General features: G+C 36.8%; 3 protein-coding genes across 5 annotated transcripts; 1 reads left to right on the plus strand and 2 right to left on the minus strand.

The window, feature by feature from the left end:
* The first annotated feature begins 7,191 nt into the window (after window positions 1–7,191).
* On the plus strand, window positions 7,192–45,202 carry LOC127138734 (pectinesterase/pectinesterase inhibitor PPE8B). 3 transcript variants are annotated; one of them, XM_051065241.1, is made up of 4 exons: window positions 7,192–7,640; window positions 7,851–8,375; window positions 8,581–8,960; window positions 44,430–45,202. In XM_051065241.1, exons 1-4 carry the CDS (start codon window positions 7,325–7,327, stop codon window positions 44,721–44,723), a joined length of 1,515 nt encoding a protein of 504 aa, XP_050921198.1. In that variant the 5' UTR covers window positions 7,192–7,324; the 3' UTR covers window positions 44,724–45,202. The 3 variants fall into 3 exon arrangements, with proteins under 3 accessions (XP_050921198.1, XP_050921196.1, XP_050921197.1); XM_051065240.1 differs by having other exon boundaries at window positions 7,205–7,640; window positions 8,581–9,108; window positions 44,578–45,124; XM_051065239.1 differs by lacking the exon at window positions 44,430–45,202 and having other exon boundaries at window positions 7,202–7,640; window positions 8,581–9,658.
* A 10,408-nt stretch (window positions 45,203–55,610) lies between these two features.
* On the minus strand, window positions 55,611–57,905 carry LOC127138735 (pectinesterase/pectinesterase inhibitor PPE8B). The gene is made up of 3 exons (XM_051065242.1): window positions 57,462–57,905; window positions 56,742–57,266; window positions 55,611–56,478 (listed from the first exon to the last, which is right to left on the minus strand). Exons 1-3 carry the CDS (start codon window positions 57,775–57,777, stop codon window positions 55,805–55,807), a joined length of 1,515 nt encoding a protein of 504 aa, XP_050921199.1. The 5' UTR covers window positions 57,778–57,905; the 3' UTR covers window positions 55,611–55,804.
* Window positions 57,906–64,484: 6,579 nt separating this feature from the next.
* On the minus strand, window positions 64,485–66,245 carry LOC127135892 (probable pectinesterase/pectinesterase inhibitor 32). Its single transcript, XM_051062518.1, has 3 exons — window positions 65,924–66,245; window positions 65,297–65,827; window positions 64,485–65,176 (listed from the first exon to the last, which is right to left on the minus strand). Exons 1-3 carry the CDS (start codon window positions 66,243–66,245, stop codon window positions 64,485–64,487), a joined length of 1,545 nt encoding a protein of 514 aa, XP_050918475.1.
* Between the last annotated feature and the right edge of the window lie 5,844 nt (window positions 66,246–72,089).

The raw sequence follows: 72,089 nt of genomic DNA on the forward strand, positions 1-72,089 counted from the left end.
CTACTTTGTATGGTAATGCCTCAACACCTCAATTTTAGCTTTTCATAATTTATCTTGTAGTTATATATCCTTATCCATTCATTTTCAATAGCTTAGACCTATTTTCTTCTCAAATCTTTGCCACGTCAGCATTAACATTAAAGTTGAGAATCCATTCCAACATCTTCTAGCTCAAGGTCTGCTATATGGTGTTCAAGGATTCCTGGTGTGACAAAACTTGTCAAAAGAGCCACTTCGACAGAAACACAAAACACATAAAATATACAAAAGAGAGCACCTAGTATTCTCTATTCTAAATAAAACAAAGTAACATAAAAAATGAATAAATAACATTACTCTAGCTTTAATCTACCCTATAATTAAAGTGTAAGAGACTTAAATATCTCACACAAAATGAGTTATCACGCCCCCAAACTTGAATAATTAATTGTCCTAAGATGATGCGATAGATAACATCATGAATAAATAAATACTAACAACACAAAATCTTTACAACTAGAACTTTCTCCAAGGACTATATCTAAACACTGACGCAACTTAGTCTTTTATCATATTTCAATTTATCTAAGTCCTTGGAGAAAAAAAAATAATAAAAAAATCAGATGTGGAAATAGTGGGTATAAAAAAATGTAATAAGAAAAAAAAAGGTTTGTCATGTCAACGATGTTAACCAACTCCAGTTTCACGTGCGCACCATTAGTCTAGTCAATTTTTTTAACAAAATTTTAACCCCGGGGACTAACGCCAACACAAAAGTGAGATATCAATAGACTATTTAAGCCTTGGTAATTTTATTTGTTTTTTTTCTGTTAGATTTATTTTTGTTTCAAGTAATGATGTAAATATTTGTTAATTCTTATTGTGGAAAAAATAAAATAACAATGAACCTAATCTTAAAATAGCATAATTTCTAAAAATGCCTCAGAAAATTCCTAATTGGTTTGTTGACAAATATTTGAAACAAGGTCTTATTAATAAGTAATGCACTAATTGTGACTTAAGTGAGGAACTCTTATCATGCCAAAAGAAGTCAGGTAAGTAGTTTGTCTCTTAAGTAGTTTGAATTATTCTAAAGTATAGAATAAGATTTGTTGTTGGATTTAGTTCAGTGGAGGAAAACAATAGTAATTAGGGCTATCTAAAGTAAGACAACTGCATTTACTAATGCATGTTGAAAAAATAAGAAGAAAGAAAAATAATTGCAAAAAGATTTGAAAATGCTAAAATGCATGATGAATGATGTTCATGTGCCTAAAACAAGAGGAATAACGGGTGTTTTCTCTTTGAGTAATACGTTGGAATTATTACCGGTGAGATCCCGTCAGGTGAAAAGGTGAAACACATAGCAAAAGTGACTTACAAAAGTAATGCAAGTAAAATCCTCAAGTTCAAAAGGAACTATAAAGCCTCCGAAACATTGAGCTAGTTAATTCCCCTACTGAAATTGAAAAGTGAGACCTTGGACCATAGGATAGAGCAACAAAACTATGATTTAGACTAATTATCTTCAAAGAAGACTTCTGACATGACAAATGGCATCATGGGTTACACACAAACACACACCAAATAAATTGAAATAAATAAATAATAACAACACAAAATCTTTACAACTAGAATTTTCTCCAAGGACTGTATCTAAACACTGACGCAACTCAGTCTTTTATCACATTTCAATTTATTTGATGTGTGTTTGTGTGTAACCCATGATGCCATTTGTCATGTCAGAAGTCTTCTTTGAAGATAATTACTCTAAATCATAGTTTTGTTGCTCTATCCTATGGTCCAAGGTCTCACTTTTCAATTTTAGTAGGGGAATTAACTAGCTCAATGTTTCAGAGGCTTTATAGTTCTTTTTGAACTTGAGGATTTTACTTGCATTACTTTTATAAGTCACTTTTGCTAAGTGCTTCACCTTTTCACCTGACGGGATCTCACCGGTAATAATTCCAACGTGTTACTCAGAGAAAACACCCATTGTTCTTCTTGTTTTAGGCACATGAACAACATTCATCATGTATTTTAGCATTTTCAAATCTTTTTGCAATTATTTTTCTTTCTTCTTATTTTTTCAACATGCATTAGTAAATGCAGTTGTCTTACTTTAGATAGCCCTGATTACTATTGTTTTCCTCCACTGAACTAAATACAATAAATCTTATTCTATACTTTAGAATAATTCAAACTACTTAAGAGACTAACTACTTACCTGACTTCTTTTGGCATGACAAGAGTTCCTCACTTAAGTCACAATTAGTGCATTACTTATTAATAAGACCTTGTTTCAAATATTTGTCAACAAACCAATTAGGAATTTTCTGGTACATTTTTAGAAATTATGCTATTTTAAGATTAGGTTCATTGTTATTTAATTTTTTCCACAATAAGAATTAACAAATATTTCATTACTTGAAACAAATAATCTAACAGAAAATAAACAAACAAATCTTATCTTCAAAGAAGACTTCTGACATGACAAATGGCATCATGGGTTACACACAAACACACACCAAATAAATTGACATAAATAAATAATAACAACACAAAATCTTTACAACTAGAATTTTCTCCAAGGACGGTCTAAACACTGACGCAACTCAGTCTTTTATCATATTTCAGTTTATTTGGTGTGTGTTTGTGTGTAACCCATGATGCCATTTGTCATGTCAGAAGTCTTCTTTGAAGATAATTAGTCTAAATCATAGTTTTGTTGCTCTATCCTATGGTCCAAGGTCTCACTTTTCAATTTCAACAGGGGAATTAACGAGCTCAATGTTTCAGAGGCTTTATTGTTCTTTTTGAACTTGAGGATTTTACTTGCACTACTTTTCTAAGTCACTTTTGCTAGGTGCTTCACCTTTTCACCTGATGGGATCTCACCGATAATAATTCCATCCTGTTACTCAGAGAGAAAACACCCATTGTTCCTCTTGTTTTAGGCACATGAACATCATTCATCATGCATTTTAGCATTTTCAAATCTTTTTGCAATGTTTCTTCTTATTTTTTCAACATGCATTAGTAAATGCAGTTGTCTTACTTTAGATAGCCCTAATTACTATTGTTTTCCTCCACTGAACTTAATCCAACAACAAATCTTATTCTATACTTTAGAACAATTCAAACTACTTAAGAGACTAACTACTTACCTGACTTCTTTTGGCATGACAAAAGTTCCTCACTTAAGTCACAATTAGTGCATTACTTATTAATAAGATCTTGTTTCAAATATTTGTCAACAGACCAATTAGGAATTTTCTGAGGCATTTTTAGGAATTTAGGCACATGAACATCATTCATCATGCATTTTAGCATTTTCAAATCTTTTTGCAATTATTTTTCTTTCTTCTTATTTTTTCAACATGCATTAGTAAATGCAGCTGTCTTACTTTAGATAGCCCTAATTACTATTGTTTTCCTCCACTGAACTTAATCCAACAACAAATCTTATTCTATACTTTAGAACAATTCAAACTACTTAAGAGACTAACTACTTACCTGACTTCTTTTGGCATGACAAAAGTTCCTCAATTAAGTCACAATTAGTGCATTACTTTTTAATAAGATCTTGTTTCAAATATTTTTCGACAGACCAATTAGGAATTTTCTGAGGCATTTTGAGAAATTATGTTATTTTAAGATTAGGTTCATTGTTATTTAGTTTTTTTCCACAATAAGAATTAACAAATATTTACATCATTACTTGAAACAAAAATAAATCTAACAGAAAAAAACAAATAAAATCAGCAAGGCTTAAATAATCTATTGATATGTCACTTTTGTGTTGGCGTTACTCCCCGGAGTTAAAATTCTATTAAAAAGATTTGATTGAACTAATGGTGCACACGTGAAACTGCTGAGTTATTAAAAAGATTTGATTATTGTTTTTTATTTTGATGTAAAATCCTAAAATGTAGTGTTTAAAAAGTAGAGCCAAGAGGAGTTGAATCCATGACTTTTAGGTTGACATGATATCATATTACCATTTGACCAACCAACACATTTGCTTACATGGTTGCAACTATTAGTATAATTATTTCAACTATCTAATTAGTTTAAATATTTCATATCATTAAATAGTTTAATTAGTATTTTAAATATATAATATTTCAACTATTTATTTTATTATTATTTCAACTATTTAATATTTTAATTATTTAGTTTATTAAATAATTAATTTACTAACTATTTTATTATTTAATATTTTAAATATTTAATATTTTAAATATTTAATATTTTAAATATTTAATATTTTAAATATTTAATATTTCAACTATTTAATATTTCAACTAATAATTAATTTATTAAATATTTCAACTATTAATATTTCAACTAATAATTAGTTTATTAGAAATATTAATAGTTGAATTAGTTTAAATATTTCAACTATTAATATTTCAACAACTAATATTTCAACTAATATTAATTTTTTAAAATTAGTTTAAATAATAATAATATTTCATATTTTATATGTCAGCTATTAAACTATTTTAACTATTAAAGTATTTCAGTTAATTAGTTTAAACATAAGCTATAAATATTTTAAATACTAATTAAACTAATTATTATTTCAAATGTTTAAATACTTAATAGTTGAAATATTAAATGATGAAATATTAATAAAACTATTTAAATACTTAAATAAGTATTTAATTATTAGTTTGAAATATTAATAATAAAATATTAAATATTTGAAGTAATAATTAGTTTAATTAGTATTTCAAATATCAATATGAAATATAAACTATTAAATATTAATAGTTTATATAATTAGTTGAAATAGTTTAATAGTTGAAATGTGAAATATGAAATATTAATACTTAAACTAATTTAAAATTTTAATATTGAAATATTTAATAAATTAATTATTTAATAAATTAAATAATTGAAATAAACTATTGAATATTAAATAATTAAACTAATCAATAAACTATTTAGATAATTCTATACGAGTTGTGTAATATATATATTTGTTGCAACAAATTAAACAAATGAGTTGGTTGGTTTAGTGGTAACGTGTTGCTATGTTAATGTAATGGTCATGAGTTTAACTCTTCTTGACATGGTTTTTTAAACACTGCATTTTAGGATTGTCCATTTTTTTTTAACAGAATTATAATCCTAGGGATTAACTTCAACCCAAAAGTGAGATATATGGATCAAGATAAATAGAAGAAGATACAAGGACCAAATTCAAAAACTCGCTAACTTAGAGGGACCAATAGACTATTTAAGTCAATCAACAATATAAAATTACCACACGCCCAAACTTAAAGTATGAATAGTGTTCCCACAGTACGTCTTACGAGGTGTGACACGACCAATCCTAAAATTTTAAAACTATGTAAAAACGAACTTTAGGTATATGATTTGTTGGTTATGATGGTCTTTTTCTTTAGCTATGCTTGAAGCCTGGTGTTATTCCTTGTTCCTACAATTTTCTATTCTCTTTCTCTCTTTTTATCTTCCCCTTTTTCCCTTCTTGGTCTTGGGTATATCCTTTTCTAGCCCAACTTCTATCTTAACAACAACAATAGGTTTCTTCTTCTTGTATTTCAGTTTCGGGTAGGACTCAAAGAACCTTTGCTACTCTTTTCTTAGACAAGCTGTGTGACATGTTCTTCCATGCAAGAGTTGGGGTCTTTTACTTAAGGTTTCTTGGGGATCTTTTTGACATGACTCTCTCTCTTTCCCAAGATTTTCAGCTGTGTTAGAACTTTTGGCACGCCAAAAGTCTTCTCATGTTATATCTCTTCTTCCATATTTTAAAGATAGATTCTTCCTTCTAACATACCGCATCTTAAGGTCTTCATCCTTCAACATCTGCTACATTTGATACTTCTTCCAAGCCTATAGAGTTTTATGATATCGGGGTCTTGCCTCTTCATTATCTTATTTCTTTAATTTGAAATTTTAAAAATATTATGTGTTATTACACTTCCCATAATATATATTTGGATATTTTCCAAGTTAAGTACATTATACGTTTTTAATGCAATTTATATTTGTAAATATATCACCTTTTAGTTTAATTTTGTAAATGAATTATGTGAAATGAAAAAGACTTGAGTGAGATGAAACAAAATGAAAACTCCATTCAATTGTTTGGATATTTTATGATTAAACAAATAATTTATTCATTCTACACAAATCAAAGGGAAAAAAATATGATAATAAATGAAGCAATAAAATGAAATTATATCCCTTCATTTGATTTTGCTCATATAATTTTAACTAACCCAAACAATATAATTTAATTTTATTCTATTTCACACCGCTCAACTCTATCCATTTAAGCAAAACTTGATTTTATTTGTTTAGTTTTGATTCTTAAAAAAATATGTCAATTTAGGCATGATCCTTATTTTTTGTTTTAGTCTCTCTAAACTTTGTTTAAATCAGAATTGATATTGATATTAGGATTAAATAGATTTGCGGATTCCTATATATCTTAAAATTGTGTTTTAGTTTCCAAAAATTTCAAATAATCGTCCCTCTAAATTTTCTTATCTCCAATTTTAATCAATGTGTGTGAGTTTTGCACATTCTTTCATCGATAGAAAAGTGTGCAAAATCTACAATCTTAAAAAACAAAAACAAAAATTAAAGATGAAAAAATTGAAAGAAATCATTGTCGAAGCAAAATTTTTTGAGGACTAAAATCAAAAATTTTAGATAACTAAGGAGTCACAAATATTTTAACCCTTAATATTATATTGAATATTTAAATTTAATATTACATTATTATTATTATAGAGACTAATTATAATTATCATAAATCATTTTTAGATGGACTAAACCAAAGAAACAAAATCAAATCTTAAATGACATATATTTACAAAAAAGTAAAATCAATGACTAAAACCAAAAAACTATCTATATATAGAGACAATTACATATTTAAACCTACTCTCTGTATTCCATCATGCCTATGCAAGTTGGTCACAAAAATTCAATGAGTAACTTCAATTGTTACTATAAATAAACCAAAGTTTACTATCTAAATCAAACTTATGGAAATAGAATAACATCAATTAAAATCAAATTTTGGTTTTTACCTCATTTTTCTTGAGTTCACACCTCTATTATGAATTCTTCCAAAATGTACCGTATCATTTACATTTTCGCTCACTGCATTTCCTTTTTTCTCACTTTAATCTTCACACATTTCTTGCAAGAATTAAAGGTAAGAATTAAACAATTATTATTCTCATTTTTCACTATAAATAATCTCTAACATCTCATAATAACTCTTATCAACTTCTCAAACAAATAAAACCATATTTCTAGTGACACTATCATAGTGTCTGTTATTCGAAGTTCTAAAATGGCTCTCTGTTTCAAAAAACAACCATTCACAATAGCCGCATTCATCATCTTCTTCCTCCTACTCTCTCTTCCACACTTTTCTGCTTCTGCTTCTTCCAATGATTTATCCTGTCTCAAAGTTTCTCCCATCAATTTCACCAACTCTGCCAAAGAAATTATCACCAATCTTCAGCAAGTCACCTCCAATTTATCACGTTTCACCGGTGACATTAGTCATCCTCTTCTCTTAAACACTATTTCCGATTGCCTGGATTTACTTGACGTGTCTGTAGACCAACTTTACTGGATTATTTCCACCACTCAGAATCCCAAAGGTACTAATAATATCTAAAAAAAACATAAACATAAACACAGACACAGACACGTTACACTACACTAACATGTGTCGTGCAACGTGTATAAGTATCCCTAGTATCAGTGTCGTGCAACGTGTCTGTGTAGGTTCAATGTTATCACATCCTCTATTTTTTTTTTGTATTCTTCTTTCGTTTGTTATCACTATAGCTAAATGTTTTGTTTTACAGGGAAGGATAACAGTACTGGAAATCTAAGCTCCGATCTAAGGACATGGCTGAGCGCTGTTCTTGTGAATACAGACACATGTATAGAAGGATTACAAGGTACAAATGTGATGGGTCTTGTATACGCTGATCTTGATCGTGTAATGTCCTCGGTGAAGAATCTTCTTGATGAAGTAATTCTCATCAACGATCAACTCCCAACTGCTACCAGTTCGGATCAATTTCCGTCATGGATGAAAGACAGCGACATGAAGCTGTTGCAGGCAAACGAAACTACTGCAGATGCTGTTGTGGCTGCGGATGGAAGTGGGAATTACAGTAACGTGACAGATGCGGTATTCGCAGCACCTGACTTCAACATGAAAAGACATGTTATATTTGTGAAAAAAGGTGTCTATGTTGAGAATGTTGATATTAAGAAGAAGAAATGGAATATTATGATTATAGGTGAAGGTATGGATGCGACTGTTATCTCTGGTAATCGGAGTTGTGTCGGCGGTTCGACTCCTTTCCATTCGGCTACCTTTGGTATGATTACATTCACACCCTTTACTGTGTTACTGCTAATTTCTCTTTTGCCTATTTTTTTCTTTGCATCAAATAAGGTGTAATTTGAAAAGTTGATTTGGAAAAAGAACAAACCAGTGTTTTGACAGAAGATATATTTATAAATTGTTTAATGTAACTCTGACCCAATTCTAGTAACTTAATTTTCATTTTCATTTTGATGCAGCTGTAAATGGTAGAGGGTTCATTGCTCAGGACATTTCATTTCGAAACACGGCAGGTCCAGAGATGCACCAAGCAGTGGCATTAAGATCAGACTCTGACCTCTCTGTGTTTCATCGGTGTGGGATATTCGGTTATCAAGATAGCCTATATCCCCACAGCATGCGTCAATTCTACAGAGAATGCACAATCGCTGGAACTGTGGATTTCATCTTTGGATATGCCACTGCCGTGTTCCAGAATTGTCAAATAATAGCCAAGCAAGGGAGGCCTAACCAAAAGAACACTGTTACCGCTCAAGGACGAATAGACCCAAACGAACCAACAGGTTTCTCATTCCAATTTTGCAACATTTCAGCTGAGAATGAAACCATCCCAACATACCTTGGTAGACCCTGGAAGAACTATTCACGAACAATTTTCATGCAATCCCACATGAGTAACGCGATAAGACCAGAAGGGTGGTTAGAGTGGGACGGAAGTTTTGCTTTGGACACATTGTACTACGGTGAATACAATAACTCTGGACCGGGTGCTGAGATAGCTAACAGAGTGAAATGGCCGGGTTACCATGTGTTCAATGACTCGAGTGATGCTAGTAAGTACACCGTGGCTGAATTTATTGAAGGGGATCTTTGGTTACCCTCCACTGGTGTTAATTACACTGCTGGTTTGTAATTCACAATGGTTCTTGGTTTTGGTTCAAACAAAATCTATGTAAAAGTAAGAGTAAATGGGTTAGTAGGGTTGCTCATGCGTTGGATCAATTGTTGAACATCATAGGAGATGTATGGTCGAATGTTGAGTAAATATATGAGTTGGCCAACTATTCTTCTATAGGATGTTGGATCTTGTAGGAGGCTTCCTTCATCGATAGTAAGTCTGGAGACACATGTTGGATAGGATGTCTAAGACATATTTCCTTTGCCATATGTTGATCCCTTTGCTATACCGAGTTACTTTGAGTCCCAAAAAATTGAGAGTCCTTAGGTCTTTGATCTTGAAGTGGTTATGAAGTGTTGTCTTGATGGAATGAATGATGTATAAGTTGTTTCCTACAATTATTAGATCATTAGTGTGAATTAGTAAAATAGTAAAAGAAGTAGATGATTGATGTATAAAAATAGAATGGGTTGCAAGGCATTGTCTAAAACATTGTGATAACAGGACACTAGACAACTTGGTAAACAATCATTTGACTTTTTAAGTCTATATAAAGGTTTTAAAAGTTTGCAAATTTTATTTGGATGAGAAGTATGGATGCCTTGAGGTAAGGTCTTTGTATACCTTCTCATCCATATCACCATGAAAAAATGAAAAAATGCATTATGTGCAAATAAAGATTTTTAAAGAGAAAGTGAGTGAAATGAGTAATCTTACACTTATGAGCTTAGCAACGGAAGATTAGGTGTCAAAGAAATAAATACCTTCGCCACTTAAGTGAAGTCCTTAACAACTAACCTTGTTTTATGTCTTTCAATAGTTTCCTCAGCCTTAAACTTAATTTTTGTTAGATGCTCAAAAGTGCTTATTTGAGCTATCATATGTGGGCATCTTTCACTCTATTTCCTTGCTAAATTGTCAAAACCACCTTTGTTTTAGATGAAATGCATTACATTGATAAACGATCTTGGTGCCTTTGATTTGTGTGTTATTGTGCAGGAAGAAGGCATGAAATAATTGAAAATGAAGACACAAGAAAGTTGGCAAAGGAACCAAAGAAATCAAGCATTCATCAGCCTGCTCGCTAGGCGAGGGCTGTGGCGAAGCACTCGCTAGGCGAGCGCCTAGCGAAAAGCTCCAGTAAAATATCAATAAATTCGCTAGGCGAGCTGCTAGCGAAGGTGGTAGCGAGTTCGTTCAGTTTTGGTGAAAAGCGCAGCTAGCACTCACTCGCTAGGCGAGGCTCTAGCGAGTTCCCAGCGAGCATTCCAGTAGCCAAACCTCTCAACCTCGCTGGAGCGAGGGTTGAAGCGTGCCCTTCGCTAGGCGAAGGTTTTGTTCGCTAGGCGAACATGACAGTCTGAGATAGACTGTGTCTCTGGGCGCAGGTGCCTCTTGTGTCTCAAATTGACCCTCGTTAGGCGAGCCATTCTGCTCGCCTAGCGAGCATGACAGCCCAGTACAGCTCTATAAGTAGCAAGTGCCACTTTTGAGAGCCATACCTTAGTTTTACCTAATTTTTCCACTTTTGTACTTTCTTAGAGATATTTTTCCAGCATTGTTCTTAGGATCTTTTATGCCCTAGATTTCATTTCTCTTCATCTTGTAACCATCTTCTACAAAAAGAAGGTGGATTCCCATCCAATCTCGATTATCCGACTTGGATGTTGATCAACCTTCTTCCGAAACTTGCCGACCAAGCTACCATGAAAATGAGTAGCTAAGTCATCCATTTGTCAAGGTTAGATGTAGGTGATTACTAGCTTTGTGTGTAAATGTAAGGATCTTCATGTGTAAACTCTTTAATGGTGAATATATGATGAAAACTTTGTTTCTATTTAAAACTCTTTGTGTTGGTTTATGATCGAGAGATGTTTACCAACTCTTGACCTAGGTTTTCATCCAATCTTGTTTGTTAGCTAGAGATAGTAATGAATGATTTTGTTCACCATAAGGTTGAACCAAAAAGTTGTCATTTTGATAGATTGTGTTCGAGAGAAACAATGGATCAAAATGGGAAAACTCACAAAGTGTGTTCGAGAGAAACATATTGGGAGGACTTTGTGAAATGATTTATCATCTAAAGGAGTTTATAAGATTGTTGACCGAACAAATACATGCAAAGTGATCATCGAACCCTAACTTTGGCAATATTTCTCATTTATTCAAACCAAAACTCTTACCGCAATTTATTACCTTTTTATGCAAGATAACGTGACAACCAACCAAAACCCTATTGATACATTGAGCTAGAATTAATACAACCATCGAACGGCGGTGATATCTTACAATCCCTGTGGATACGATAACAAAAACCCGACACTTAAAATTTACAACTAACAAAATGGCGCCGTTGCCGGGGATTGTAAATTGATATTGCGAGCATCGCAATGGTTGTTTAAGTTTTAGCTTGTGAATTTTTGACTTGTGCTTGTAATTTGTTTGGTTTAGTGTGCAGCTTACGTTTTATGCGAGGGCAAATCCCTGTGGACGAACTTCTTTTTGATCCCGAGATCGAGAGAACCGCAAGGAGGCTCAATAGCAAAACGAGACGTAAGAGGCAACAGGCTAGACAACGCCAAGAGCAAGGAGAAAGTTCTTCGACCACAAATCCACCACCATTCATACCAAACATGGAGCCACCACCACCACCACCTATTTCTACTCCATGCATAAATAGTCCCAGGAACACCGCTCAGTTTGCCAACCACACAGGAAGGCAAGCTGAGATGAAAACGGGAACTCTAAATTTATTATATGGAAGTCCATTCACCGGAATGGACCATGAAGACCCATTTGCTTTTCTCACAAAATTTTATGAGATAGCATTGGCTGCCGGAGTGGATCAGGCTCAGGAGCTTCCGTTGTTCAGACGATTATTTCCCCATGCTTTGCTCGGTAAAGCAAAGGATTGGTACCTAGATCAAACACCAGCCGTAATGACAGACTGGAACGTGTTAGAAGAGAAATTCATCGAAAGATTTTTCTCCCATAACCGATTCATGGAATCCAAGACGGTCATCTCGGTGTTTTCACAAGGAACCAGTGAATCATTAAATGAAGCGTGGGAAAGATTCAAGTCCATGCTTCGGAAATGTAAAGGGCATGGATTTGATGAATTGACTCAAATCCATATCTTCAAAAATGGACTTCAACCAAACTGCAAAACGTTGTTGGATGCTACCTCGGGTGGCTCTTTATTGTCAAAAAGTGCCGAAGAAGCCACGAACATCATAAATCGAATGGCTTTAAATGATCTTCAGAGTCAAAGTCGAGGAAACTCTTTGAAGAAGTCGGGAGTGCTTGAGCTAGGGACGAACGATGCCATCCTTGCCCAAAACAAACTCATCTCACAACAAGTGGAACTCTTAACGCAACAAATTAAAGAGTTAAGAGAACCGTCAAAAGCTAAACAAATAGCTTGTTGTGAACTTTGTAAAGGTGAACATGACACCGGATTTTGTCCACCTCCCGGTTTTAACGAAGTAAACTACATGGCCAATCAACGGGACTATCAACCGAGACAACAACAACAACAACAACAACAACCTTATCAACCGCACCCTCAAAATCAACAACAATTCCAAGGGAACCAAGGGTTCCAACCTAGAAGCAACTATTATCATAACCAAGGTTATGGAGGTGGTTCTTCTAGCCGTCAAAACCCTCCCCAAAATCCGTATCAATCTCAACAACCGTCGGTCGTCAATTCTAAGTTAGAAGAGACATTGACGCAATTCATGCAAATGTCAATGGCCAATCAAAAGAGCAATGACGCGGCTATAAAAAATCTCGAGACTCAAGTTGGGCAACTTGCCAAGCAACTCGCGGAACAACAAACCGGTCCTTCCTTTTCGGCAAACACGCAAACAAATCCTAAGGAGCATTGTAAGGCGATCATGACGAGAAGTGGGAGGGAGTTGGGTAGTGAGAATAAAAAAAGAGTTGAGAGTGAACAAAGAGAGAAAGAGAAAGAAATTAAGGAGGAAATATTGGAGGAAAATGTTGATGGTGAAGTAGGAGAGTGGAGTGAGGGTGAAGAAGTTGAAAAGAATAAAAATAATGGTGAAGTTGAAAAGAAAAAAGGTGTGGAGATTGAGAAAAATACAAGTGATGAGGTAATAAGGGAGGTAGTGAAAAAGCCTAGATGGAAGAGTGCTAGAGTTGCAAAGGGAAAGGAGGTAGTGAACGCTACTCCAATCCAAAACCTTCCTTATCCTCATGCCCCGTCCAAAAGGGAGAATGAACGGAATTACGCCCGGTTCATGGATATTTTTAAACAGTTGCAAATCAACATTCCGTTTGCCGAAGCCTTGGAGCAAATGCCCAAGTATGCCAAATTCATGAAGGACATACTAACAAAAAAACGGAGGTATACGGAACCGGAGACCATCGTCCTTGATGCGAGCTGTAGTGCCATTATTCAAAGGACGCTTCCTAAGAAAGAGGTTGATCCGGGAAGAGTTACATTGCCGGTTAAAATTGGTGACGTCTATGTCGGGAAAGGACTTATTGACTTGGGGTCAAGCATTAATCTTATACCTTTGTCAATTATCAAGAGACTTGGCAACATTGAGATTAAGTCCATCCGAATGACGTTGCAATTGGCGGATAAGTCGACGACCCATCCTCATGGCGTAGCCCAAGATGTTTTGGTGAAGGTCGACAAATTCTTTTTCCCGGTCGATTTTATTGTTATTGATATGGAGGAAGATGATGATGCTCCGCTCATCTTGGGCCGACCGTTCATGAAGACCGCGCGAATGATGATAGATGTTGATGACGGTTTAATGAAGGTGAGAGTTCAAAATGAGGAAGTTACATTCGATCTATTCGAGGCAATGAAGCATTCAAAAGATAGAAATAATAGCTTTCGCATCTGTCATACCCCAAAATTTGCCCGTCGATATTTCAAAGTATTCCTCAAGACCCTCTGACTTGCTCTGCAAGGCACTGATATCAAATGGACAAAAGCCCAGCTCACAACAGGCCCAATCCAAAGGCGGCCCAAAATAGCTTGCTCGCTAGGCGAGCAGTCCCTTCGCCTAGCGAACATTTCATCATGACACTCGCCCAGCGAAGCATCAGATCCAGGAAAAAGCCCAGAACTAGCTTGCTCGCTAGGCGAGCAATTCCTCCGCCTAGCGAAGCTTGCGAAAATCTGAAGTTTTGGACCTCATTTTAAGCCCATTAGGTCACCACCACTACTACTATAAATACCAGCTCCTCAGCCACGAAAATAAGACACGGACACAGGGGGAGAAACACGGAAACGCACAAACCGGCGGACGAAGGACGGAAACCCTGGTGCAAAAATCCTGCTAACCTGAAGGCAGCCCATCCGCGCCGAAGCTACCGCCGCCCAACTCAGTCCGGCCTCCAAGCAATCAGTCTCGTTCAATATCGCAATTGCACACAGGTTTGCGTATCGCCGCTGTTTTATGTTTCCAATTGATCTTCTTTACATACATGATGCATTCCGATTAAAGTTTTGACATGTAAATCGATTTCGCATGTGAATCCGAGTATGAATATCCTGTATAATTGTACATGCTATGCCTATAATCCAATGCCATGAAAGTGCAGGTTTTCGGAAGTCATGCTGCAGTCAAATTCCAAACACGTGGCCGCTCGCTAGCTCATCGCTAAGCGAGCCTGCAGCGAGCCTTCGCTAGGCGAAGCAGAGGCGAACGGGATAGTGGCTGCTTTGTCTCTTTGTTGTCCATTTTATGTTTATCTAATCATGGTTCTGCATCATTTGGCTTGAACTCCTGACTGTTATGTTTATTTTATGATGCAATTTCCAATTGTATTTTACCTCAATGCTCTAATCCGTGTGTTGCATGATGTAAAGGCTAGCATACTTCCAAAGACATAGCCGGCTAGGCATGCCGCTTTAGGTGTGGACATTCTTGAGGAGATGGCTTTTGGATGACCTAAGTTTAATGTGGAGATTCATCTTGAATCACCAAGCTTGATTTTTTTTATGTATTGATTTCATTGATTTACCGTGGACCTAATTACCTAACTGATTACGGCTATTTAATTAATTGTTAAAATCTGGACTTTAAATAAATATTATCGGACCTCTCTTTATTACCCCACGATTACGTAATACGGTCATGTCCCGCGAATGTGGAGATACCCTTAGCAAAGACCCTTCGGTTAAATCATCATGGTCCCTCGGATGCTGCCTTCAAAAATACGATTTTGTCCCTCGAAGACCCTTCGGTTAAATCATCATGGTCCCTCGGATGTTGCCTTCAAAAATACGATTTTGTCCCTCGATGACCCTTCGGTGTAGCCTACGGTTAAATGATGATAGTCCCTTCGAATGCTAAGGTATCCTCACCACTGTTGCCTTCAATGACCAATCGATGACCCTACGATGACCCTTCTAAATCCCAAGGATAAACTACTTACTTCTCCATAGTAAGGACAGTTTTACCCTCACAAGGATAGGAAATGCCCGGAAAGACCTCGGACAGGTATAACCTTAATTGCTCATTCATAACCTAAAAAATACTTTTCACACCTCACACCTTTCAAACATCCTTTTGGAAAATCACCACTTAGCATACATCCGTACTAGGATCATTGCCGAGTTATATTTTTTCTAAACTACTTTCAAAACACTAAACGAGATAACCACTTTGTATACATTCATGCAAGAATCATTACAAAGTTAAATTCTCCCTTTTCAAAACATCCTTCACACATTTCTCAACCACCTTTTTCAAACTAGAAAACATAAATGATTGAGCAATTAAGAGCCCATGGATAACCATGGATATAAAGGGTGCTAATACCTTCCCTTTGTATAAAGTACCTCCCGAACCTAAGAATCTAAATTAAGGTCTTTCCTGTTCTTTTCCACCTTTCCTTATGGGATAAAAGAAAAGTCGGTGGCGACTCTTGCTAACCGCGACATCGCGATTAAAAAACAAAAAGTCCAGTTCACCGTATGACAGAACTGGCGACTCTGCTGGGGAGTACAAAGAGAGGTCCATCTTAAAAAAAATCATTTCTGTTTTCGGATTGTTCCTTCTTTTAAGGGATTGTTTGAGTGAAAGATCCTACACCCGGATCTAGTGTACCTTAGGTAAGTAGCAATAGATCATCGCGACTATCCGGCGTATACTGGAATGGTTAAAATGATGGCTACGGTTAATGTGATACTTTGGATGTCCTGATGTTCCTCATGTTCATTTGAGGAAAATTTGGCATTCGCGTGGTGTCATCAAAGCATTAACCAGACCTTTAGAACCCTAATTGACTTATCCTAGCCATTAGAAAGTAGTGAGATAACTGATTTCGGTTCCGACTGAGGTTGGTTGATACTCGATGCTACACTCTTTGAGATTGGACTTTAGGGAAGCTTCGGTCAACCACGTGGCGTTGCACTGAAGTGGACTTAAAGAAAGGTCGATGATCTGAGATCCTTCTAGAACCCGGTTACTATTCTAGGACAGGTTGAACCAACCAAACTTCAGTGGGGAGGGTACTTACCTTTGGAACTCATGCAAGCCTTAAAACCTAGGAATAATTGTTGTGTGACATGCTTGTGTTTGCATAACATCATAACATCATAACATCATGGCATCATACTAACCATTTCAAGGACTTAGGAATTTAGCTTTGCTCTGTTGAACAGGTTATGGCTTCCAGGAAGACTATCCGGATCAATCTTGTAACGATCTCTCCTCGACTCAAGGATTTGGTGTCAGAACTCCCCGATCATGCTCAGTTCAACAAGAAACATGGTCATCTCCTCAATTTGGTTACCACTGGTTTCAAAGAAGATATGATGAGAGTCTTATTCCAGTTCTTCGATCCTAAGCATCATTGCTTCACTTTCCCAGATTATCAGTTGGTACCCACATTAGAAGAGTTTTCCAAGCTGCTTGGGATACCTATCCTTGATCAAATACCTTTCAGTGGTCTGGAAAATATGCCAAAGTCTGAAGAAGTTGCCGCAGCTCTACACATGACGAAGTCTGACATTGAGACCAACTGGGTAACAAGGAGTGGAGTTAAGGGCTTACTTGCCAAATTTCTGGTAGGTAAGGCCCGAGAATTCTTAAAAGTTATGAATGTCCGTGCTTTCGAAGACATCCTGGCATTGCTAATCTATGGCTTGGTGTTATTCCCTAATCCAGACCAATTCATAGACATGAATGCTATTAAGATATTTCTCGCTCATAACCCTGTACCTACCTTGCTGGGAGACATTTTGCATTCCCTCCACACTCGTACTATGAAAGGGCGAGGCACTCTCATGTGCTGCATACCTTTACTGTCTAGGTGGTTTATTTCGCACCTTCCTCAATCAGTCTTGAAGAATGATCAAAATCTGAAATGGTCTCAAAGGATAATGGCACTCTCTCATTCAGACATCCGGTGGTGTTCTAACCTCAGAGAAAATGTTATCATCATCGACCGTTGTGGAGAATTCCCTAATGTACCACTCATGGGGATAAGAGGAGGTATTACTTATAATCCTGCCTTAGCCCTACGTCAGTTTGGGTATGCTCGAAGGGATGGTCCACATGAAATGATTGTTCAAGGTACAGTGTTCGACTATGACAATGACCCTCAAAATCTCCGTCAAAAGTTTGTACGAGCTTGGGGCATGGTGAAAAGAGGCAATTTAGGAAAGAAAAATTCTATTCCTATGGAGCCTTATCTCAGATGGGTACGCGCCAGAGCTCGTGAACTTGTCATGCCATATCTTGCAGTCGGACCATTGATTGTTGAATCAGAGGTCGAAGGAGGTACTTCCCAGATCATTCCTTATCCAGATATGCCTACTGATGTTGAGGAATTGAAAAGATCCTGGACCCAGTTGAGGGAGGAGAGAGATACTTTCGAAGCTCAGTTCAGTGCAGAAAGGAAGAAAGTACTAGAGCTCACCAGTCAGCTTAATGAGGAACGAAGACTCAATGCATATCTTCGCCCAAAAAGAAGTCGCCCCTGGGAGACTTGAGCTTTCATTGTATTTTATTATTGTTCCTTTTGTAATGAACATTGATCAAAAAAAAGTTAGCAATAAACATTTCTCTCTTATTGGTGATTTACGCAAAGTTAAATTTCAAAAGTCCTTGAAAACATTTCATACATTGCATAGCATAACATAACATTGCATAACAGGTATTCTAAAGGACCATATTCTCACGGTCTGCCTCTTACACAGAAAAATGGATCTCGAACAAACTGTCAAAGATCTCCAGACTCAGAATGCTCAATTCAAGGAGATGATGCTAAGCTTATCCAAGGGGCAGGAGGAACTGAAGGCTCTTTTGGTCGAAAAGAAGAAAGACAAGAAAGCTGTGAGCTTCATTAACCCGGGCAGAAGGCGTAAAGGACAGGCTACGGGAATCAAATTTGGAATCCCGAATGGCCCAGAAGAGGGGGCGGAAAATGATTCAGAGGAGGAGAATGCTGATTTCTCTAACCCTGAGGATGACGATGAAGAGTATGAAAATGAACAGTACTCTCCAAGGGATGATAAGTATAAATTGCTGGAGGAACGCATGCTAGCCATGGAGGGTCAGAAGGCACCTGGTCTGGATTTCGAAAGTTTGGGTCTGGTCTCCGATGTGACCATTCCCCGCAAATTCAAAATCCCCACTTTCACTAAGTACGATGGTGCGTCTTGTCCTCAGATGCATCTAAGGGCTTATGTGAGAAAGATTCAGCCGCATACCACTGATAGGAAGCTGTGGATTCATTTCTTCCAAGAGAGCCTGTCTGGCACACAGTTGGAATGGTATTATCAGCTCGAGAGCTCTGACATCCGCACCTGGACTGATTTAGCAACAGCTTTCTATAAGCAGTACCAGTACAATTCTGAATTAGCACCTACTCGGCTACAGTTGCAGAATATGGCCATGGGATCTAAAGAAAGCTTCAAAGAGTATGCTTAGAAATGGAGAGATTTGGCCGGCAGGGTCAAACCCCCTATGACGGACCGAGAATTAATAGACCTGTTCATGGGTACCCTGACTGGCCCATTCTACAGCCACTTACTGGGGAGTTCTTCATCAGGTTTCACTGAACTTATACTGACAGGTGAACGGGTGGAGAGCGGCATTCGAAGTGGAAAGTTACAGGCGGCTACTTCTATAAGCAGTAAAAAGTCCTACCATGGGAAGAATGAATCGAATGTTGTGTATGGTCAAAAGAACCATAGTAAGAAAAATGGTGACCACGCCGTGGGAGCAGTGACAATCGCAGCCCCGCCAGCTCAAAACTTCCAGCAAAGACAAGACAGACCAAGAAGGCAGTTTACCAAGCTCAATATGACTTTAGCACAAGCACTGCAAAGCATGCTGAAGGTAAATTTAATCACTCTCAGAGGTCCTCCTGCAAATGTCAACACTGCTTCGCCTCGTTATAATCCCAATGCCAGGTGTGCATATCACCCCGATAGCCCCGGGCATGATACAAACGATTGTTGGTTGTTGAAGAATAAGATTCAGGACATGATCGACGCTGGGGAAATTGAGTTCGAGCCTCCGGAGACTCCTAATGTCATCACTGCTCCTATGCCTAATCATGACAAGGCTGTTAATGCTCTCGATGACGATTCTCTCATCACTGCTGTGGCGGACTTAACATCTCCTCTCCCGATCATAAAGAGGAATTTATTGCAAGCTGGTTTATTTCCAGGTTGTACTGAAGATTGCAATCTTTGCATACTCTGGCCCAAGGACTGTTTGAAATTGAAGAATGGTATTCAACGGCTGATGGACGATCGTACAATTCTCTTTGAAAGGGTTTCTAAGACGGAAAACCCTATTGAAGAGGTATCTGTGATTGCGAGGTCCAAGGTTCCAGTGAAGATTACTGCTCCCAGAATACCTGTGAAGATTATTGCTGAGCCCAGGGTAGCTCCTCTAATCATCACTGCCCCTGGCCCAGTACCGTATTCTTCAAGCAAAGCCATTCCGTGGAACTATGGAGGTGATGTTTACATCCATGGCGTAAAGCAAGTTGGTAATTCTGCTAATCCTAATGACATTGTTGGGACTAGTAAAGTTACTCGAAGCGGAAGGATCTTCTCTCCAGAGATCTCACCTCCAGTTCCCGAAAACCGAGGAAAGGAACCGGTCAACCCTTCCCCGTCAGAGGCACCGATCGAAGCTACTACTGAAGACGTTGCCAAACGAGAAATGGAAGAAGTGTTGAAAATCATCCGCAAGAGTGATTTTGATGTGGTAGAACAGTTGGGGCATACCCCGTCTAAGATCTCGATGTTGTCCTTGCTGTTATCTTCTGAATCTCATGCCAATGCCTTGACAAAATTCCTGAAGACTGCCCATGTACCTCAGGAGACCTCCGTCGATCAGTTTGAAAACTATGTTGCTAACCTGACTGTTGACGGTGGCCTAGGTTTTTCCAATGCTGACCTGACACCGGCAGGGAAGAATCACAATAAAGCCCTGCATATTTCTATTGAGTGTAAAGGGATCACCTTGTCTCATGTGTTGATCGATAATGGCTCTTCTTTGAATGTGCTACCGAAAGTCGTGCTCGATAAACTTGACTGCAAGAGCGTTGAACTGAAGCCTAGTGACATTGTGGTGCGGGCTTACGATGGTGCAAAGAGTGTTGTCCATGGCGAAGTTGTTCTCCCTATCAAGATAGGACCTCAAGTCTTCAACACTACCTTTTATGTAATGAACATTCGTCCTGCCTACTCCTGCTTACTGGGACGCCCTTGGATTCATGAGGCAGGTGCTGTAGCTTCGTCTCTCCATCAAAAGCTGAGGTATCCAATAGAGGGTAAGATCGTCACTGTGTGTGGGGAAGAAGAATACATTGTCAGTAGTGTGCATACCTTCGGATACGTTGAGATGGATGGTGAATTCTTCGAGACTCCGTCCCAGTCATTTGAAGTGGTTCCTCCGCCTAGTCCTGTCCTTAAGCCAACTCCCCTTGTGCCCGAGGTTATTCGAGCTCCTCCTGCCATGGTTTCCCTGAAGGACGCTCAAGCTGTGGTTGAAGATGGTGGCTGTACTGGCTGGGGTCAACTGATCAGCATACCCTACAAGTCTGATAAATCTGGTCTGGGATTTAGCTATGAAAAGATGGTCAAAGATCAAATCAATGCTGTAGAAGATGCTGACAGTGAGTGCGACCTGGATAGCTGGATCTACCCAACAATTGGCGACGGACTCAATAATTGGAAGGCTGAAGACACTATCCCGATCTCCTTTAGTCAGGAGTAATTGTTATTGTCCATTTAGTATTGCAAATCTTTAATTTTTCAATTGAACTTCTTAAAGCATTGTGTCTACGCCCGGGGCACAATAGCTAATTTGTTAAGGGTTTTGTCATTTCATAAGCATATTCATATTCAATAAATCAATGGACTTTTTCGCATTCAAATATTGCGCTCTTTATTTTTCCTGTCGTCTTTCAAACAAGCTATGCTTTCTTACACACACTCACGTAATAAATTGCAGATCCGTATCCACTCTGGATCCTATTGATAATAATTCCGCTACTGTTCATTATGACTTTGAAAATCCAATCTACCAAGCCGAAGATGGAAGTGAGGAAGATTGTGAAGTCCCTGGAGAGCTCGCCAGACTATTACTGCAAGAGGAAAGGACTATACAGCCGCATGAAGAGTCCCTCGAAATTGTAAATCTGGGTACTGAGGTAGACAGAAAAGAAGTCAAAATAGGAGCAGATTTGGAAAACAATGTAAAAGAAAGATTGATTCAGATGTTGCACGACTATGTAGAGGTTTTCGCTTGGTCTTATGAAGACATGCCAGGATTGGATACCGACATAGTAGTGCATCGTCTGCCCATGAAGGAAGACTGTCGTCCCGTCAAGCAAAAGGTTCGCCGCATGCGTCCTGAAATGTCTGAGAAAATCAAAGCCGAGGTTATGAAACAATTCAATGCCGGTTTCCTAGCCGTTACTTCTTATCCTCAATGGGTTGCTAATGTGGTGCCAGTGCCAAAGAAGGATGGTAAGGTGCGAATGTGTGTAGATTACAGAGATTTGAATAAAGCGAGTCCCAAAGATGACTTTCCACTCCCGCACATTGATGTTCTGGTAGATAACACCGCTCAACACAAAGTATTCTCATTCATGGATGGATTCTCGGGTTATAATCAGATTAAGATGGCACCTGAGGACATGGAGAAAACTACGTTTGTGACGCAATGGGGCACTTTCTGCTACAAAGTAATGCCATTCGGTCTAAAGAATGCCGGGGCAACGTACCAGCGTGCTATGGTGGTTTTGTTCCATGATATGATTCATCATGAGATAGAAGTATATGTAGATGACATGATAGCTAGATCTCATACTGAAGAAGAACATCTCGATCATTTATACAAACTGTTCGTGAGGTTGAAGAAGTACAAGTTGAGATTGAATCCGAACAAATGCACTTTTGGAGTAAGATCCGGTAAACTCTTGGGCTTTATTGTCAGTGGTAAAGGAATTGAGGTTGACCCGGCTAAAGTGAGAGCTATTCAAGAAATGCCAGTTCCCCGTACGGAGAAAGAAGTCAGAGGTTTCTTGGGACGCTTGAACTACATTGCTCGATTTATCTCCCACTTGACCGCTACCTGCAAACCCATCTTCAAATTACTGAGGAAAAATCAAGAAATGATATGGAATGACGAATGCCAAGAAGCTTTTGACAAAATCAAGAACTACCTCCAGGAACCTCCGATTCTGATACCACCAGTTGAAGGAAGACCTCTAATCATGTATTTGACCGTGTTAGAAAATTCAATGGGGTGCGTATTGGGGCAACATGACGAGTCTGGTCGAAAAGAGCATGCCATATACTACCTGAGCAAAAAGTTTACCGACTGTGAAACAAGATACTCGCTGCTCGAGAGAACTTGCTGTGCTTTGGCCTGGGCTGCTCGCCGACTAAGACAGTATATGTTGAATCATACCACTTTGTTGATTTCTAGGATGGATCCCATCAAATACATGTTCGAGAAGCCTGCCCTCTCCGGAAGAATAGCGAGATGGCAGATGATCTTAACAGAGTACGATATCCAGTATACTACCCAGAAAGCCATCAAAGGAAGCGTGCTCGCTGATCATTTGGCTTATCAAGCGGTGAACGATTATCAATCTATGAATTTTGAGTTCCCAGATGAGGATGTCATGCTTGTTACTGATGAGGAAAAACCTAAACCGGATAAAGGATCCGAACTGGGATCCCGATGGACTATGGTCTTTGATGGGTCTTCTAATGCATTGGGCCATGGTGTTGGGGTTGTACTCATTTCTCCCGAGGGTTACCATACGCCTTTCACGACTAGACTATGTTTTCATTGTACCAATAATGTGGCTGAGTATGAAGCATGTATTTTTGGACTCAAAGCTGCTATAGATCGGCGAATCAAGTTTTTGAGTGTGTACGGAGATTCGGCCTTAGTAATCAGTCAGATCAAAGGAGAATGGGATACTAAACACCCAAATCTCATCCCTTATCAAGAGCGGGTAATGACATTACTTCCATACTTTGAAGAGATTACATTTAAACATATTCCACGAGAGGAGAATCAGTTGGCAGACGCATTAGCTACCATGTCATCTATGTTCAGAGTCAGATGGGACGGTGAAGCTCCCAGGATTACCATTGAACGATTAGATGAACCAGCACACTGTTATGAACTTCACACTGAAAGGGTACAGGGGAAACCTTGGTTCCGCGACGTAAAAAGATATTTAGAAGCTCAGGAATACCCTGAGGGGGCATCCATCAATGACAAAAAATTCTTGAGGAAGTTCTCCGCTAAATTCTTTCTGAGTAATGGAGTGTTATACAAACGTAATCATGATTCGACTTTGCTTCGCTGTGTGGATAGAAAGGAAGCAGAAAGGATTATGGAAGACATGCATAACGGTATTTTTGGGACTCATTCTAATGGACATACAATGGCCAAGAAGATTCTGAGATCAAGGTATTATTGGTCTACCATGGAAGCTGATTGCCACCATCACTCCAGAACCTGCCACAAGTGTCAGATCTATGCGGACAAAGTACATGTGCCTCCTGCTCCATTGAACGTGTTGACAGCGCCTTGGCCCTTTGCAATGTGGGGCATCGATATGATTGGAGAGATTAAACCTACGGCTTCTAATGGACATCGCTTCATTCTCGTCGCTATTGATTACTTTACGAAGTGGGTAGAGGCAGCCTCATTCGCTTCTGTCACCAAGAATGTGGTGGCACGGTTCATCAAGAATGATCTTATTTGTCGATACGGCATCCCTGAAAGAATTATCACTGACAATGGTACTGATTTGAACAACAAGATGATTATTGAACTCTGCACGCAGTTCAAAATTAAACACCATAACTCTTCCCCGTACCGGCCAAAGATGAATGGCGCCGTGGAGGCTGCTAATAAGAACATTAAGAAGATCATACAAAAGATGACAGTAACGTACAAAGACTGGCATGAGATGTTACCATTTGCACTCCATGGTTATCGCACTTCAGTACGCACTTCGACAGGGGCAACTCCTTTCTCTTTAGTCTACGGAATGGAAGCTGTTTTACCAGTGGAAGTCCAGATTCCCTCTCTAAGAATCATGGAAGAGGCGGGCTTAGATGAAGATGAATGGATTCAGACTCGACTCGATCAGATAAACTTGATTGATGAGAAGAGACTTGCGGCTGTTTGTCATGGACAGATATATCAGAAGCGCATGACCCAGGCATTTAACAAAAGAGTCAAGAGACAGGTGTATTAAATTGGCGACTTGGTGATCAAGCGTATCATTCTACCACAAGGGGATCCCAGAGGCAAGTGGACTCCCACATACGAAGGGCCCTTTGTGGTTAAGAAAGTATTCTCCGGTGGAGCCATGATACTTGCTACAATGGATGGCGAAGACTTCCCGCATCCTGTGAATGCAGACATAGTTAAAAGATACTACGCATAACAGAGACCCGCTAGGTCGACGTACCTAGGCAAAAGTAAGGGCATCCTGGCGAACCAAAAGGGTTCGGGCAAAAATTAGGGATAAACGTATAAAAATGTACACCCGGCAAGTCGAAAACCTGAAAAGGCGGCTTGGGCAAAAATGGGTATCCTGGTGGACTGAAAACCTGAAAAGGCGGTCCAGGCAAAAATTAGGGATTCAAGCGTATGACTATGTCCCGTTCTCTGTCAGCTTCAACCAAGTTCAAGGGACTGAACAAGCCAATCACCTCTATCCGACAGCAGGAGATGAGATGCCTGAAGACATGATGATAGTGGTGGAATTAAAATCAATAGGACTTTTTCTGCATAGCTTTCTCTCTGTTTTCCTGACAATTTCCTCTTACTAGGATTTCTGTCTCCTTGTGCAAAAATTGCCTGTTTATAGGCTCTCTTTCAGTACAATTTCATTTCCAAAAAGATGTTTTTGTTTTACTTTCTCTGTTTTGTTTGCGTAAACGTCCATTGATTTAATTTGAATTGATTTATGCATTTGAATATGATCAATGTTTATCAAAAATACATGCCTAAAATGGAAATTGCAATTACTACGAGACTTCAGGACCGAGGAGAAGGTCTAACCACGCTTTCCAATGAGTCTGTTGCTAATCCTATTCCCCGGCAACGCCAATTATTTCCCAGAAGAGAGTGGCATTACTAGACAAATGGGTCATCTCTTCCACCCCCAACCAGGCTCTGTGGAATGTTTTCACCATCAAGTATCCCCCAGCCGAGACAGGGTCATCAATACCAATGGCTCCGACCAGCAGACTGAGATTTATCTCCCCAGTAGAGTCCCCTGGAAGAACGTTTCAGACGCATATTGCATTCATTACATCATTTCACATCACACACCTACATACAATTTTCATTCCGCATCATATACATTACATCATTTCGTAACATATACATGTGTACAATGCTCTCATTTATTCCAGACGCATAATTCACTCATCACATCATTTCACAGCACACGCATGCATACAACATTCGCATCTCATGCATCATGACATTGCATGAAACTAACTTTATCTTTCAGGCTAATTATCCTCCTGATCACATTCAAGGTTCGAATACAGCTCTCAGATATAATTCATCTGACGAACGTTCTGACGTTCTCCCAATGGTGGCATCTCTAAGCCCACCTCAGATATTCTCTGCAAATACAACAAATATTATCAGATACAGCCTAACGTACGGTTCATTCTGATTCAGCCCAACGTATGACTCCTTCAGCTCAGATACGATCTAACGTACGATCCATTCTGGCTTTTAGCAACTCCAATACGGTCTAACGTACGACCCATTTGGACCTTCAAATCCTTAGATGCTGCCTAGCGTACGGTATATTCCGGGGTGTAGTCTAGCATACGACTACTTTCTTCTTCAGATACAGCCTAACGTACGGCTCATTCTGCAACTCCAATACGGTCTAACGTACGACCCATTTGGACCTTCAAATCCTCAGACGCTGCCTAGCATACGGTATATTCCGGGGTGTAGTCTAGCATACGACTACTTTCTTCTTCAGATACAGCCTAACGTACGGCTCATTCTGCAACTCCAATACGGTCTAACGTACGACCCATTTGGGCCTCCAGCTCAGATACGATCTAACGTACGATCCACTCTGATCTTCAACAACTCAGATAAGGTTTAATGTACGACCAAGTTAGACCTTTATCTCCTCAGATGCTACCTTCGGACAGGTACATTTCTGAATGGTAGTCTAGTATACGGCTACTCCTTTATCTCCTCAGATGCTACCTTCAGATAGGTACATTTCTGAATGGTAGTCTAGTATACGGCTACTCCCTTACTCAGATGCTACCTTCAGACAGGTACATTTCTGAATGGTAGTCTAGTATACGACTACTCCCTTACTCAGATGCTACCTTCGGACAGGTACATTTCTGAATGGTAGTCTAGTAGACGGCTACTCCCTTACTCAGATGCTACCTTCGGACAAGTACATTTCTGAATGGTAGTCTAGTATACGACTACTCCCTTACTCAGATGCTACCTTCGGACAGGTACATTTCTGAATGGTAGTCTAGTAGACGGCTACTCCTTTACTCAGATGCTACCTTCGGACAGGTACATTTCTGAATGGTAGTCTAATACACGACTACTCCCTTTAAAAGTAGACACAGCCTAATGGACGGCTCATTCTGCTCAGATATGGTTTAATGTACGACCAAGTTAGACCTTCATCTACTCGGATACTACCTTCGGACAGGTACATTTCTGAATGGTAGTCTAGTATACGACTACTCCCTTTTCAGCAGATTCAGCCTAACGGACGGCTCATTCTGCTACTCAGATGCTACCTTCGGACAGGTACATTTCTGATCCCTTATCCCCAGCAGTATATAGCACACGCTGACTCCCCAGCGAAGTCAACAGCATGATGGATGATTCATTATACGGTCTAGCGTATGACCCGGTATGACATCCATGTTTTCAGACATCGTCTAATGTGCGACACAATCGGAAGCTCGTCATCAAACTTCCTGGATGGCATCTCTAAGCCCATCTCCATCAAGACTAGCTCCTAATGGATAAGCGCAAATTTTTGGAGCATTCTAGTGTTCAATAATCTTTCACCTCCAGACCACGAACGGCACATACCATTCTACTCTCTCGGTTCAAGAATATTGAACAGGGGCAGCTGTCATACCCCAAAATTTTCCCGTCGATATTTCAAAGTATTCCTCAAGACCCTCTGACTTGCTCTGCAAGGCACTGATATCAAATGGACAAAAGCCCAGCTCACAACAGGCCCAATCCAAAGGCGGCCCAAAATAGCTTGCTCGCTAGGCGAGCAGTCCCTTCGCCTAGCGAACATTTCATCATGACACTCGCCCAGCGAAGCATCAGATCCAGGAAAAAGCCCAGAACTAGCTTGCTCGCTAGGCGAGCAATTCCTCCGCCTAGCGAAGCTTGCGAAAATCTGAAGTTTTGGACCTCATTTTAAGCCCATTAGGTCACCACCACTACTACTATAAATACCAGCTCCTCAGCCACGAAAATAAGACACGGACACAGGGGGAGAAACACGGAAACGCACAAACCGGCGGACGAAGGACGGAAACCCTGGTGCAAAAATCCTGCTAACCTGAAGGCAGCCCATCCGCGCCGAAGCTACCGCCACCCAACTCAGTCCGGCCTCCAAGCAATCAGTCCCGTTCAATATCGCAATTGCACACAGGTTTGCGTATCGCCGCTGTTTTATGTTTCCAATTGATCTTCTTTACATACATGATGCATTCCGATTAAAGTTTTGACATGTAAATCGATTTCGCATGTGAATCCGAGTATGAATATCCTGTATAATTGTACATGCTATGCCTATAATCCAATGCCATGAAAGTGCAGGTTTTCGGAAGTCATGCTGCAGTCAAATTCCAAACCCGTGGCCGCTCGCTAGCTCATCGCTAAGCGAGCCTGCAGCGAGCCTTCGCTAGGCGAAGCAGAGGCGAACGGGATAGTGGCTGCTTTGTCTCTTTGTTGTCCATTTTATGTTTATCTAATCATGGTTCTACATCATTTGGCTTGAACTCCTGACTGTTATGTTTATTTTATGATGCAATTTCCAATTGTATTTTACCTCAGTGCTCTAATCCGTGTGTTGCATGATGTAAAGGCTAGCATACTTCCAAAGACATAGCCGGCTAGGCATGCCGCTTTAGGTGTGGACATTCTTGAGGAGATGGCTTTTGGATGACCTAAGTTTAATGTGGAGATTCATCTTGAATCACCAAGCTTGATTTTTTTATGTATTGATTTCATTGATTTACCGTGGACCTAATTACCTAACTGATTACGGCTATTTAATTAATTGTTAAAATCTGGACTTTAAATAAATATTATCGGACCTCTCTTTATTATCCCACGATTACGTAATACGGTCATGTCCCGCGAATGTGGAGATACCCTTAGCAAAGACCCTTCGGTTAAATCATCATGGTCCCTCGGATGTTGCCTTCAAAAATACGATTTTGTCCCTCAAAGACCCTTCGGTTAAATCATCATGGTCCCTCGGATGTTGCCTTCAAAAATACGATTTTGTCCCTCGATGACCCTTCGGTGTAGCCTACGGTTAAATGATGATAGTCCCTTCGAATGCTAAGGTATCCTCACCACTGTTGCCTTCAATGACCAATCGATGACCCTACGATGACCCTTCTAAATCCCAAGGATAAACTACTTACTTCTCCATAGTAAGGACAGTTTTACCCTCACAAGGATAGGAAATGCCCGGAAAGACCTCGGACAGGTATAACCTTAATTGCTCATTCATAACCTAAAAAATACTTTTCACACCTCACACCTTTCAAACATCCTTTTGGAAAATCACCACTTAGCATACATCCGTACTAGGATCATTGCCGAGTTATATTTTTTCTAAACTACTTTCAAAACACTAAACGAGATAACCACTTTGTATACATTCATGCAAGAATCATTACAAAGTTAAATTCTCCCTTTTCAAAACATCCTTCACACATTTCTCAACCACCTTTTTCAAACTAGAAAACATAAATGATTGAGCAATTAAGAGCCCATGGATAACCATGGATATAAAGGGTGCTAATACCTTCCCTTTGTATAAAGTACCTCCCGAACCTAAGAATCTAAATTAAGGTCTTTCCTGTTCTTTTCCACCTTTCCTTATGGGATAAAAGAAAAGTCGGTGGCGACTCTTGCTAACCGCGACATCGCGATTAAAAAACAAAAAGTCCAGTTCACCGTATGACAGCATCGATGTGATCGAAGACGCTATTATGGAGGTTTCAAAGCATATTCATGAGATATCTCCTATGGAGTTAGCTCTTGACGACTCATTGGAGGTTTTCACTGTTGAAGAAGAGCTAGCTCTTGAGGAATGCTTAAAGGAACTTGATAGTTTAGACGACCTACAACCATGGGAAGTAGAGGAGGAAAACTTGAAGAAGGAGGTTATTGACGAAAAAGCGCCAATTGAATTGAAAGTGCTACCCTCTACTTTGAAGTATGTATTCCTAGATGAGACCGAGGCAAAGCCGGTCATCATAAGCAACCTTTTGACAAATGAAGAAGAAGCCCGTCTAATCATTGTGCTAAAAACAAATCAAGAAGCCATGGGTTGGACTCTTTCCGATCTAAAAGGAATTAGTCCATCCTATTGTATGCACAAGATTTTGATGGAAGAGGATTTTAAGCCGGTGGCTCAACCACAATGCCGTTTAAATCCTACCATGAAGGAGGTTGTTCGAAAGGAAGTTGTAAAGCTATTGGATGCGGGAATGATTTACCCGATCTCGGATAGTCCGTGGGTTAGTCCTGTGCACGTTGTTCCGAAGAAAGGTGGAATTACCGTAATCCGAAATGACAAGGACGAATTGATCCCTACTAAAGTTGTAACGGGATGGAGAATGTGTATTGATTATAGGCGGTTGAATACCGTGACTCGAAAGGACCATTTTCCACTCCCATTTATGGATCAAATGCTCGAAAGACTATCGGGCCAACAATACTATTGTTTTTTGGACGGCTACTCCGGGTATAACCAAATTGCGGTTGACCCGGTTGATCATGAGAAGACGGCTTTCACGTGTCCGTTTGGAGTGTTCACATACCGAAAAATGCCCTTTGGGCTATGCAATGCACCGGCGACCTTCCAACGATGTGTGCAAGCCATTTTTGTCGATCTGATAGAGAAAACAATGGAAGTCTTCATGGATGACTTCTCGGTATTTGGTGGGTCTTTTAGTCTATGCTTGGCGAACTTGAAAACGGTGTTGGAAAGATGTGTGAAGACCAATTTGGTGCTTAATTGGGAGAAGTGTCACTTCATGGTGACCGAGGGGATCGTGCTAGGCCACAAAGTCTCTAGAAGGGGGCTTGAAGTGGATAGAGCTAAGGTTGAAGTGATCGAAAAATTACCTCCTCCGGTGAATGTGAAGGGCATCCGTAGCTTTTTGGGGCACGTCGGGTTCTATCGGCGCTTTATCAAGGACTTCTCAAAGGTGGCTAAGCCTTTGAGCAATTTGCTCGCTAAGGATCAGGTATTTCTCTTAACCGATGATTGTTTGCAAGCTTTCGAAACTTTACAAGAAAAATTGGTTACCGCTCCAATAATAGTCGCTCCCAATTGGAATGAAAATTTTGAACTAATGTGTGATGCGAGCGACTACGCAGTTGGAGCGGTACTTGGCCAAAGAAAAGACAAAAATTTTCATGTGATACATTATGCGAGTAAGGTTCTTAACGAGGCTCAAATAAACTATGCCACCACGGAAAAAGAACTACTTGCAATAGTGTATGCGCTAGAAAAGTTTCGGTCTTATCTTATAGGGTCTAAAGTCGTTGTGTATACCGACCACGCGGCGATTAAATATCTGCTAACCAAACCGGATTCGAAGTAAAGGCTCATCCGTTGGATCCTCTTGTTACAAGAATTTGATGTTGAAATCAAAGACAAGAAGGGGTCGGAAAACTTAGTAGCGGATCATTTATCCCGCTTAGTGAATGTGGAGGTTACCGCGTCTGAAAAGGAAATCCGGGAAGAATTTCCTGATGAAAAACTGTTTAAAGTTCAAGTTAGGCCGTGGTTTGCAGACTTTGCGAACCACAAGGCTAGTGGTTTTGTGCCTTCCGACCTAACTTCGAACCAAAAAAGGAAGTTCCTTTCGGATGCGAAGTATTATGTTTGGGATGACCCATACTTGTTTAAGTTGGGTAGTGATAACCTATTAAGGAGATGCGTTACTGGCGATGAAGCGCAGAGCATCCTTTGGCATTGTCACAACTCGCCTTACGGCGGACACTATAATGGGGTTAGAACGGCCACTAAAATTCTTCAATCGGGATTTTATTGGCCCACTATTTTCAAAGACGCACATACCCATGCGCAAAGTTGTGACAGTTGCCAGAGAAGCGGAGGGATTGGTAAGAGAGATGAGATGTCTCTCCAAAATATCCAAGAAGTGGAAGTTTTTGATTGTTGGGGCATAGATTTCGTAGGACCATTCCCACCCTCTTATGGGAACGAGTACATGCTTGTCGCAGTCGATTATGTCTCTAAGTGGGTTGAGGCGATTGCCTCACCTCGGGCGGATGCGAAAACGGTGATAAATTTTTTGAAGAAAAACATATTTTCCCGTTTCGGAACCCCCGAGTGTTGATAAGTGACGGAGGGTCACACTTTTGTAATGCACCTTTGGAAACTATTTTAAAATATTACGGTGTATCGCATAGGGTGACAACTCCGTATCACCCACAGGCTAACGGGCAAGCTGAGGTCTCTAATCGTGAGATTAAGAGAATCCTAGAAAAAACCGTGTCTAATTCAAAAAAGGAGTGGTCCCAAAAATTGGACGAAGCATTATGGGCCTACCGTACGGCCTTTAAAGCTCCAATTGGCCTAACTCCCTTTCAATTGGTGTTTGGTAAAACTTGCCACTTGCCGGTTGAATTGGAGCACAAAGCCTTGTGGGCCCTAAAATTTTTAAATTTTGAAAATGAGTTGGCCGGTGACAAAAGGAAGGTGCAACTACTTGAGTTGGAAGAGATGCGCAATGCCGCATACCACTCAAGTTGGTTGTACAAAGAAAAGGCAAAAAAGTACCACGACAAGAAGCTCTGAAGCAAAGAATTTGTGCCCGGACAGTTGGTCCTATTGTTCAACTCCCGGTTGAAATTGTTTCCCGGGAAGTTGAAATCAAAATGGTCCGGGCCATTTCGGGTGAAAGAGGTGAAGGAGTACGGGGCTATTGTCATCGAAGACATGGACAAGAAAGATAGTTGGACCGTGAATGACCAACGATTGAAAGTTTATCTCGGCGGTCATGTGGATCGCGAGAGCTGTGCAATTCCGCTTGATGCTCCTCTGTGAGCATCACACCGTCGAGCTTAGCCGACGTTAAACAAGCGCTAGTTGGGAGGCACCCCAACATTGTAAGTATTTACTGTTTTTTGTGTTGTGTTGGGTTGGGTTTCCTAGTGCTAACCATGCTGGATGAACATGAAATTGATGCCTTTGAAAAAGCACTTGCTGTCATGCTCGCTGGCTGCTCGCTAGGCGAGGCAGTAACGAGCAGACTCGCTAGCTGCTCGCTAGGCGAAGCAGCGGCGAGCGCTGCATGACAGCACTTATTTAAAATCTCAGCAGGGCACTCATTTTGCCCCAAACACAATTTTTCTGTTTTTCGACTCTGCTGAGGAAATTTTTACAGAGCTCTCCACACTCTCTCATTTGCATCTCTCTCACTAACAACTTGGTTCCCTATTTGGAGATTGCAAACCCTACTCCACTTCACATTTCAATCTATCACTGTAACTAAGGTTTGCCCTACTACATTTTCTTTATGTTTGAACTCTGTATTTCCAATTTGAATGACAATTAGGATGAGTTGTGGTATGGGAAACTTTAGGTTTGCATGAGGGAGTTTAGGTTTTGCAATTTGGGATTTTAGGTTTTGGAATTGGGGATTTTAGGTTTTGCATGTAAATGTGTAATCCCCAATAGCCATAGAACGTTTGTTTAATCGATAAATCATTAGGTTCTGAAATTGAAACCATTAGAGTATGGGTTTTGGGAAATATTCTTTGAACATGCTGAAAACCCCAAAAACCCGTAAGGTTCGCTAGCACTCGCTAGGCGAACCTGGGGCGAGCGTTCGCTGCCACTTCGCTAGGCGAAGCAGCAGCGAGCTTGACAGTCTTTTGAAAAATGGTTTTGCTGTCTAATCTGTTTGGTGTGTGTTGTTTCCTTTTATATTTTGCAGATGGAATCAAGGTCTGGAGCGTCAAAGAAAAGAAAGGGAGGAAACACTTCCCGGTCTGTACCTATCCAGTTTGATAACGACAAATTTGTCGGCCCGAAGCAGGCCGCCAGGTACATTTCTCTGGAGAAACGGAAAATTCTTCCGGAGAAGCGATTCCTCATCAACCCCCAAGGCACAAACAGAGCATTTGCCGGGTTGATGGACACTATGAAGTGGGATCGGTTAATTTCCCCACTTGAGCATTATGACATAGCAACGGTGCGTGAGTTTTATGCAAACGCACTGCCTGATGACGACGAGCCCTTTACTTGGATATCTAGAGTGGCCGGGCGTCTAGTTGCATTTGATCGGGATGCCATCAACCGAGTCCTTGGGGAACCGCTCCAGCTGGGAGCTGAAGAGAGGGACACATACCACACTGACCTACGGCTTCACCGGGATGTTCCAGCCATTTCTGCCGCCCTGCTATTAAGGGGGAAATCTGTTGAGCTGAACCCATCTGGGGTTCCAATGAGGTATCACAGGGAGGACATGACTCCCATGGCTCAACTGATACTGCTGTTGGTGCTGACGAACATCCAGCCTAAGTCCCACACCTCTACAGTGCCGATCCCAGTGGCACATTTGGTTCACAGTATCCTCTCCAACGTCCAGATCGATGTGGCGAGGATCATCGCTAATGAGCTTAAGTCCGTGATCGAAAGCGGGCTAAAGTCGGGGGCTCGTGTGAATTGTCCCCTAGCTTTCCCGTGCTTGATCATGAGTTTGTGCATTCAGGCAAAGGTGAAACTACCGTCTCGGGGTCAGGTAAGGATCCCGCCACCTATCGATGACCGGTACGTGGCCAAATATTGTAGAGCGAAGAATGCCAGAGGCAGTGCAGCTACAGAGAGTACCCGGGCTTCTGATGGTCCTGGTACTTCTACTCCTGGACTAGATCCTTACCTGCAGGCTGTGTGTGATTATAGTTTTGAATGGATGGCGGCATCCCAGAGAGCCATGATAGATATGCACGACTCTATGCAGCGGTTACAGCTGCAGGGAAGTGGTGCTCATGCCTTGATGACGCGTGAGCAGTTTCTGCTTAACGCCAACTGGCCTGTGGACAGGCCTGTCTATGGTGAGGGGGCGGGCGCTGGTGTGTCTTCAGGTGCTGTAGCTGATGATGATGATGATGCTGAGGATGATGAGGCTACCGGTTCTGAAGCCGGTAGCGAGGAGGATTCTGAGCCCTTGGAGGGTTAAGTTGTTGTATTTTTCAGTTTTTATGTTTATTTCTATTGTATTTTCGGATTCTGTATTTTGACTTTGGTTTTGTACTTTTGGGGTGTTTTGTCCCCCATGAACAAATTTAAAATTTTCAGTAATGTTATTTATTTATGTTTTTAATTTTGTTTGTTTAATAAATTTTTGGTTGATTAAGTGGCAAACCTTCTAGATTGGTTGCTCCTCAAAGAAGTACCCAATGAAGGTGCATCCAAGCTTGGATGGCAATGATAAGAATAAACAAGTGAATGAGGCTAAGGTACATGGTTACCTTCGGCTAGAATTTTAGAATGCATTAAGAACTTTACTCTTTTTCGTAAATTGAATATTGTCTTTTTGCAACATAATTGAATGAATGTTTCATCTAGGACTTAAAACCACAAATTGTGAGGAAACCTCCATTGTACACTTAAATGCTGGATTCTAATAAGTTTTGTTGATTCATTTGATTCATGCTTTGTCTTTTATTATTGTGAAATTGTGGAAGCAATTAGAAATGATCAAGGCACTTGTTTTCTTTCGAGCACAACTACATCCAAAAACAACTTACCTGTGAGCAGAGAGTATTCGTTAACCCTTTGAGCTTAAACAGTTGAATCTCAGCTTGAAATAAAGCGAGATTTCAAAAATCTTTTTTTTACAACCCGGAAAATCTTGATTATTGTTCTTTTGCCGTAAAAAGTTAAGAGCATTCACTTAGGGTAAGTAAGAAATAAGTTGGGGAGAATCGGTAAGTACCACAACTCTTGAAAAAAATAAAAGAAAAACCGAGCAAGCATTGAAAATAAAAATATAGAAAAGAAACATCTGTTTTGTAAATATGATGTGAAAGAAAAGAACAAAAATAGAAAGAATGAAAATGAATGCTTGCTTGGAAGAAAAATAGTGAAAAATAAAAATTGAGTTGTGGAGTATGAGTTGTGAAGGTTTCAAATAAGAAACAAATGAAACAAAGTCGAGATGTGTGAATAATATACTGTGAATGTCTCTTTTGCATCGGCACTTTCGTTTCAATGGCCTTAGAAATGACCCTTGTTTGTTAACCTAACCAAGCTTCAACCGAAAAGCCCTTAGTGATCTTTATGCTTCCACATTACCATTTATGATTGTTAGACATTGTATGAATCTATTTGATTTCTTCATTATTTGTTAGAGAGTGAGATTATTCCCGCGGTTGCAAACGCGTAAATTCTTCATTCCTTATTCGAAGAGGAGAGATAGGGTGATTCATTCAGAATAATATTGTTGTAGATAGATAAATATTTCGCATTGCTATTAAGTTTTAGTTCTTGTGTATTATTTTATTCGAACCGTTGGAAACTTGTATATGCTGACTCACTTGTGTTTGAGCCGTTTTATCCAACTTCGGAGAAACCATTTTCTTAAAGCAAATCCTCTTGTCCTTCAAGGGGCATACTTTGCTTGAGGACAAGCAAGAATCTAGTTGGGGAGAGTTGTTAGATGCCCAAAAGTGCTTATTTGAGCTATCATATGTGGGCATCTTTCACTCTATTTCCTTGCTAAATTGTCAAAACCACCTTTGTTTTAGATGAAATGCATTACATTGATAAACGATCTTGGTACCTTTGATTTGTGTGTTATTGTGCAGGAAGAAGGCATGAAATAATTGAAAATGAAGACACAAGAAAGTTGGCAAAGGAACCAAAGAAATCAAGCATTCATCAGCCTGCTCGCTAGGCGAGGGCTGTGGCGAAGCACTCGCTAGGCGAGCGCCCAGCGAAAAGCTCTAGTAAAATATCAATAAATTCGCTAGGCGAGCTGCTAGCGAAGGTGGTAGCGAGTTCGTTCAGTTTTGGTGAAAAGCGCAGCCAGCACTCACTCGCTAGGCGAGGCTCTAGCGAGTTCCCAGCGAGCATTCCAGTAGCCAAACCTCTCAACCTCGCTGGAGCGAGGGTTGAAGCGTGCCCTTCGCTAGGCGAAGGTTTTGTTCGCTAGGCGAACATGACAGTCTGAGATAGACTGTGTCTCTGGGCGCAGGTGCCTCTTGTGCCTCAAATTGACCCTCGCTAGGCGAGCCATTCTGCTCGCCTAGCGAGCATGACATCCCAGTACAGCTCTATAAGTAGCAAGTGCCACTTTTGAGAGCCATACCTTAGTTTTACCTAATTTTTCCACTTTTGTACTTTCTTAGAGATATTTTTCCAGCATTGTTCTTAGGATCTTTTATGCCCTAGATTTCATTTCTCTTCATCTTGTAACCATCTTCTACAAAAAGAAGGTGGATTCCCATCCAATCTCGATTATCCGACTTGGATGTTGATCAACCTTCTTCCGAAACTTGCCGACCAAGCTACCATGAAAATGAGTAGCTAAGTCATCCATTTGTCAAGGTTAGATGTAGGTGATTACTAGCTTTGTGTGTAAATGTAAGGATCTTCATGTGTAAACTCTTTAATGGTGAATATATGATGAAAACTTTGTTTCTATTTAAAACTCTTTGTGTTGGTTTATGATCGAGAGATGTTTACCAACTCTTGACCTAGGTTTTCATCCAATCTTGTTTGTTAGCTAGAGATAGTAATGAATGATTTTGTTCACCATAAGGTTGAACCAAAAAGTTGTCATTTTGATAGATTGTGTTCGAGAGAAACAATGGATCAAAATGGGAAAACTCACAATGTGTGTTCGAGAGAAACATATTGGGAGGACTTTGTGAAATGATTTATCATCTAAAGGAGTTTATAAGATTGTTGACCGAACAAATACATGCAAAGTGATCATCGAACCCTAACTTTGGCAATATTTCTCATTTATTCAAACCAAAACTCTTACCGCAATTTATTACCTTTTTATGCAAGATAACGTGACAACCAACCAAAACCCTATTGATACATTGAGCTAGAATTAATACAACCATCGAACGGCGGTGATATCTTACAATTCCTGTGGATACGATAACAAAAACCCGACACTTAAAATTTACAACTAACAGTTTTATAGATCTATTTGCATTCAATGGTCTTCTTACCTAGAGGAGAGTAGTGAAAATTCAAGTTTTGTTATAAGACAAGGCCTCAATTTCATTATTCGTGGCCTAAACCCAATTGAGATTGTTAACATTTGTGCACAATAGAATATATTTTTCACCATAGTGGAAGATGACCAAAAAGTATTATTAATTGCAAAAAAAATGGGGGAAAAAATACAAGGGAGGAGACTATCCAATTAATAGGCAAAACTAATGCTAAAAAATAGGAAAAAGAAAAACAAACTAAAACGGAAAAATAGGCTAAGTGGGTTTCGTGTTGGGCCTATGTATTTCAACAGATCCAACTTTACCCCGTACCCCTACAATTGTACCCACACTCCTACATTTAATTTTTTTGACCAAAATACCCTCGTATAAATAGGATATATTTTCCATTTCTAATTTTTTTTTACCATTTTCGTCTCAAGAGTTCCGGAAAACAGAAATTTTCAATTTTTGGCATTGTAAACCGGAACACTCAGAGTAAGTCTTCCGGTTCATGAAATGTATACCGGAACACATGTCTAAATAGTTCCGATTTGTTGCCTTTAGGGGGCACTGAACCGGAAGTCTTTTAGAGAGTCTTCCGGTTTGGTATGTTGTATATCGGAAGTCTTTCTTAAAGACTTCCGGTTTGGATGATCTAAACCGGAACTCTTTAAGAAAGTGTTCCGAAAGTCATTTTTTTTACTCACCGGAACTCTTCTTTGAAGTGTTCCGGTATTTTTTTTTTTAATTTTAATTATTTTTTAAAACTTTTTTTTTTGCAGTGGTTCGAAGACGAGGTGCATATGGTAGGATTCCAGTCCGCACGTTAGACCGGAGTGCATCTTCATCTGCAGCTGAGCCGGTTGGATATCCAGGAGGGTCGTACGATGCGTCTCTTTTGGTGAAGTACGAGCATCATGTTGCTCGATATTTATGGTTCGGTGAGGTAAGTAAACGGGATATATTTGAAAATGAATAATAGTTGAATATTTTATATTTTGTTTTCTAATATGTGTTTTAATTGTTTTTGGGAAAGAGGTCCAAAGAAAGAGTTGAAGGTTGCTGGACATGGACTGAAGTTGACTTCTAGGGTTCCATTGGCTCTTCCACCACAGATGGAGAGTTGGGTATCTAGATCTGGTTTATCTTCACTACAGAGAACCAGTCTGAACAAGATAGACACAAATCTTGTCTCTATATTTGTGGAAAGATGGCATCTAGAGACATCTTCATTTCACATGTCGTTTGGTTAAATGAGCATTACTTTAGATGATGTCTCATGTCTGCTTCACTTGCCCATCAGGGGTATCTTCTGGAGTCCTCAGGATGTGATGGAAGAGGTAGCTGTAGAACTTGCTGTTGACTACCTAGGAGTGTCACAGGATCAGGCACAGTCACATGTTCGTAGCTGCAGGGGGTCGTATTACAAGTTGGAGTGGTTATACGATTTATTCGTACAACATAGAGCTGCTTCCAGTTGGGCATATGCGACCAGAGCATATCTATTGATGTTGGTGGGATCCACCATATTTGCCGATATGACCTTTACACCTGTAGAGGCACGATACCTCCTCCTATTTACGAACTTGGATAGATGTTCAGGATATAGTTGGGGAGCAGCTGCACTAGTTACCCTATACAGATATCTTGGAGATGCGTCCATGTACAGTTGCAAACAGCTCGGTGGATATCCTACTCTCCTACAGGTATATAATTTAATTTTGTTTATTAAGTGTTGGATTCATTTTATAAAATATGTTAACTTAATTTATTTTATTTATTATGTTTGTATTTTGTAACAGTGCTGGATTCACGAATACTTTCCAACTGTTGGAAAAAGAGGGGAGAATTGGAAACCTGCTGATAACTGTGGTCTTCCCCGAGCGATGAGATGGTCGTATAGGCAAGGAGTCCTGAAGGTTGATGATTTACGACCTATTTTGGACGAGCTGACACCTGCCGACGTCATATGGCGTCCATTTGAGGATCATAGAGCATGGCATCTATTTGATGAGATATGTCTTTATAGGGGTTGTTTGAAGTGGGGTGAAACAGTTGTTCCATACTTGCCTGACAGATGTTTACGTCAGTTCGGGTATAGGCAGTATGTTTCATCCCCACCTCTGGATTGTATGATGGCGACGGATATTGGTGTTGATTGGATCAGTTACCATCAGAGTGTTATCGCTGTGATCAGTCCATCTACCGTGGCCACCACTCCATTTGATGTAGAAGATGGTTATCTGGAGTGGTATTATTGTGTTTCCCATCCATGGTTGGTCCCTCCCCATCGTGACGATCCTAGAAAGGTACCAGTTCATGTATATGACGCCGGGCCATCTGATCCTGATTGGCCTCGTGTATCTAAATTGATTCATCGCTATCTGAGACAGGTTAATGCCGAAGAGGAAGATCCACAGTTTGCTGATTTATTTGAAGCTTTGCATATTTCTCGTTCACATTGATTTATGTATTAAGTTTTAGAACTGAATATAATAGACATAATATAAAATTCATGTTTTGATTACATATTTATGTTTTGAGTACATATTCATGCTAATACAGGTGTAAGTAATTGCCAATATTGCATACGTCCTGCAAATCCTAACATCCAAGTAGTTGCTGTATGAGAACGAAATTTCTTCCAATCTAATGTGACTGGTGGCAATGGAAACCCCTCTTTCATGTTAACCTGATAAAGTAAAATAATTAAAATATTAAGTCATATAACATAAAATATTAACTGAAATAATATAGTGAAATAATTAAAATATTTAGGCATATAAATACGTACCTGAACCCAATGATTGTGGTTAACAAAACCAATGCAATAAATAGAGACATTTGGTGAATGTGAACTTGTCATCGGAAAGAAAGTCATGCACGGATTGCCTAAACAGACAAGTACAACATTATAGCGATTCGCTATCAAGTAACCCATATCTGGTAGACTCAACCATTTTTTAGGTGGTTGTGAACCAAAGGATTCTATCATCAAAGATTCTCTCACTTCTGACAACCGATTAAAAAATAACTTGTCATACAAAGTTGACCTATCCTTGTCTATTATTTCCAACCCCGACTCTCTGCGAACCATTGGCCAACCATCCTTACCATATGCATGCAATGATGCAATGACTCTAAATCCACAATTACCATCTGATTCAACATTAACTACATCTTTAATGTATGACCTAATATGATTAGGAAATTGAAGAATGAATTGTGGTTGCTTCTTTGATAATTTTATCTTCTTCGAAGTTTGTGATGGTTGAGATTGCCTTTGTGAAGATTGAGATGCCTTATCAACATACTCATGATACGAAGGGTCCCTATAAACATCATATTCTGCTGGTTTTTTCCCTTTCTTCTTCACTCCTCCTTTGGTTTTTAGTTTCTCAGGTGGTGGACACAATGGAGTCATTGTTGGGTATGCTAGTTCACATACCCTACTCTTTAATGCCCTTTTCCCAATAACATCTAATGACCTAAATCGTCTCCACAATTCATCCATTGCAGAAGTCATATCCACCTCTGATCCATCATCTTCACCTACCTCTAACTCAACTTCCATAGTTAGTTTCCTCCAATGAACATGAACAACATCAATGGGTATCAGTATACCACCTAGTGTGTATCTTCCTAACTCACAAGCACAAGGTAACCCATAAGATGTTCTAAGAGTACAGCCACATATTTGCCTGTTAGTTCCAACATAATCAACTCTCAATAACTCTTCAGCAATACGTCTCAAAGCAGCTCGAGATACGGAACCACGCAAATAACCATAAAAGGGACTTACGTGCGCGTGCTCAACTTCGTAAAAACTCTTTTGAAAAGAAGCTCTAATGTTTCCTAGTTGTAACCTCAAGTTGTTATTCATGGCTTCCCAACATTTGACCATGCAACCGTTGACCATACTCAACCTCATCACTAGCCCAGACAACTTCCATCCATAATGTGTCTATCGTCTTTTGCAGGTCATTCACCATATGTTGTTTGCATTTGGCACCAACGTTTTTGTTAATGTGAAATCTACATAGCAAATTAATCGACCTGGGAAACACAATTTCAATTGCTTTCATCAAAGCAAGATCTCTATCTGTCAAAATCACTTGTGGACACATGTCTTTCTTCACAAACAACTCTTTTAATTTCTCCAATACCCAGCAAAAATTCTCTGTTTGCTCAGACTCCATATACGTAAATCCAACAGCAAAAGTCAACTCGTTCGATGTCATGCCAACAATTTCAAACAAAGGTTATTTATATTTGTTTGTCTTGTAGGTGCTATCCATAACTAACACAATCGGAAAAATATTCAACAACTTAACTGAATCAGGATGTGCCCAAAATATCTCTCTCACCACTTCCGAGTCATCCTTTTTTCTACTCCAATAAACATAGCATGCATCCTCAATAAGCTTAAACATATGTTGTATCTCACTCCTAGGACCTCTTATCTCTTTTTGTATCACACTCTTATGCTTGTATACTTGCGTAATCTGAGTGACATTGTCAGGATATCGGTCTTGCAAGGAAAGCAATATGTGTCTAGGTGGTACATGTCTCTTTGCCAAATCAGCGACATGTTGCTTCTCATATATGGTCAACCTACCAATAAACGAATGACCTTCTAATCTATCAGGTAAACCATGATTATGTAACCCATATTTTACATCAATCTTCCAACCAGATCCATCTTTCGCCGGAGTCGACCTGATTTTAAATGGGCATCCACATTTCTTGGACACACTTTGGGTACCACTATCAGTAATCTTGTGTTTCCCACCTTTATCACAACCAAATATTATTTTGTTACTTCTTCCTCTCTTCCCCGTTTCAGTATCTGAACGACTGATAATAACAGTTACTTTATTATCGATTCCAACCTCTTTAATCCATCTGATAACCTCTTCTCGTGTACCAAATCTTTCCGTCGTTATAAACGCATCAGTAGTATCTACACATATTTGGGGAAGATTTTCCATTCCTGCAAAATAAAAAACAGATTAAAAGAAATTAAAAAAAAAAGCAAACCGGAACACTTCTTTAAAGAGTTCCGGAACACATATTATACAAACCGGAACTCTTCTCCAAAGAGTTCCGGTATGTGTAAATTTGTTTACCTGAACTCTTTCAAGAAGTGTTCCGGTTTGTAATTTTTTTCTGATTGAATCGGAACTCTTTCATGAAGTCTTCCGGTTCATTGTTTTGTGTGTTCCGGAAGTCATTCTTGAAGTCTTCCGGTTTGGGAAAAATACATACCGGAAGTCTTTTTGCAGGAGTTCTAGTGCGAGGGGTGTGAAACATGTAATTTCTGAAATTTTCAACTGAATGGTAAAAATGAAATGGTAAATTGGTTAAAACCAATTAAGGGTAGAATGAGAATTTTTAAATTTTTGTAGGGGTATGAGGCTAACCGTAGGGGTACAAGGTAAAAATTTCCTCAAACTGGAGTGTATGTTTTACGGTCCAAGTTTGGTAATACAAGAGGAGAAAGGACCAAAATGCAATACTATGATTATAGGTGAAGGTATGGATGCGACTGTTATCTCTGGTAATCGGAGTTGTGTCGGCGGTTCGACTCCTTTCCATTCGGCTACCTTTGGTATGATTACATTCACACCCTTTACTGTGTTACTCCTAATTTCTCTTTTGCCTATTTTTTTCTTTGCATCAAATAAGGTGTAATTTGAAAAGTTGATTTGGAAAAAGAACAAATCAGTCTTTTGACAGAAGATATATTTATAAATTGTTTAATGTAACTCTGACCCAATTCTAGTAACTTAATTTTCATTTTCATTTTTATGCAGCTGTAAATGGTAGAGGGTTCATTGCTCAGGATATTTCATTTCGAAACACGGCAGGTCCAGAGATGCTCCAAGCAGTGGCATTAAGATCAGACTCTGACCTCTCTGTGTTTCATCGGTGTGGGATATTCGGTTATCAAGATAGCCTATATCCCCACAGCATGCGTCAATTCTACAGAGAATGCACAATCGCTGGAACTGTGGATTTCATCTTTGGATATGCCACCGTCGTGTTCCAGAATTGTCAAATAATAGCCAAGCAAGGGAGGCCTAACCAAAAGAACATTGTTACCGCTCAAGGACGAATAGACCCAAACGAACCAACAGGTTTCTCATTCCAATTTTGCAACATTTCAGCTGAGAGTGAAACCATCCCAACATACCTTGGTAGGCCCTGGAAGAACTATTCACGAACAATTTTAATGCAATCCCACATGAGTAACGCGATAAGACCAGAAGGGTGGTTAGAGTGGGACGGAAGTTTTGCTTTGGACACATTGTACTACGGTGAATACAATAACTCTGGACCAGGTGCTGAGATAGCTAACAGAGTGAAATGGCCGGGTTACCATGTGTTCAATGACTCGAGCGATGCTAGTAAGTACACCGTGGCTCAATTTATTGAAGGGGATCTTTGGTTACCCGCCACTGGTGTTAATTACACTGCTGGTTTGTAATTCACAATGGTTCTTGGTTTTGGTTCAAACAAAATCTATGTAAAAGTAAGAGTAAATGGGTTAGTAGGGTTGCTCATGCGTTGGATCAATTGTTGAACATCATAGGAGATGTATGGTTGAATGTTGAGTAAATATATGAGTTGGCCAACTATTCTTCTATAGGATGTTGGATCTTGTTAAGTTGGTATCTCGAGACATGGGTGTTGTGACAGGCTTACATCCAAGGAGACACATGTTGGATAGGATGTCTAAGACATATTTCCTTTGCCATATGTTGATCCCTTTGCTATACCGAGTTACTTTGAGTCCCAAAAAATTGAGAGTCCTTAGGTCTTTGATCTTGAAGTGGTTATGCAGTGTTGTCTTGATGGAATGAATGATGTATAAGTTGTTTCCTATAATTATTAGATCATTAGTGTGAATTAGTAAAATAGTAAAAGAAGTAGATGATTGATGTATAAAAATAGAATGGTTTGCAAGGCATTGTCTAAAACATTGTGATAACAGGACAATAGGCAACTTGATAAACCATTGTCATTTGACTTTTTAAGTCCATATAAAGATTTTAAAGTTTGCAAATTTTATTTGGATGAGAAGTATGGATGCCTTGAGGTAAGGTCTTTGTATACCTTCTCATCCAAATGACAATGAAAGAATGCATTATGTATATTTAATTGGTGTAAAAAAAGATTTTTAAAGAGAAAGTGAGTGAAATGAGTAATCTTACACTTATGAGCTTAGCAACGGGAGATTAGGTGTCAAAGAAATAAATACCTTCGACTTAAGTGAAGTCCTAACACCTAACCTTGTTTTATGTCTTTCAATAGTTTCCTCAGCCTTAAACTTAGTTTTATAGATCTATTTTCATTCAATGGTCTTCTTACCTAGAGGAGAGTAGTGAAAATCCAAGTTTTGTTATAAGACAAGGCCTTAATTTCATTATTCATGGCCTAAACCCAATTGAGATTGTTAACATGTGTGCACAATAGATCATTTTTCACCATAGTGGAAGATGACCAAAAAGTATTATTAATTGCAAAAGAAAATGGAAAAAAAATACAAAGGAGGAGACTATCCAATTAATAGGAAAAACTAATGCTAAAAAATAGGAAAAAGAAAAACAAACTAAAACAGAAAAATAGGTTAAGTGGACTTCGTGTTGGGCCTATGTATTTCAACAGTCTCCCTCAAACTGGAGTGTATGTTTAACAGTCCAAGTTTGATAACACAAGAGGAGAAAGGACCAAAATGCAGAGCTTTAGTGAATAAATATGCAACTTGGTTGGTTGGTAGTGTTGATAGGCATGAGGTGAATAGTTTTATCTTGAAGTTTATCTCAAGCTAAGTGGAAGTCCATCTCGATGTGCTTAGTGCGCTCGTGGAAGATGGGATTTTTGGCCATGTAGATAGCACTTTGGTTGTCGCAATATAGAGTCACATGGTGGGGTTGAGGGATTCTGAAATCCTGAAGAAGAAACAATAGTCATTGCGCCTCGCATGTTGTATTTGCAAGAGCGCGATACTTCACTTTGAAGGAGGGTCTGAACACAACCATTTGTTTCTCTGTTTTCCAGCTTATGAGGTTGTCGCCTAAGAAGAAACATAATCCAATAGTTGATCTGCGTGTGAGATGACAAGCACCCCAATCAGAGTAAGCAAAGTCGATGAGGTTTAATAATGACTGCTTTCGGACCAAGGTTCTCACTTTGCATGATCTAGGGATTTTGTAAAATTAGGTATAAGACACTGCTCTTAGAGTCACATACTCCATTGAGTGTCCTCCGCTTATGTTAATTTACTTGCGAGACGACAACTCCATTAAGGAAGTCTATTCTAAGTGAGATCTTTGTATTGACCCTCGCGAGGAAAGCTTCTCAGAGACCTATACTACACGACCATCGGTCTAGGCCGACCAAGGTTAAATTTTCTAAAAAAAAGGGGGTCTTAAGGTCATAGACTCTAATGAAGATAAGGATGCTTACGCTGAAAGCTCAACGATCATCAATACCTCTAAAAGAGTCTACAACTAAGTGAAGTTCTCGTAAGACCCTTCACGAGGAAAACTCCTCGGGGATCAATATTACTCAACCTCTCCTATCTTAAGTAAGCTCTCAGACTCGGGTGAAGAGTCTTTCACACAAAGCTTAATTGCAATCATTATTAACCGTCTTTGTTCTTCGTTAGAGGGCCAAAGGCACAGACAAACAAAGAATAATATATACAGTTAGTAATAAAGAATAAAAGAATAAATATGCAAAGATAAATAAGCGGATAAATCAGGTTAGACTTGCTTAGGGAACTAAATTCGTATCCCCGGCAGATTCACCAGCTGTCGCTACCGCGAATTAGCCGACTGACTAAAAGAATATGCCCCGTATCGAAGAGAGAAAAGCATAATACAGAAGAGTCGCCACCAAATTTTATTGGGAATTCCTCTACGGGATAGGAGAGGGAAAAGAGTCGATAAAACCCCTGAGACGAAAAGTGACACATGAAGTGCAAAGGTAAGCATATAGAATCGATCTCGCAACCGAGACTTGGGTTCGGAAGTCGGTTACACAAGGGGAATGTATTAGCACTCCTCATGTCCATGCTACTCCATGGGAATCATTTAGATTGTCTGCGTATATGGGTATTTATCTCGCTTATTGTTTTATTCTTATTTTCAAAAAGAGTGTGAAAGAATGGGATTTTGGTTTTTTTTAATTATTGTGCTTGCCAAGGGTTATGGCCTTTATGCCTATCTATCATTCATTGGGTGATGAAGAATCAGAACTCCATAGTTCAGAGTAGAAAATGTTTGTCGGTTGGTTGATTTCGCCTTTAAGAAAAGGGCTTTCGGTGTGATGCCCTAGGACAAAAAAAATGAGGTTTGATGGCTTGTATTGGTTTTACCTTGAATAAGAGTTTATGAAAAAAATGTTTATGATTAGATTGCACTAAATTCTATGGGTGGAGGTGAAAATTCTAGACAAATAAGTGAAGCGTCTTTTGTCCATAATAATATGAGCAAGGGTAGGAAAGCTCAATTCTTACTCATTCTCCACCACTTAAGTCTTATGGAGCATAATACTAATCGTAGTTTTAATGTATTTTGAATTTGATTAAGAAAATTCTGCTTGACATCGAATCAAGGGTTTGTTTATTTGATTATGAAATTGGGTAATGTAATGGATATACAAAGGAACCAAACAAGAAAGTGAAGGGTCTCATTATAAGGTAGCCCAAGAGAAATCCTTATGTGTGTAAAAGTGACATAAGCTAACAAAGGATACCGGTCTTGCAATCATGTCTCCCTAAGATAGTGCCATAATGCCATTCTTACAACAAATATGTAAGTTACAGATGAAATCCAAAGTTAAAACAGAGTATCACAAGATAATGGCAAGGTCCTCCAAGAAAAGGTCCTAAGATGAAATCCTTTATGTCCAAGTTGATTACAAGTGGGATGGATCTTTTTGGTCTTATCATTTTATCATGTTTTTGTTGTTTTTAAGTTTATGGTGACAACAAAGCAAAAAACAATAAATAAACATGCATGAGTATGTACAATGATGATGAGTGTTATAAAGTAAATTACAATGCAATAACTTAAAAGTAAATCACAAGTTGATAATGATAAGGTCACAATAACAATGGTTAATAAGTATGGATGACATAAAATAAACCACAAGACAATGGTAACAAGATCACGGTAATGGTTAGTGATAAACAAAGTTGCTAAAGTATAGTTAGTGGTTAGTAGTATATACAAGTTAAACTCTTGAGGATTATATATCCTTAGGTCAAAAGATTCAAAATATGACGCATCAGGGGATAACTTATCACTGATGTAAAGTATTGAAGATGATCAATGATTAACTAACAATAGATTTGTAACAATGAAAGTTATGCAAACCCTAAGTCCATCTATCAATAGCTTGACAAAAGGAAGGTTCTATCACTCAAGGGTTAAAGATTAATATGTTTATTCAAAGGTTAGGTTAGACAAGTTATACAATGATTAATGTACAAAGTGAACAAGGAAGCATAATGGTTAGATGGTTAGTATAAACAGTGGGAACAAAATGAATCAAATGGAATCACAAGTTAGTACGTACAAACAAAGCTTCATCTATGTGTTAAATGATTCAAGTTTGGTTGATATAGAGGTAACCTATCTATGCCTCAAAGTATCATGAATGATCCATTGATCATTCATTGATAGATTTGAAACATAGAAGGTTTAATCAACCCTAATTACTCCATAATCATGACATAACAGGCTTCATTAGCCATCAATGTTCAAGGCATCATAAGTCAATAAAAAAATCCAAATAAAATGAAACAAAGCATAATAAAATAGAAGAGGAAAAAATAATAAGAGTTTATTTTGAAAACATTTGGATCAGAAATAAAATAAGTGGTAAAAAAATCAAATGAAATGGAAAATAAATAGGGTTAAAATAAGTAAAGAAAAGAAATAAAATCAAAAACAAGGCAAATGGGCGCGTTGGGGATTGAACCCATGACCTTGGGGTCAACCCCCTCACCAACCGAGCCAAGCACTCTTGGTGATAAAAATGCGCTTCAATTGAAATAAATAATAAAACAAGTATTAAAATGAGGTGCGCGTGTGAGTTAACTAATTAGAGTGGGACACAGAATTTATTTGAATTCAAAAACATGCGCAACAATGTCGTCTTCAACCTCAAGACAACCAAAACCAAAACTTCAAAACACGAGTTTTTCAGTGGATTCAAGCATGGAAACAACTTCTACGCACATCAACGATCTAAGCTCCACACTCATGAGCCATTGATTGGCTCTGAGTGTAGAGTATTTTTCAAAAAGTTCATAAGAACAAATTAACCTAAAACAAAAATTAAATGCTTGATATTGGATAATAAACACTCAAACCATAGGGTTAAGCTTCAGTGGATGATTTCGAGTCGAATGATAACTTATTTGACGAAAGGGGTGAGTGTAGTTACCTGATCGGAGTCGGTTTTAGAAGTAAACTCTGATGAGTTTGAGTAGCTCATGTGAGGTGTTGGAAGGTGAGTTAGGGTTTGTGAAAGCTTGAGTGATGTTTGTGGATGGATTATGGGCACTTGGTTTGAGTTGAAAAACTTTAGAACTCAGAAATGGTATCTCTTGGTTTTGAAGGATGAACTCGGTTTAGCTGCAAAATGTTTTTGGCTATTCAAGCTTAGTTTTAGAGTGGAAACCCTCCCCCTATTCATATGGGAGGTGTTGGAATAGATATGTGAGAGAATGAGGGTGGTTTGATTAGAAATCACATGTGTCTTGAAGCATGCTCGAAGGTGGACTTTTTTAGGATGTGAAATGATATGTTTTGACCTGATTTGCTTCACCAACCAACTAAGTTTGGTCCTTAGCACCAAACAAGAGCAACCAGAGGTATTCGAGTGACCTGATATGCATTTGGACTTTAACCATTTTGGAAAGAAAAAAAAATTGCACATGGCTCGGGTTTTGCAATTGGTAAGATTTTTGCATCCAAGTTGACCTTCAATTGTGTTTTGTAATGTTGTGTAACATGTTATAGGTCAAAAGGAATCAGATATACGTGGATTGGGACCTTGGTGAATCAAAATGCAAGTTCTGGCTGGTTGAGGTCTGGGCTATGCATCATGATAAAATCCCAACTCTGAACTAGGGCTAAATGAAATTGGCTAGTGCATTTTGCATGAAATTTGTGCCAAATGTTTCTTGCCATGTTCTTGATGAAATGCAAAAAGAACCAGGTCAAAAGGAGTTATGGTTTGGAAATGGCAATGTGGTAAATTGGTGGTCTTGGTCATGTTTCTAGGTCATACTATGCACTTGGACCAGCTTGGCCAATGCAAAAATTGAGGTCTTTGCTCAATGAATTAGGTCTTAGACCTTGAAACAAAGTTTAATAGGGACTCAATTAGGAAGTTTAGCTTAGATAATATCTTGAAAATTTTGAAAGGTGAAAAAATTATGGACTTTGGACCAAATGATAGGCCATTCTTGCCAAAATGTGACCAACCAACTTGACCTAGAAATGTCACTTTGTGATTTCTTGATTTTTATGGTACAATGATGGATGTGTGAAGCTAATATGATCATATCATGGTGTAAAATAAGTTTTTGAGCTTTGTGAGGTGATTTAGGTCAAGTCCATAGGTGAATGCAAGGCATTGAATGTTCAAAGTTCGTGACTAAACGAAAGACTTGTAACATAGATTGAATGGGTGTTTGATTGGTGAATTATGGTTGAAATTGATTTGAATAAAAGATGAATGGATTCTGGTATGATTGGATGATCAAATGAAGCAAATCCATGAACCAAAAGATGTACCAAATAGGGTTTCTTGGACCACAAGTTTCATCAAGAACCATGTCGAGTGAAATTAGAGTTTTGAGGTGATTCAAAGGACTGGGGTATGAAAAAACTTTGGATTTTAGGGGTCCTTAATGGCAAGATCAAGGCTCAAGGTGAACTATGACTTGTACAAGCCAATGAGGGTCAAGAACTAGGGCTGAGGTCCTTGGGTGACCAAATGAATCTTCACATGTCTTCAATGGGGAATCACCATCCAATTAGCGTTTGGAGAGTGAGCGAGATGACTTGAATGATCCTCCAAGTTTGTGGGATGCTTGAGGATTGGAGATTAGGGTCAAGGTGGCTTGGGCACACCTCAACATGATTAGTGAGTCTTGAGGCTTCATAGATGAATCCCATGCCTTAAGCTTGTGGAACATTATGGATCATTAGGTGTGAATGCTCATGAAATGATATGTGGGGAATGTATGCTCATGAATTAGGGTTATGGAGGGTGATATGGAGGTAGGGTAAATTTGAGGGTACGACTGTGTTGCAATGGGAGACCCTGAAGTTTATTACCAAGTTAAGAAGTTTTCTTGGTTTGGCTGGTTACTATAGAAGGTTCATCAAAGGATTTTAAAAGTTGGCTTTTCCTTTGACTCAGTCGACTCAAAAGGGTTAGACTTATATGTCGAGTGTTCAGTGTAAAGAGATTGACATTAGCTCCATTTTTTATTTTTCTGAATCCAAGTGAGTTCTTTGTGGTGTATTGTGATGCTTCAAAGATGGGTATAGGTGGTGTGTTGAAGAAGAATGGTTGTGGCTTATTCTTATAGACATTTGAAATTTTATGAGAGGAATTATCTTACGCATGATCTAGAGTTGGAAGCCATGGTGTTTGTATTGAAAATTTGGAGGCATTATCTGCTTGGTTCTAGATTTGAGGTGTTTAGTGATCACAAGAGTTTGAAGTATCTCTTCGACCAGAAGGAGTTAAATATGAGAAGAGGAGATGTCTCAAATTCTTGAAAGAGTATGATATTTATTTGAGTTGCCATCCTGTTAAATCCAATGTTGTAGTTAATGAGTTTAGTAGGAAGTCATACCATATATCGATGCTTATGGTTCGAGAGTTAGAGTTTATCAAATAATTCAGAGACATGAGTTTGGTATGTGAAGATACTCCTAATAATGTGAATTTGGGTATGTTGAAGCTGACCAGTGGCATCCTTGAAGAGATCGGAGAAGGCCAGAAAGCTTATTTGGGATTGGTTAACCATTTTGTGTCAATCAATCAGGGCAAAGGAGGTGACTTCAGAATCGACGAGAATGGTATGATAAGATTCGGAGATAAGGTATGTGTACTAGATGTGTTAGAGCTTAAGAAGATCATTCTTGGGGAAGGTCATAGAAGTGGTATGAGTATTCAACTCGGTTCCAGAAATATGTATCAAGACTTGAAGAAATTGTTTTGGTGACCAGGAATGAAGAAGGAAGTATTTGAGTTCGTTTATGCTTGTTTGACTTGCTAGAAGTCGAAGATTGAACATCATAAGTCGTCGGGACTGATGCATAGATTGAGTACTCCTACGTGGAAGTGGGATAATATTTCCATGGATTTTGTGACAAGTTTTTCGAATGCAACGAAGGGATGTGATTCCATATGGGTTATTGTTGACAAACTGACTAAATCGGTTTATTTTGTACCGATTAAGATCAACTATCCCTTGTAGAAGTTGGTAGAGTTGTATATTAAGAATATTGTTAGCTTGCATGATATTCCTTCAAGTATTCGTCAGATAGAGATCTGAGGTTTACTTAGAGGTTTTGGAAGACCTCCCCAAGAGTAGGATGATAGAGTCATATCCAAAGTTTTTTCCGTCATGTGATTCAATTGAGTAATTTATTTAAATAATTATTTTGTGATATATGACATGTTTGGCCAGTGATGGCATTTGTGGTGTTTTATGTTAATTAAATGGTTTAGTGGGAATTAATTAATAAATTAATTAAAAATTGGAGAGAATACTAAAGATTGAGCCAATTTTATGAATTGAGAGAGTTTACTGGTGAATGGAGGAAATCTAAACTTTAGTTGGGCAAAAAGTGTAAATTAGAGAAATTAAATAAAATAGTATATATTCTAAAAACTAGAGAAAATTAGATTTTTAGGGAACTATTCAATCAGTACGTGAAAAAGAAGGGACCTGGAGAGAAGAACTTTGGAAGGGAGAGTTAGAGCTTGAGAGAATAGATCATTAGAAATTTGTTTTGCTGATTTTTGCTGGAATTACAAGGTAGGGAGATTTTTCATCTATGGGTTCTTAATTCATGAAACTGTAGAGAGGTTTCCTTTAACCTCTAATAGGATTTTCTCTCTTTTTGTTGATGGTGTCGTTTGACGAATCATATGATTGCAATTATGTTTTTATGCCATGATTTAATTGCAAAATCGTGTATTGTAGTTTTGGTAATTGTTTCATATGCTATTTGTTCATAAACATGAGTTTTGACATGAAATTGAGATTTTCAAAGCATGAATAAATTCTGATTTTTTTGGTTAAATCAATGGGATAACATGTTAGATTAGTAGGAAATAACATACTAATGTATGGTAATCATGTGGGTAATTATTTTGGACTACTTAAAAGTGTTTGGGGATATTTTGAGAGGGTTTTTGATGTTCTTCCATAGCAAAATGCAAATTTTCTTCTGTTAGCAAGGTGATAGGAATCATGCGATGTGAAGCGCTGATGGACGACGAGTATATGACAAGGAGACCTTCATGATCTCCAGGAAGGCGTAGTCTTGCGGATCATCACAAGTGTTATGTGCTGAGTGACAAAGAATATGACAGGTGTCACCTTGGTGACAGGCCACCCGTCATCATTTTAGGGGAAGTGTTCTGACCCACCGAGTTGGTTTTTAGGGGATGGTTTTATCGAGTGGTTGGTGATTGGCTGCTGTTTGGTGTATTTTGATGAATATGAGTTAATTAATAAAATTATATGATTAATTGAGTAATATTATGCATAAATGAGTCTTATGTGTAATTATGAAATACACGATGAAAATACAAGTGTGATGTGGTGTGGATTATTATGCATACTTATTAATGAGTTATTGAGACGGGTAATTCGAGATATCAATTACTATTGATGTCGTAAAAATATAATTGTTTACAATTAGAGTGAGGTTGTATTGCATCTCTTATTGTTGGGTGATTATGTATAGTCATAGTGGGGTTGTACAACATCTTTGTATGTCATACGTCATATGTGTCGTTGTTGTGAAAGAGACATATTTCGTAGTTCAGAGTGGGGAATAATGACTTGTCCCAAGCCTTGAGTGGGGGCTTGGAGATCAGAGTGGGGGCTCGGAGTTCCTAGAGATTGAGACCTGGTTCGTATGAAGAACCAAACGTTGAGCCGGTACTGCATGCATATAGAGTTGAGTTGTAAGTCTGGTTCAGAGTGGGGACCGTGATGAACATGAGTCGAGTCATTGTTGCATTATATTGCATGATTGTGATGTGGGTGAGATGTGAATACATAATGTTGGCGTGTTTTCTGATATGTGGATGATTTTGTATATATGTGAATTTATTCCGAATGTTTATGCACCGTTTATTATTTGAATATATTCTCACCCCCTTTTTGTGTTGTTGTGTATGTGCTCCTCTAGAGTACATACAATCAGGTACCTGATTGGGAGATTGAGGTTGAGGACAGTGTTGTGCCTCTTTAGTTGCGTGTCGTTCGGGACTATAGTTGGAGTCACTCTAATATGTAATATAAGGGGATCGGGTTGTCCTATATTTGTTTATGTTGCGTATCTTTTTGTTTGATTTTATTTTGTTATCCCAAATGTTTTTTTTTTATAATTGCGCTGCTTATAAATAAGTTGTTTCTTTATTATGTGGTGAAAAAATGTTTTGATGGTTGTGAGTAGCATCCTACTTAGTAAATACTTATGTTTTATATATGTTTTATTATTTAATTGTCGAGTTGAGAAGTAGGATGTTACATCAGACACCGGGATTATGGCCGTGTGTGAGGGTGGATGTGACGTAAGTTGGAGGTGGGTGTTGCGTAGCTGGGTTCGTCGGAGTGTTGCGAACCTAGTGGTGGCGGTGTGACAGTAATTAGATGCGTAGTGGCAGAGAACAGAGATCTGCAGTGTAGTTGTGTATTGTGGGCGACAGGGTTTCTAGGCACAAAAGAAAGGATTGTGAAACCCTTAATTTCTGATATCATATTAAAAAAATGTTTTCTTTCTAATGTTGTGTCTAACGAGACTACACTCGAGTATATTTATATTCGTATGAGTTGTATGAGTTTTCTTTCTCTTTGGTTAATGATAATTGATTTTCAAAATATGATGTTTTGAAGGTGGTTTTGATGAAAAACTAAATATTTGATAAGGGTTTTGAAAGGTTATAGTTTTCGTGCTTTATATAGTGCGCCTGATTGTGTAATCCAAATGGAAACAAATTTCCAGATACTGAAATTACAACCGAATGGATACGAGCATCTCAACCACTACTCTTAAACCATCCACGCCTACAAAAGACAAACAAACTCCTTCGATAAATTAAATTTTGCCAAATTCATAAAGCCTTTAAATTTAACACACATACAAAAGCATATCATAGATCTTGCTCAAAATAAAACATCTAAAAATATCTAATTATGAGGTACTGATTAACTGTGGTTAACAGTAACCCATTTACTCTTACTTTTACATAGATTTTGTTTGATGCAAAACCAAGAACCATTATGAATTACAAACCAGTCGTGTAATTAACACCAATGGAGGGTAACCAAAGATCCCCTTCAATAAATTGAGCCACAGTGTACTTATTAGCGTCAAGCGAGTCATTGAGCACATGGTAACCCGACCATTTCACTCTGTTAGCGACCACAGAACCCGGTCCAGAGTTATTGTATTCACCGTAGTACAATGTGTCCAAAGCGAAACTCCCGTTCATCTCTAACCACCCTTCTGGTCTTATCGCGTTACTCATGTGGGATTGCATGAAGACTGTCCTTGAAAAATTCTTCCAGGGTCTACCAAGGTATGTTGCGACGGTATCATTCTCTGCTGAAATGCTGCAAAATTGGAAGGAGAAACCGGTTGGTTGGTTTGGGTCTATCCGTCCTTGAGCAGCAACAGTGTTCTTTTGTTCAGGCAACCCTTGCCTGGCTAGTATTTGGCAATTCTGGAACACGGCCGTGCCATCTCCGAAGATGAAATCCACGGTACCAGCGATTGTGCACTCTCTATAAAATTGACGCATGCTGTGGGGATATAGGCTATCTTGATAACCGAATATCCCACACCGATGAAACACAGAGAGGTCGGAGTCTGATCTTAATGCCACTGCTTGGTGCATCTCTGGACCTGCCGTGTTTCGAAATGAAATGTCCTGAGCAATGAACCCTCTACCATTTACAGCTGCATAAAAATGAAAATGAAAATTAAGTTATTAGAATTGGGTTAGAGTTCCATTCAACAATTTATAAAAATGTCTTCTGGCAAAAAAAAGTTAGTAAAATATCACTATCACTATCACTGATTTGTTCTTTTTCCATATTTTGTTATGTTTACCTGTTATACATAAAAAAAATCAAATTTCACCTTACTTGATGCAAAGAAAAAAAAAATAGGCAAAAGAGAAATTAACACCAACACAGTAAAGGGTGTGAATGTAATCATACCAAAGGTAGCCGAATGAAAAGGAGTCGAACCACCGACGTAACTCCGATTAGCAGAGATAACAGTCACATCCATACCTTCACCTATAATCATAATATTCCATTTCTTCTTCTTAATCTCAACATTCTCAACATAGACACCTTTTTTCACAAATATAACATATCTTTTCATGTTGAATTCAGGAGCTGCGAACACCGCATCTGTCACATTACTGTAATTCCCACTTCCATCCGCAGCCACAACAGCATCTGCAGTAGTTTCGTTTGCCTGCAACAGCTTCATGTCGCTGTCTTTCATCCATGAGGGAAATTGATCCGAACTTGTAGCAGTTGGGAGTTGATCGTAGATGGGAATTACTTCATCAAGAAGATTCTTCACCGAGGACATTACACGATCAAGATCAGCGTATACAAGACCCATCACAATTGTACCTTGTAATCCTTCTATACATGTGTCTGTATTCACAAGAACAGCACTCAGCCATGTTCTTAGATCCGAGCTTAGGTTTCCAGTACTTTTATCCTTCCCTGTAAAACAAAAGATTTAGCTACAATGATAACAAATGAAAGAAAAAAAAAAAAAACAAGAGGAGATGATAATGCTGACACAGACAAGGACACATAGCACAGCACGACACTGATACTAATTATACATAGCAAAGCTATCGTGTGTCAGTGTCGTGTAATGTGTCAGTATTAATATTTTTTAGAAATTATTAGTACCTGTGGGATTCCGAGTGGCGGAAATAATCCAGTCAAGTTGGTCTGCGGACATGTCAAGTAAATCAAGGCAATCAGAAACAGCGTTCAAGAGACGAGATTGTCCGAAAGGATCTGCGAAGCGCGATAAAATGGAGATGACTTTTTGAAGATTGGTGATAACTTCTTTGGCGGAGTTGGTGAAATTGATGGGAGAAACTTTGAGACATGATAAATCATTGGGAGAACCAGAAGCAGTGAAGTGTGGGAGAGAGAGTAGGAGTGAGAAGAAGATGAATGTGGCTATTGTGAATGGTTGGATTTTGAAAGAGAGAGCCATTTTAGAACTTTGAATTATTACATACACTATGAAAGTGTCACTAAAAATATGATTTTGTTTTTTGAGAGGCTAATAAGAGTTATGAGATGTTGAGATTATTTATAGTGAAAAATGAGAAGTAAAAAAAGTTTAATTTTTACACTTAATTCTTGCAATAAATGTGTGAAGAATAAAGTGAGAAAAAAAAAAAGGAAATGGAGTGAGGGTAAGGTACATTTGAATTTTTAAAGTAGTTCATCATTGTAGCAAAATTTTGGAAGAATTCATAATAGTGGTGTGAAATCAAAATGAGGTAAAAACCAAAATTTGATTTTAATTGATGTTATTCTATTTCCATGAGTTTGATTTTAGATGGTAAACTTTGGTTTATTTATAGTAACACATGAAGTTACTCATTGAATTTTTATGACCAACTTGCATTGGTATGGTGGAATACAGAGAGTAGATTTAAATATGTAATATATTGTCTATATAAATGGGTAGTTTTTTGGTTTTAGTAATTAATTTTTGTAAGTATATGTCATTTTCTATTTGATTTTGTTTCTTTATTTAGTCCATATTAAATTCAATTCACTAAAATCAAATGTTCAATATCATAATAGTTAAATATGTATGTGGTTTCTTTAACCATCTTAAAATTTAATTTAATATCCTCCCAAAACTTTGCTTAAATATAAATTTTTTAATCTTCAACTTTAGTCATTGATTTTTAAGATCATAGATTTTGTACACTTTTCTACAATTGAAAGAAGGTAAGAAGGTGTAAAGCAAAAATTTTAAAATTAAAATTAAATTTTGAGATAGTTAAGACAAAGTTCAGAGAGACAAAAACAAAATAATAAGGATCAAGTGCAAAATAACATATTTTTTTCAAGATTCAAAATTAAACAACCAATTCAAAACTTCAAATAAATTTAAATTTTGTTTGGGTGAATGGAGTTGAGTGGTATACAATTGGAATAAAATTAAAATTTATTGTTTAATTAGCTAAAATTATATGAGCAAAGTGGAATTAACATTCCATTTCATTGCATCTTATTTGAAATGAATAATTTACTTTATTTAATAGTAAAATATGGATTCGAAAGACTAAATGAAATTTTCATTTCGTTTCATTTCATTCATCCCTACTCATTTACAAAACAAAAACTAAAAAATAATATATTTGAAAAGATTCAAATATTAAGGAAAGTGTAGACTTCAAATGAAAATATCATATTCGTACTAAAATTTCATAATAGAGTTTTATGTTTTTTAAATTAAAATAAATAAATTATTAAACTTCGTTATAAACATTATTGCAAAAAGGAAAAATATTTATATACCATTGTTTGATTTTTCTAAGTTTTACTCTTCTGTTTCTAAAGGTGGTATATCAAAAACAAAATTTATATTGAGAAACTCATGGATTAAGAACTATGTTAAGACATTCTACTATCGAGAATAATTTTGGGGAGTTTGAGAAGTGTAGAAAATGTCATCAAATTAAACTTTCAGGATTTAAGATATCTTGATATTATATATTCACTCAAACCTTTAAAATAATAAGTGTATTTAGTTTGAGTTTATTCAACACAACAATACTAGTCTGTTAAGTGTATTGGAGATTTGGATAGTTGTGTGTATAGAGATGATTTACAATTTTTCTTTACAAAAATTGCGGTGAAGATAATTTTTCATTTTTCCGTTCAAAAATAGATGTTAAAAACATTTCAATTTTCTCTTTCAAAAACAACATATAGGTTTGAAAGCATTTATGAAGTCTTACTGCCTTAGCATTTGAAAAATTGTTAATTTGATATTTTATTCCTAAAGTTACTGTTTTAACATAAAGATTTATCTAAATTAAGAAAGTAGCTAGCATAGCATAGGTCTAAGTCGTTTTGGAGTGAGTAAGGTAGTCTCAATATGGTTTTTAATATCGAGGAATACCTATTTCAATTTGTTATTAGTGACCATGTATTCTCAAAATGTTTCTTTCTTAAATTTGGGTTCTTTAATGAGCAAAGCATTTAGCCTACTAATAAATAAGATGATGCTCCCTTTTCTCCTTTCAAGATTTTAAAACAAAATCTAAATCTATAGATTTGAATCTTTATTTAGGTTTTACTTGGCATACCAAGCTTAATGTTGTCTAATTTGTTTAATGAAAATAATTGACTATTCTATTTCCAAATAGAATCTATTTGGTTTTGATAAATTTCAGTTGTTTGATTTTGCGAATAAATACATAGGCAAAAATGACACCAACATAAAAGTTGCACAGAAGTATTACAAATCTATCGGTGGCTATATTCAATTATAGGAACATGTAAAGGGGTAACATTGAGGAGAGGGGGATAAAAGATGATAAATATCAACACAATTACAAAGATGATCCTAATGGTAAGGAAAAGCATATGCGTTGCAAGGATGACAATGACAATGGAGATAGATATAAGAATCATTCAAGACATGAACAAAATGGACACCACACAGATAAAAAGAGGAATTATACCATGAAAGAGGATGGAAGGAAAATAAAAGAGTATATGTATTTATACTCCTATTGATAGTATATTTTGACCTAATTGAATTATTTTTGTACTGCGCTATTGATAGTATACTTTGGTCCATTCTAAACGTAGAAAGTTTTAGTATTCGTTTGTCTCTCTCTGTGTGTATATATATATTTTAAAAATTTTAAAAATATATTAGTTGCGGACATACATGCGGATTTACATGTGATTTAGAATTTTCTACAGATTTACCTATGAATTTACTTGTGCAATAGTAACAAAACATTAGCTAAAACTAATGACGGTTAAAACCGTCGCAATTATGTTGTTAAGGCAAATAAAAAATTATCGCAAATATTAATGGCGGTTGGAGTGTCGGTTTTCCAAACTGTCGCAGAATGTACTGACACACAAATTTGTGACGGTTGACCAAGTGTCGCAACTCAAGTATTACGACGGTTCTAACCGCCGCAAAAGCAAAAAAAAAACGACCTTTATTATATACCCAACATTTCATATCAATTTAAAACTTAATCACTCACACTTGAATCCCAACAATCTTTTTTGCAAGTGTGAGTCACCCATATCACTATCTTGATTCATATAAGGATTCCACTTTTGCTCTCTCACCGAGCCTAACCATGACTCTGATACCACTTATTGGAGAGTCTAGGGAGTGTCATAAGTGTCAATAGATTAAACATTTAGGATTCAAGATATTTTGACACCATATATCCATCCAAAACCTTAAGACGATGAATATATGGGTCAATTTTCTTATATATCCAACATTTCCTCCATTTCTAATTGATGTTCGACTTAGTTACTAACACTTGAATTCAATAATCTCCCCCACAAGTGTGAGTCACTCACATCCCTAACCTTAATCCATATTAAGACTCCACTTCTGCTCCCACACTGAGACTAATCATAACTGTGATACCACTTGTTGGGGAGTCCGAAGAACATCAAAAGTGCCAATAGACTAAATGTTCGGGATCCTATGAGACTTTTGCCTACACTTAACAAATTTGTTCCCAACTTATATGTTGTATCGATAATTATTTATAATATTTTTCAAGTTATATTTTCATTGTTATATTTTGAGATTATATTTTTTGAATTTCTCTATATTCTTTTCTTATTCACATTTACTATGCAATTTTACAACAAATTAACCTAAGTATTATACAAATCATCAAATAAATGCAAAGTATAATACTAGAAGTTTCCCCATAAATAATGGTTTGAAATAGGAAAGATTTTGCAATAAATTAGGGATATGAAATGAGAGTAGGAAGGTCATGTATACTTTACATAATATCATCTCAATTTATATTTTTAAATATTCCTTAACCCCAATCAAACAAATAAGAGAATGTTTTAACAATAACAACTACCATCAATTTCATTGATGTAAGTTTTAGATGAAATTATATTGATTTTTAGATTTGCTTGACAAAACTATAAGTACAACACTATCAAAGTATAAAAACATTAAAATTATTATTATTCACTACTTCAATTAAAGGTAATCAATGTGCATTTCTTCATTTCTTATTGTAATAATTTATGACTAAAAAAAAATTATATTCTTATTCTAAGTTCAAAGTCCACATGACAAAATGTATCTTTGAAATTAACATTTATTTATCTATTTTTATAAAAAAACGTCTTTTACGAAACTACAATCTACCAATTTACTTGCTTTTTAAAATAAGAAACTCAATTCACTATTACACCAGACAATAAAGAAAATAATCACAACAGTCATATGATGGACAATTAAACCAGAAAAAAAGTTCAATTTAAAAATTTATAAAATGAAATAACAAAATGTTAACTATCAAGTTCACAACTTATCTTCTTCTTAAGATAATTCAGACAAAAAAAAAACACTTCATTATAGTACATCAGTTTCCCTTAACATATCACTTATCAAAGTTTATAAAGAAAAGAGACTAATAAATGTTTCACAAGCAAAACAACTATCAAATTTTTCACAAGAAAAAAAATTGACTATTAATTGGAAAATATTATTGCACTCATATTTTAAAATTAAATCTTTAGAAATATTTTAATTTTAATTTAATGTTTTATCATCTAAAATAGTAAATTAGCATATATTTTGACTATAAAATTAATAAAATATTAAAAATTAAAAAATAAATTTCAACCCGCGCAACATGCGGGTTTTATTCTAGTTTAATTAAAAATAAAAGACTGCATTAAAGTATTCTCTCTCAAATTATAAAAAGGTTTGAAAAACTAAATATAAATTTTATAATAAAATTATTTCCTGTGAAATATAGTAACAATTTCATTAGAGTGAATGTTATTTTTTTGTGTGTAAAATATTGTTGTGTGTATAGGACTGAGTTTCAATCTAATTGTTTTTTTGTTAAATTCGAAGTGATTCGATTCTTCTATTGGCTAATTCTGTAAAATAAAATAAAAAATCAACTTACTTTAACTAGTATAATACATAAACCTATAAGAGTAAATCTAAAATAAGAGTACAACATATTCCATAGCAACAAACATCCTCTAAAACAAGAAAGAAGTGTTAAATATATAGATGTGGTATCTAACCCTACATACTTTCACTATGTGTGAGGATTCATTACTAGTTATGTTTTTGAAAAATAAATTTAAGGTTTATGAAGAATTATACACCAAGAAGAAAAAAATGAGAAATGTGGTAGGTGAAAATGAAATGTGTTTTTTAGAAAGGTAAAATAATAGGAAAGAAAATATTCAAGGGTTTAGATAATATTTTAAAATAAAGATATGATCTTTTATTATTAGATTAAAATAGTAAAAGAGGTTTTAGAAAATAAAATAAGATATTTTTAAAATGAAAATGAATATCTATCTTTTCAAGGGCGTGGATGTGAAAAACTGTATACAACTTAGGGATAATCGTGAGTTTCACCGATGATAAATTCTTAAAAATATATATCCTTAACACTTTCCCCACAAATCAACAAGGGTTAATCAAGGACTACAATTTAATACTATATCTTTTTTTTTATTATAAATCATTTTTTATTTTTCACATGTATTAAGAAATGTAATAATTATGGTATAAAAAAAAATTATGAAGAATTTTATAAAATTGTTCTTCATTAATGATATTGAAAAGATAAATTGACATAATAAAAAAAAAGAATAATAAAAATTTAAGGGTATAATAGAAAAAATAACATTAATGATTTATTGATATTATAAAACGATTTATATTGTGGTACAAAATATTTTTCCAAAATCACTTATAATAAAAAATAGAGGTAATAGTTTGATAAAAAATCACCTAAAAAAACTCAATATAATTAGATCTAAAAAAACTCAATATAATTAGATCTAACTTTTACTTAATTAAACATATGAATAGAAGAAAATCTATATCATGCAAATCTATACAAAACATATGGAGAGAGATCACATATCTTCTTTTGAGACAAGCCATCAAATTTTCATCCATCAATAGCATGAATTAGATCACAAATCTAATTACCACAAGAAATTGAAAAAAATAAAAACATTTGAATTGATTAATTCGACAAAAACGATTTGATTCGATTCATCAACTTCGTTGAATCAATTCATTTAAGGTTGACTTTATCAAACCTACATTTTTACTCATGAAAAGACCATATTGACCTAGAGCAATTGAGAGGTCTTTTGAAAAACTCAATTATATGATAAATTTGACTAAAACAATACATCAAAATAGAAATTATCCCACATTACGATTATGCAATTTCATTAAACATTTATGAAATTTAATGTTTTGGAGGTACTTTTGATGGAAAAACTAAAAATTTGATAAAGATTTTGACAGTTTGCAAATTCTATGTACTTTTTAAGTTTTAAGTTTTGATAACCTAAAAAAGGGTCTATTTCTTATATAAGATGGGTTCGAACAAATTTCTTCCGGATTGTGTAATCCAAATAGAAGCAAATTTGATATTTTGAAAGCAAGCTTTCAAGAGTGTGTTTTTGACAAATTTAAATATATAAAAGAGTGAATTGAGAAAACATCTCCATATCTCCCTTCATTACAAGTGAACCAACAAAACTGTTGCATAAATTAGTGCTAGAGGCAAAGAAATATTTTAAAATTCACACACTCACACATGCATACCAAAAACAGTTATGAATTAGAACTCTTTGTTATATTGTGACATACATATTTAATATCTCATGTTAAATACTATTTACTTTCAGACCAGAATCGTAACTTACACCAGTGGCAGGTAACCAAAGATTTCCCTCAATAAATTGAGCCACGGTGTACTTAATCGCTTCGCTCGAATCATTCAACACATGGTAGCCCGACCATTTCACTCGGTTCGCGACTTCAGCCCCGGGTCCAGAGTTCATGTATTCGCCGTAGTACAATGTATCCAAAGCAAAACTTCCAACCCACTCTAACCACCCTTCTGGCCTTATCGCGTCACTCATGTAGGATTGCATGAAAATTGTCCGCGAATAAGTCTTCCAGGGTCGACCAAGGTATGTTGGGCTGGTTACCTCGGTGTCCGCCGAAATGTTGCAAAATTGGAATGAGAAACCGGTTGGTTGGGTTGGATGTTGTCGCCCTTGAGCCGTAATAGTGTTCTTTTGATCAGGCATTCCTTGCCTTGCAAGTATTTGGCACTTCTGGAACACGGCTGTGGCGTCCCCAAAGATGAAATCCACAGTACCGGTGATTTTGCATTCTCTATAGAATTGACGCATGCTGTGGGCGTACAGACTGTCTTGATAACCGAATATCCCGCAACGATAAAATACCGAGTGATCGGAGCTTGATTTTAATGCCACTGCTTGGTGCTTCTCGGGACCTGCGGTGTTCTCAAATGAAACGTCGCGTGCAATGAACCCTCCACCCTTTACCGCTGCACATACTCATACATAAAGAAAATGAAAGTTACTTGTTAATGTTTAGAATATTAAGGCCATAACACTGTTTTGGTGAAGTAAAAAAATTAACATAGAGATTATGAATGTAATCTTACCAAAAGTAGCTGATCTGAAAGTTGTAGTACCGTCGACTTTACTCCGACTACGACTACCGGAGATAACAGTAGCATCCATACCATCACCGATCATCATAATATTCAGTTTCTTCTTATCTATCACCACATTCTCAACATAAACACCTTTTTTCACATGTATAACATATCTTTTCGTGCTGTTTTCAGGTGCTGCCGATATCGCGTCCATCACGCTACTGTAATCCCCACTTCCATCAGCTGCCACAACAGCATCCGCATTTATTCTATTTGCCTGTAACAGATTTACTTCGTAGTCTTTAATCCACGAAGGAAATCGATCCGAGGCAATACCGGTTGTGAGGTGATCGTTGACAGGTATTACTTCATCAAGAAGATTCTTCACCGCTGATTTTACACGATCAAGACCCGCGGATACAAGACCTATCACATTTGTACCTTGTAATCCTTCTATACATGTGTCTGGATTCACAAGAACTGCACTCAGCCATGTTCTTAGATCGGAGCTTAGATTTCCGGTACTTTTATCCTTCCCTGCAAAACAAAACATTTAGCTATAGATATATCAGACACCAGACACGACACTAACACTAATATTAATACATATATTATTATAGATATTAATAATACTATTGGGATTTTGAATGGCGGAGATGGACCAACGAAGATTTTCTGTGGACAAGTCGACTAAATCGAGGCAATCGGAAATGGCATTTGAGACAGGAGGGTGGCCAGCTTCAACGTCTACGTTGAAGCGTGATAAAATGGCGGTAACCTGTTGAAGATTGGTGATAACTTCTTTGGCAGAGTTAACGAATTGGATGGGAGAAATTTTGTGCAAGACTGATCCATTGAAATCAATGGAAGCAGAAGCAATGAAGTGTGGGAGAGAGATTACGAGGAGGAAGAAGAAGATGAATGTGAAAATAGTTTTTGTGGAATAGAAAACCATTGTTAGAACTTTGAAATATAACAGACACTTTGATAGTGTCACAAAAACTATGGTTTTGTTTTGTTTATATATTATTTGAAGAGAAAACAAAAAATGAAAGAAAAGGTTGGAGATTATTTAAGCCTGTTTTGAAAACGTTTCTTTAATAAATATTTTAAATCTTTTAACTTGTTAATATGATAATGCTATTTTTTAACTCTACATTGTTTTTTTTTAAATAATGAAAATATTTAAAATAATTGCTTTTATTATTTTTATAAGATATATTATCTTTAATTAGTATTTTTTTCTTCTCTACTTTACTATTATTTATTTTAAAAAAAATCATATTTTTTTATCAACTAAGTTAAAATGTGGATATGTTGATATTAATTTTGATAAATATAAAGTTAACTATTTCTATATAATCAGTATTTTTTTTTAAATATTCAAAAGATTGTATTGTCAATTTCTGGTTGCATTTTGAAATTACATCACATTCTATGATAAAATACATAAGTATAGATTTTTGAAAATTTATTTAATTATTTACTATTAAATATTAATTAGAATGTTAGGATTAATTTTAGTACTTTAATACAATTGATTATAATTTATATGAATAATAAAGGAATACTTATTGATTATGTCAATATTTCTTTTGTTAATAAAATATTTAATCTAACCTTGCATGACATTCTTTAATATTTTTATGATAGTCTAAATTATCTCATTCCATGTGTTATTAAGTACTTGGTTTTAATTTTTTTCCATAGTCAACTATTTTAATATTTTATGATTTTTGAATAAATTAAAACTTGATGCATACACAAAATTTTCTTACCTAACCAATTTAAGAATATTTATTAAATTTAAAATTTGAGAATCATATACTATGTTACCTGTTGCGTTTTAAACTTTTTAGTTAGAAATTTTTTTGGCAAAATTTCTTTTATAATCGTAACACTGATGTACTTTTGTTATTATTTAAGTGTTAAGAAATAAAAATTAGTTTAAATTTATTTTTATTAACTATCACAAAAATATCATTTATATAGGGTAAGGGTGAAAATTGAATCCACATAAATAGTATCCATTCAATTCATCTCATCCAATCTATCCATACATATATAATTAATTAATTATATTCAATACACTCAATTAAAAATATAGATGAATATAATTAATCAATTTCATTTTTATTATAGAATTTAAACTCACTGGATCCCTTTAAATTTTACCAAAATTATAATCATAATAATTTAAGAAAACACAAACTTTTTCTCTCTTTTTTTTATTATTTTCTTATAACAAATTTTATTATAAAAAATTATTTAAAAATATATCACTCTTAAAATAATAAAAACTAACTTTAAATATGATAATAAAGTGTACTTCTAAAAAACTGAAGGGATCAATTGGATTAAAATAAATGGAGGTTAAAACTATTTATTATATGAGAAAGAGCAGTTAGTAAATACTATTAAGCATGCAATGAAACAAAATATCAGTTTATACACTCTTAACAAAATATAAGTTACTAAGTACAAAAAAAAATATAAGTTACTAAAATTAATCATCTTACTTCTTAAACAAAATAACAACCAATTATATAAATAAGTAATGCAATCAAAAGTCTTTAAATAGTTTTTTAACCTTCCGAATAAAATAATAACTCTGAATTATAATTTATATCCAATTAAAATCAACGTTACAGGGGAATTACGAGGGTATTGAGAGTCTTTTTATTTATTGTTTTTAAGCGTATGTTTCATGTTATGCTTTCTCAGTTTGTATTTATTTAATTGCTAGCATATATAGTTTATGCTTATAGTGTGATGAGTTTATTCTTTGTGCTTTTTAATGTAAGTAAATAAGTTTTCTATTTACTGCACTAAATTGAAATTCATCCACCTAGCTAACTATTAAATCAACAAAATATATGTTCTAGTTTCTAAAATAGTTTTTTTTTAATATATTTATAGAGAGGACATTGATGTCATGATTTGCTTGGTTTCAATGGTTGGGCATAGATATAAATCTAGTTCTTTTGGTTGTAGTTAAGGAACATTGATCAACCTAATGATGTATGTGCAACTCCTTCTCTTCTAGCAAATAATTTTCCTTTCCTTGATTTGTAAACCCCTTAAGAGAGTAGACCTTCCTTGCAAAACTTCCATTTGAAGGTTTCCTTCTCCTAGCTTATGCAATGCGATTATGCGAGACTGTGACAATTGCTGCAACATGGTATATATGTTCATGTTTAAAGGTTTATAAAGAGGATTCCTTCACAATGACAATTGAAATTATGTTTCTCAGGGAAGAGATGTCGAACACGATGTCCTAGAGAATTGGTTCGACAAGTTGAACCAAAATCACCATAAATAACACATATTCAATTGTATAAGATGATGGAGCATGAAACAATAAAGAACACGATAATTGGTAACCCAATTCGATGCAACAACACCTACATCTGGAGATTAGACTTCCAACCCAAGAAAGGAAATTCATTATTAGTAGCTTAATACAATTAGTCTTACAAGCAATAATAAACCCTATGTTGTTCAATGCATATTCCTAACACTACCTAATGAATTTCTATTTATGACTCCGCTTAAATATGAGAACCCCTATAACTTTCTCTCAATCACTAAACCCTAGTGATTAGTGTTTAACCCAATATCAATGTTGAATATTACAACTCAACTAGACAAACCTTCTATACCAAGTTACTAAAACATAGAGGTGTACATAAAGATGTTGATTTACAACTCAATTAGACAAACCTTATATATCAAGTTACTGAAACATAGAGGTGTATATAAATATGTTGAGTTTACAACTCAACTAGACAAACCTACAATTATGCCAAGTTACTAAAATCTAATGTGGTGTATATAAAATAATAAAGACTCTTGCAAACCCTAGCACTCTAAAATATTAAATGTGAATGTTTGCTTCCCAATATAGGTTTGAGCTCCTTATATAACATAATAACTCTAGGCTTTTCTTCTTGGATATTAGCTTTAATTTCTTCCAAAATTAATACAGGATCTGTTGGATATTATGTATTCCATAAATCTTTCACAAGATATGATTTGTTACAATTTAAATTATAAACCGTAATATTCATTTAAATCAAACTAATCTCCGTCCAGCTTTCAAACAAAGCACCTAATCATATTGCTAAATCAATTAAAAATAAAATTGAATCCAATCTTTGATCAGAAAGTCTTACAAAACGCAACAACAATAACCTGTTGCGTAAGGCCCGTATGTCATACCAATATGTTGTGACATCGCGTCCAGCAAGGATCCCTTCTGCACCTCCATACAGCTTAAGCAAGATAGATTAATTCTAAACACTTTGAACACTTCTCCATGTTATTGTTTTGCAAAATGCAATCAATCCAAAAAAACAACAATAGTGTTAGGAAATCACCCCCTTGTGAAAATAAATATCTTAAGTCATATACAATGGCAAATATATGAAGGAAAATATTTATTATTCTTCGTCTAAGTACATAACCCAAGTATCAGAAATAATTTGACTAATTAGGTACAAAAAGATGATAATGAAAGCAGTGAGATGGATTTGGGTGTTAGAAATAATTGTTTTTTAATATTACCGGTCTGACCTCGGTCCAATCCCGGTTAAACCTTTAAACATTAAACCAGTGAACACATCGGTTTAATGTTCGTTCCGGTTTTAATTACCTTGATTATTAGTGAAGTCATATTCAACAAAAGTGACATTCTACTGACATTTTCAATTGTATTATTATCTTAGACATTTTTTTAAATCAATACTGGTTGGTATGACTTTATGATAGAATATTTTGAGATAATGTATAATATCAATTCTTATTGAAATTGACATTGTTGAGTATAAAATTTATTGGAAATGCTATATTGTTTAAGTTCATGACTGGTTCATGATTTTTTCCAGACAAGAGAAATTTGATTCCTATGCAAGAACTTTTATAATTTATTGTGTTTAATTACCATCATTGTGAGATCACTCATTTTAATTTATAAAATCCCCTTTGTAGTTTGAGGAATGGTTTTTGATCATTATTATGATTGTCTTCTCAAATGAGGACAATTGTATATAGCGATTGTGGTTAATTAAGGATAAAACTATTGGAGATGCTTTGGTCTAAGGGATTTATCTTCTCAAAAGAGTAAAATTCTAAACATAAATATGCTCATTGAGTATCTTATTCTTGAAACTTATGGATGAAGTTGTTGGAAGTGTTTTGGTTTAGAGAACTTATCTATCCAAAGGAGATAGATTTTTGAACCCAATGCATGCTCATTGAGCAACTCATCTGAGGTTCTGACCTTGGTTGTGACATGGGTTTGCGCATTCCACCCAAAGGGGATTGCGTGGTAATTTTGAATTCTTCATAATAGCTTATGTTCATTAAAGTTATATCTTGCCTTTATTATTTGCTCTAATGCATTCCTATTTTGCATTAATAGTGACATTCTCTATGAGCAACTGTTATGCTTCTATTGAACTCCTGAATGGGTTTAGTTATAAGATATGGAAGCAAGACTTAGAATTTTCATTAGGGATTGTTGATCTTGACATATCATTGTGTGAAACTGAACTTATGATCAATGCTCAGAGTACACCTGAAGAGAAAGAAAAATTAGCTTAGTGGGATAAGAGTAACCAACTTAGCTTGTGTGCTATTAAGAGGTCCATTTATGAACATATGATAAGACGATTGCTTGAGAAAGAGAATTCTAAAGAATATCCCAGTGCTATTGGTGAGAGGTTTCAGGTATCCGATAATGCCGAATCTGGATATTTAATGAAATAACTCACGAACATGAAATATGATAACAATAGAGGTGTCACGGAGTTCATTCTTAGGATGGTTCATGTCCAAACTAAACTGAAAAACCCATAACATTGACCTGAATGAGAATTTCATTGTGTCACATGCCTTAAACTTACCTGCTGAGTTCACTCAAATTAAAACCGTCTATAATACCTTTGTTGAGAAGTGGATTGTCAAAAACCTTATTACCAAGTATGTAGCTGAAGAAGAGAAACTCAAAAAAGAAAGAAGTGAATTAGCCCTCCTGACTATTTATGTAAAACCTCATCCCGGTAAGAATTCTTGGAAAATAAGAAAAATATTCATAGTGCTTCTCATAGACATCATGAGTTTAGGAAACCAGATAATGGTCAACACCATAACATAGGAGGTCATAAGTCGGGTTCTTTAAAGAAACTCTTTTGGTATTTTTGGTGTAAGGAGAAGGGGTATAAGAAAACTGATTGTCATGCTTTTAAAGCTTGGTTAGACAACAAGAACAATTTTGGAGGGGTTCAAAAATCAATGGGGACCTAATTTTAGGGAAGGCAATCTCGGGGTAGGAAATGATCTTGAAGTCATTGTGGAGCTAGTGGGAGATGTTAGCTTAGTTCTAGGAACCGGCTTTTAACTTGTTTTGAAAGATACATTGGTACTAACTTCATGCTTGTTGATCCTCTAACCAGGGGACTTAGGCCCATTATGTTCAAAACCATGTTAAGAACATGGGCATTGTGAGTTTTTTTATGTACTTGGTTAGTGAGAGTTATTATTTATGCCATTTCTTATCACATTGTATTTTATTTTGGACACTTTAAATGTTGGATTATCAAGTATTTTCTATTTTGAGCAATTGATAATGCAATGAATACTATTATTATTTGTCACTGTTTGTTTATATGTAAATTGTTAATATTGGGACTTTGTGTCATTGGGACCATCGTGTATGTGATCGATACTAGTTTGGAGTTTGAGGCATGATTATAATTTTGAGGTTGACATCTTCGGGACCACTATACCGGTGGTGATG

Source organism: Lathyrus oleraceus, chromosome 4 (assembly GCF_024323335.1).
Source record: "Lathyrus oleraceus cultivar Zhongwan6 chromosome 4, CAAS_Psat_ZW6_1.0, whole genome shotgun sequence".
Classification (NCBI taxonomy): domain Eukaryota; kingdom Viridiplantae; phylum Streptophyta; class Magnoliopsida; order Fabales; family Fabaceae; genus Lathyrus; species Lathyrus oleraceus.

What these genes read in the sequence shown, in the direction of transcription:
- LOC127138735 (XM_051065242.1), bottom strand. Translation starts at nt 57,777, where the DNA reads ATGGCTCTCTCTTTCAAAATCCAACCATTCACAATAGCCACATTCATC. An exon ending in CGCCACTCGGAATCCCACAG is followed by an intron (nt 57,267 to 57,461) that starts GTACTAATAATT and finishes TTTGTTTTACAG; the next exon opens with GGAAGGATAAAAGTACTGGA. An exon ending in TTTTCATTCGGCTACCTTTG is followed by an intron (nt 56,479 to 56,741) that starts GTATGATTACAT and finishes ATTTTTATGCAG; the next exon opens with CTGTAAATGGTAGAGGGTTC.
- LOC127135892 (XM_051062518.1), bottom strand. Translation starts at nt 66,245, where the DNA reads ATGGTTTTCTATTCCACAAAAACTATTTTCACATTCATCTTCTTCTTC. An exon ending in CGCCATTCAAAATCCCAATA is followed by an intron (nt 65,828 to 65,923) that starts GTATTATTAATA and finishes TTTGTTTTGCAG; the next exon opens with GGAAGGATAAAAGTACCGGA. An exon ending in TTTCAGATCAGCTACTTTTG is followed by an intron (nt 65,177 to 65,296) that starts GTAAGATTACAT and finishes GAGTATGTGCAG; the next exon opens with CGGTAAAGGGTGGAGGGTTC.
- LOC127138734 (XM_051065241.1), top strand. Translation starts at nt 7,325, where the DNA reads ATGGCTCTCTGTTTCAAAAAACAACCATTCACAATAGCCGCATTCATC. An exon ending in TTTCCATTCGGCTACCTTTG is followed by an intron (nt 8,376 to 8,580) that starts GTATGATTACAT and finishes ATTTTGATGCAG; the next exon opens with CTGTAAATGGTAGAGGGTTC. An exon ending in ATGAAACCATCCCAACATAC is followed by an intron (nt 8,961 to 44,429) that starts CTTGGTAGACCC and finishes ATCCCAACATAC; the next exon opens with CTTGGTAGGCCCTGGAAGAA.